Source organism: Fulmarus glacialis, unplaced genomic scaffold, assembly GCF_000690835.1.
Source record: "Fulmarus glacialis isolate BGI_N327 unplaced genomic scaffold, ASM69083v1 scaffold1506, whole genome shotgun sequence".
Lineage (NCBI taxonomy): Eukaryota > Metazoa > Chordata > Aves > Procellariiformes > Procellariidae > Fulmarus > Fulmarus glacialis.
In genome coordinates, this window is record NW_009217267.1 from 1 (window position 1) to 56,641 (window position 56,641).

Genomic DNA, 56,641 nt, shown 5'->3' on the forward strand with positions numbered 1-56,641 from the left:
CCTTAATGATTCTATGATTCTATAAAACTCCACTTTATTCTACTCTGCTAATCAAATTTATCTTAGTTTATCTCTAGACTGTGATAAAATCAGCAAATTGTGAATCCTAACAAAACTGTGACTTAAATTCTCAATTTTTTTAGTTTTGAGGAAATCTTGGCCTATCAACATGGTTATTAAATGGAACACCTTTAAAGCATGAATGATCCATGTATTGCAATGGGCTTTCCACAAGTCATGCTGAGTTAAGGGAAGAATTAGGGAATGAGCTAATTGGCCAGCTAGTGCATTTAGCTGGTGGTACAGACATGGTAGTTACTGAGAGATGTTATAACAAACCATATGAAATATAGGCACTGTTGAAAAAACATTCCGTTTTAGTGCTGTGGCCTCGTAGCATGGGGATTTACAGGAGCTTTGTCAGCAGCTTGTAATGAGAATGAAGAGATGGAAAAATGCTCGTTGTTTAGGGAAACAAGATTGCTTTTTGGTCTATTTGGATAAAATTTGTTTTCAAAGTATTTCAAGTGTGGGTTATGAAACATTATTCTGACTGGGTAACTAAATGGCAGGAAAAACAGTATTTTAAATGCACTGGGCGAAGGGCTGTGCATAGCCTGACTGTATTCATGTGTCCTGGGGAGTAGGGCTGGGGCAGCAGCAGCAGGCCCATAGGAAACTGATTTAATTTGATATGAGATATACCGTATCAAACTGGGCCAGCACATGCTGTGATGAGGCATTGCGAAGGCAGCAGCGTACCTAGAAAAGATGCCCAAGAAAGTGGGGCTCACAACCCAGCTGAGGCCCATTAGAGATGCGCACGGTGCCAAGAGGGCCGACAACACCTCATGCTGCTTGAAGAGGAGTGGTAAGGGCTCATCTGACTAGGCCTTAATACGTGCCTGCAGAGCTCCTGCAACTGTATTATGTATTACTTTTTTTCCAGGTTAGACCTGTGTCTCTGGCAGGCCCCGGGTGGTGCTTCTGAAATGTTAATCGGAGCGCAGCACCCTGAGCAAAGAGAACAAAGCTGACTGTTCTGCCCTGTAGCCAAAAAAAGAGAGAATGCCAGCAGATATTACCATGAATGGAGTCACACAAGAATAGTGACATGCTGTCCTGACTCAGTTTTGCGATGTCTGTATTACAGCATGGTAATGCAGCATGACAGGATGTCACACTCCAAACTGGAAGCTCTGGGGGATTAGTCTGTGCCATTTTGCTCTCCCATTCAGTCGCAGATCAGTGTGATGCTGAAAACCCCTCCTGAAGTGCTTGTACTAGCCAGGGAGCTAGTACAATTTTGTTCCTCCAAGGCAGGAGAATGGGTGCTTACTCCTGCAGCCAGTTATTTTAGTTAATCCTCCAATGTGAACACCCAGAGCAACTGTGGTTGTAGTCAGGGAGAGGAGGAGCTAGCAAAAAACCTTTATTTGCTCTGTTTTTTCCAAACTAGTCTTAGAGACACTAATACCTGTTTGAAAACAACCCGCAGTCCAAGGGGGGAGGCCGTAGTAGATGCTCCCCATTACAGCAATGAGAGCAAAGCGAAGAGGTTTAGGATACAGCTTGAGAAGGTTGCTAGCAAAGTTGTATGATTTGGTTGCTTCTGCTAATAGGCTTCTGAACTTGATTTTCAGGAAGGTCCTTGCTGCTCTCTGCCTTATATGCCTGTGTAGTACTAAATAGATCTGGAAGGTGGCTGAAGTAATATGATTCTTTCTGTGTTTATTTCAGAAGATGGTATTCCAACCAGTACCATCAGTACAACTGTTTCTACATCAACATCAAAATCTGGTAAGAGTTCAAGTTCACTGTTATCTGGTATTCTGAAGATCCCATTGCCTTTTTAGCTTTCAGCTTTTCCAACTTCTGGGAGAAATTAGGTGAATTATTTCATGTAAGGTGATTGTAGAACAATGTATTTCCCTGGGCCTCTTACAAAACTCTGTTGAGAAGAAAGGATTGAGGGATCTTAGTAAGGAGAGGGTTAATTTGAGCAGGCTGCATTTTTTGTTTCAGGTGAAAAAGGCTGAAATTCTGTGAGTTCCTATGCTCTCAAGTAGTGGTTCAAGGGTGATCAGATGTTAAAAGATTAGCTAAAACTTATAGTTCAAGAGGTCGTCAGATTGAGAACAATTAGGGAAACAGCATCAGTTAAGGGATCGGGCAGCAGGGTGTAGAGTGACAGAAGAGGACATGGACTTTAACAGTAAAGATTTACACAATATATGCCAATGTTGGGCCTCAGTTAATAGGAAAGAATACATGTGCATAAAGCTGTCATTTGCAAAAATGCTATTGGTAACTTCTCGAAACTATTGATGTCAAGATTCACTTTTGGGGGTAAGGAGGTGGCACCAGTGCCCTCAGTTTCAAAAGCTGCCTTCCCCTCTCTTTTGTTTGTGAATGTTTTTACTAGATCAAACTTAAAGTCCTAAAACTATGAAGACTTCACACAGAAAATATCTGCTTCGTATGGTAAAAGTCTGTGATTCTGGTTTACATCTTCAACTGACACATTCAGTTCTCTTTATTTTGTAGCTTTGTAGTTATGGAAGAATCAATATTGACCATATTTCATTCATGTGAGCTAAATATCAACTCCTCTATTAGTTTGAATATTGAAGACTGCTGCATTTATGAGAATTGATGAGAGAAGAAAATTTGGACACAGGATTATATTTTTTGATAACTAGAGATACTAATGAGTCTGTTTTGGAGCTGAAAGCACTGAGATGATAATGATGTATACACTTGAAGTGCTAGTAATGGAGGTGAATAAGATGCAGCCAGGTGAAGTATGCATACGTTATGTTTATTACAGCAGAAGAATTAGTCCCTTTCAAATTGTGCTGCAATTCTTTTACGTTTCAAAAACTCTGATGTTCATGTCTGTTTCAAAGACATTTAATAAAGGCCTGACACCTCACAGTGAATGAGCTCTTCAGATGTTTCACTGAAATTTCTCTTGCAGCTTTTTGTCACGGAAGGGAAAGCAGTATTGTTATTCATGCCTATGAAAAAAGCATCAGAAGGTCACTATGAGATTAAAGCACTTTGTGGGTGTGGAGCAAGCTCCCAAGGAGGTCCATTCTTTGAGGCACTGCTATTCTAGGTGAACAGCCAGCAACCTGAGAGTGAAGGAAAAGAGTACAAGTTATATTTTAAAAGTTCTGGTGTGAACATTGCATTTAGAAGTACTCAAGTCATATGAGGGAAAATGACATGTCATGTCACGGTTTGTTCCTATTCTATCATGTTTCCCATCCATGAAAAGTGCTAGAAGAGGTAGTAGGATACGTTGGGTTGTTGTCAAGGATTGAAATGAGCCTCTGTAGCTGACAGTAGCACTTTCTGTTTGTATTAGATTACAGAAATGAAAACTGGGCTCTTAAAATGATTAGTTATGAGTTTTTTAGCCCAGATCCCTCGGCAGCAATTTGCCAGTCTGTTCCCTTGAGCATGTGCCAGGGGCACACAGGACCTGCAGTATGCCATCCATGGACAGCAAGACATACTGATTTAAACCTTGCTATTGCCTTAGTAATGTTTGGGCAACTCTGCTCCCCTGTTTCCGTACCAGCAGCAGCTGGAAGTGATCCCTGCTGTCCAAGGGAGCTCTTTCCTCTTCCCTCAGCCTCCAAATCTCACCCCTCTGGAGAAAAGAACTAGCAGGAGCCACCTTACAAAGGGCACCAGGTTCACCCTGGGGAATATCAGTTATTCATCTCATCCAAAATGTCCTAAGCTTTGCTGCATACCTCAGAGGAAGGCCTGCCGGGTGCTTTTTTTCCTCAGAAATCTGGGTGCAGAGGAAGAGCATCTGGGAAAGCTAGCCAAAGAAGATCCAAACAGGGCTCAAGGTGGATGCAGAAAGAGGAGGAAAAAATTGCACAAAGACTATTAGAGTCTCTTCTCCTTCAGTTCTTTGCCTGTAATATATAAGTTACTTGCACTTCTTTCTGAGGAGTTTACATCCCTCCTCCTATTAAACAGGTATGCAGCAAAGTGCTAGTCTGCCAGTGCAGTGAACCCATCCATCCACGCCAGGCTCCTTTCCCCTCACCTCTTCCCTTGGCAGTCATGCCAAGCACCTCTGTATAACTCCCAAAGAGCATACGCCTCTTCCTTAGGGGATGGCTGGAAGCTACAGCTGCTGACTTTCAGTGGGCAACTTGTGGATTGTCCACAGGCCAAACATTCCCTCTGATACCAACCATACGCACTTTGAATCCTCTTTAAAAATGTGTGGGTAAGAAAGCTCTGTAAGGGCCAGACTTTAAACAGAAATTCACTGCCTTTGTGAGAGAAGGCAGCTAGAGATATGTGGCGTTTATTTATGCATGATAAAATAAATCAATAAAGATGCGAATGCCTTTCTTGCAGTAACGGAAGCTGTGAACGCATCAACTTCACGAGCAACAACATTGCAAGCGTCAGTGCTGACAACAACTGCAATCAGAGCTACAAATGAGTCCATCACAAGCAGTAAGTGAAAGTTTCTTTGAGCTAATTGTTGATGCTGTTCCAGTGGTCGTTCAGGAAATAATTAAGCAGCAGTGCCTCTTGGCTTGGGAATTTGTTTTACAGATAGTGAACTCTTTGGTGAAATCTTGCAGATGTGCGCAGGAGCTTCCTCCTGGTCAGGCTCAAGGCAGCTCTAAGCCAGGCCTTGTAACTGCATCAATGAGATGACCCACCTATGGGACAGGGAGTGACTTTCTCTGCAGCAAAGGGAGCCCTGTTCCTGTTGATCTTCAATTTAAATGAAATATTCTTTTGATAATTTAAAACTAGGCTGCAGGCAGCACAATAGGTGTGTTTTGTGTGTGTGCATATATGTGTATACAAAATTGAGGAAATAATTTGAATGTCGTTCCTTTATTAGACTCCACGCCTTCTTCACCTAGTACTACACAACAAATAACACAAGGTACAACAACGCAACCACCAGCAAAAATGACCACTACAGCAGCAGATAAAAGTGGCAGCACAACAAACAGTAAGTGATAATTTCATTGAGAGAGTTCTGATTTATTGTATGCTACATTTCTGTAAAACAGTGTGGAGCAATAAAAGGACATCAAAAAGAGTAGTTTGACTTATGGATTTGGAGGTTTGGGGAAGCAGAGCTATTCATCCTACCATATTACATATCTTTAATGAATCTTGCCCTAGAATCTTACACAAAGAATATTACACCTTTAATTTGTAGTGGAGGTGATCTGAAGCCATTACACAGGATTTGAATCTCCCTGTAATTGGGAAAGATGTATTTGGAAGGGTTTTCATTTTTTATTTTCTTCTGTGTTTTGGGGGTTTTTTTGTTTGTTTTTTTTTATTATTATTTAATAAGTATTTCATCAAAAGCAAATGATTCTATGTGATCAGAGTAGTGTCAGAACAGCCCCCTTTGTTTTTTGTTTTTATATATGTTACAATGCTACAGTTAATTATGTTCTATATTATTATGAATCACAGTACTGAAAGCAGAGAGGTGTACTAATTACCCTCATCAATCTTAGGAAATACTTTTGTTCCCCATAAATCTTCAGAATAACACGTGTGTTGGCCCAGCGCATCAGATTGGATTCTAGAAAAAGAAAATTTTTTTAAAAATCCCACATATCCAGTAAGTAGTTGGATTAATTTAAACAAGTACAGTAACATCCAAAAGGAGCTCAGTAAACTTAAGGTGAAATTCAGTCTCCCTTTTTTGTTTAGGAACTACACTGTAAATGTTTGCTCAAGTCTTTTACTGAACCGGAGCTTTGAAATACTCTACTTTTTATACTTAATTGACTCAAAAAATTAGAAAGAAATACTCCAGATATTTAACTCAGCAGTCAGTGGTACACCAAGGTTCTCGGAGTTGATATTTAGAGCATACGGAACTGTGACAAATGATTAGAACTTGACTTCTCTTCCCTTGGTTTCCTTGCCTAAAAATGGATCCTATGAAACAGCCTGCATGCTTTCTCTGTGCAAATTCTCCTTTAAAGCTACCCTTCATGGACCCGAGCCTGCTAAGCTGCCTGGAGAGCAGTTACCCTTTCAGTTAGTGGTTACATCTTCTACTGATGCAGCTTTCCCGCTATGCTTGGTGTAGGGAGTAGTCTGATTGTCAGCCCGAAGTCTTTTGTGTTTTGGCTTGGCTTCTAAATGCCAGTATTGGTGAGTCACAGGATACAGTATGGCCGATGCACAAGCTGCTGAAGTGATACCGAAGGCCACAAAGAATCTTTTTAAACTTGCGTTTGTAACACTGTGGGCCTGTCAAAAGCCTGCAGCATCGCAGATGTGATTCCTAGTCTTTTTGGTTTGGCAGAGGTTCCTGGCTTGCGGGTACCAGAGCAGCACAGCCACCTGGAAATAAACCTTGGTGACAGGTAGAGCTCCCAGCAGGGAAAGGAAAACTGATGAGGAAAGGCATACCTGCTAGTGCAGCTTAGCTCCAGTCACTGCTCTGCACTGGTGCCCTGAAAAACTGGTGCTGGAGGTATGATGGTGCTGGAGGTACGATGGGCCTGGGCGTGAAGTTTTCACCAACACGCCTCCTTTCTATTCCTTTTGTGTTCTGGTCCCTCCAGCTAGAGTTCAGTCCCTAGTTGCTTGGGTTGTGATTTGTTTTTAAAAATCCTCATTTAAGCTAAAAAAAAAAAAACAACCAAAACTTGTGATAAAAATGGTTAAAAACAGGGCTTACCTGCCTCTCACTCGCCTTTGTAAACAGGAAAATTAAAGAAGACATTGGGAACTACCCTGCATTAAAAGACACTATATTTTCTTTCAACGCTAAGTAGTATTTGGAAAAACTGTGTATGTGAAAACCAATTTTAGTGGTTTTTAAGACTTTCAGGAAAGTCATGGCCTTCGCTTCAGCACGAAGGGGTGGGACGGGACAGAAGGTAGTGGCTTTGGGACAGGGCACAGGGGCTGTGCAGATGTGCGGCCAGCCCTTGTAGAAAACCCACAGACCCCTCAACCACCGTCTGGCTGCTGGCTACAGCTATCTCTCTGTTTCCACCCCACACATTGGCACGGCGAGGTGCCGTTGGCTTCACTGCACCCTCCCAGACACTGCCAGCATCCCCAGCAGCAGCGCAGGGCTGGGGGAGTCACGCTCCCCGAAGCGAGCACAGGTGTAGCAAGACTTCTGTTCTCAAAATGGACAGGAGATGAAAGTTGTCTACTCTCTCTTTTTCTTTTTCACTAGCACTCACTTCTCCCCCGTTTTGGGCTGGCCATATGGGACGGAGGCAGAAATTGGCAGTGCCTTTATGACACTTCAAAACTTACCTTTACTACACCTGATTTTTAATAAAAAGCAGGCGCCTCTGTTGTTTTGTAACAGAGGCCATCGCTTTCTCTGCTTCAATCCCTGCTAAAAGCTTCAGTGAGTGATCGCATTCACACAGCAGAGATTTGACAGGGCTTCCTGTCTCCGCTGCAATTTCTGTGGCTGCTGTCACCTTTTATTATAAATTCAGGAAAAGCCTCCAGTGCTCCACACTCTGTGAAATCATGCAAATGACTTTGTCTTTTTTTTTCAAAGTCTTCAGTATTCTTTTTCTCTGCAGGCCATAAGTACAATCTCTCCCTCTTTGCCCTCCTGCCCTGTTTATTATATTGGAAGCCAGCAATTGGACTTGTCTCCTTAACCTTCTTATTTATTAATATAAGGGCTCAAATCCAATATCTCACATTTAGTCAAAAAAGTGACCTCACTTGTGCAGTCCAAGCCCCGAAACAAGAATTTATATGGTGCCATACTACAGCAAGTTGCATCTGTAATCAGGATTTCATATCCTGGGACACTTGGAGTTATCAAAGAGAATATGCAATGAAATGCAACAAAAGATCATGTTCTTCTTCCCTTGGATATGGAGCAAGCCTCTTACGCAAGGTCAGTGCTCGAGGTATTAAATTACAAGTAAGAATGGATTTTTGGGTGTTGTGTTTCTAATTTATCTCATGCCACTCTCCTGGATGATGATACATCATGGTGCAATGAAATATTAAATATTAAAAAGCAAGAAAAAAGATACTTTTTCTCTTTTTATCAAACTACTGGTAATTAAGAAGGAAGCTTTACTTCAGTAAAACTACCAGAAGAAGGTTATGGTAACAGATATGGCTCAATTGTCTTCAGGTCATTACCACGTGTTGTAGGTAAACACTGAGTATAGTTGGCTGCTGAGACATGTTAGGCAGAGAGATGTTTTAAAACATACATTTTGAAATACTTGGGGTTTTTTGCTTACCAGAAAATATAAAGCTGGCAGACAGCAAATGCAACTGAGATCTGCTTGGTTACCTCCCTAGCCAATTTCCATTCCTCTGAATGGGCGTGAAGTTGCATTGGTTTTGCTACATTGGGATTTTTCAAAGCTTTCATGAATGCATTTGTTAATGCAAATGGTTTCTCAGGCTATTGATTACAGGGGTGAGGCCTGTATGTGTGTTTATGCTAAAGATACGAGCTCAAGGGAGAAGGTTTAGTCTTCCATCTTACAAAGCCCTCATGCTGATGTTTAGCATGGTTTGGGTGCAGTTCCTTCTGCCCTGTAGAGGTGTTTCCTTGATTTGTTGATTGGCCAAGTAAGGTTTTAACACACGTACAGATGTCTATATTCTTTGCAGTGCATATATTTTATGCAGAGTATTTGCCACTTACTTGAGGCATGTCAAAGCTAGTTAGGTAACAGCCTGCTGTAAAGAAAATTTAAAGTACTGTTGGGAAATGCCAGAATATATGTGGATTATACGTAGGTTAAGTAGAAAGATCAAGTGAGGATATGTGTCGAATTTCAGCTGGTTAAAGAAAATTAAGGGTTTTCAGAAACAGAGTAAGGAAATACCTGAGGCTCAGACAGCAGCTTTGCAGAGCAGCTTCAGGTTCCCTGTTGTTGGTTATCCCTTTGACAAATATGTGTTAACACACTGTCATTTATCTTCTCAAAATATCAGCAGAGAGAGCTGCATCACCACCAGGGAGTTCTGCCGCTGCAGCAATAAGGCCCATTCGGACAGCTATTTTACTATCTTTACTGCTTTACCATTTTTATTCATCATCAGCTGTTGACAACAAACCCATTAACTGATGATGTGAGTGCTTTTGCAGCAGCAGCAGCAGCCGCCCTCCTCTGCTGTGCTGCTTTTCTGCGAGCCCAGGCCTCCCCCTGCCAGGCAGGCAGAAATCTTTGCTGCAGCTGGCTGAGCCGAAGTGTGATGAATTACTGCAGCGATTGTCAGTGGGGACGGCAGAACTGAGTCACCGTGTGCCCGCGCAGAGTCCCCCGCCTGTTCCCGTGCAGAACACAGGCACCGCAGTAGGGATTTGCGCTGTCTGCTTCTGTTGAGATCAAATTAAACCTTGCATAGATATGAGTTATGGGATTTACCAAAAAGGCAGATTTCTAGCAGGCGTACTGTGCTGTCAGTGCTGCTGTCGCGTACGTGAGCAGTGGCTGGATATGGATGCTTCTGTTCCCATAGGCTTTTGGCACAGAAGCTATTCGATCTGCTAAATGTGTTGATGGTAGAGCCTATGCTGTGTATTAGGCGTAAGGCTTGGATGCTGCTTAAAAGCCGCTTCAAAGCCTCAAGTCAGCAGAGAATTGGGTTGCTAGGATTTAATCTTACACTAGTACAGTGGAATTAAGGGAACCTTCCCCACCAGGTTGCGTTTTTCATCTTGGAAGTGGTGAAAACTGGCACACAGACTTTTGCACCGTAGCACGTCTATTTCGCCCCTTGACATTGGGAGCGGGGAGCCTGTTCTGCAGTCTGCCGAAATAAATGCAAAAAGCTTCACACCAAGCCCTAGGTGAAGGCGTGAGTCATACCTGGTGCTACCCGAGTCACAGTAAGAATCTCACCCGGGCTGAATTAAAAAAAATTAAATGGAAATGCTATCATCCCTCCCCTCGCGATCCCCTGCCGAGGCATATCCAGCTCACAGCCCGTGTTCCCAAGATCAGTCTGTTCTTGCAGCTCCCAAACACAAGAGGAGCACCCGGGGCTGGGCTGCTGCCAGGACTGATAGGACGCCTGGAACATGTGATCCCCATGGGAAAACAGCTCTCCGTCGGGTTACAAGGCAACTGGCTGCCTCTCTCGTCTCTCCCACACACCTGATTGTTTTGCAGTGTTCACAAAGTGTATTTGTGTTCGACCGTCTCTGCACATGAAGGCTTACTGTTATTCTGCCTTTTCATTCTCCCATGCAAGCTTTTCCTAACTTATGATAAGGAAGCCACAAGATGTTTGCTGTTACTGTTACAAGCCCATGCATCTTAAAGGGAGAGGGAGGTTCTCTTTTTTTTTCTTTTTTTTTTTAATTGATCTCAGATTAAAATTCAACATTTAAAATTTGAGTCTGAAGCAACCACAGTAAGAACCAAAAGTGGAAAAAGTTTGTTTTTAAAGATTCATTCAAGGCTTCTGTGATGAGAATGCAGGAATTATTAAAGTTCTCAGATCCTTGCATTATACCATAGTAAAAAATGAGGTAGAGCATCTCTATGGCAGATTAGGCTTGCATATTGAAGGGGTACAGTGCTGAGGTTTCTGGAGGGAGCTGACAGTGAAATCATGCTTCTCATTACTAGAATCCCAGTGAAAGTTTTAGGCATTTAAGCTTGTTTTGCATAATTTTCAGTACGGTTTCCTTCCATGCCTTGACCTTCAAAGATACCATCCCTGGCTGTCCAGCACATCTCAATTCCCAAAGTTGTATGAATCCCCTGACTCCAGCAGCTTCAGCTCACTCTTTCTTAGCTCATTGATTTTTGAAGCTTGCCTCTCCAAGGTATTGCACTTAATAAATAAGAGGGGAAGGCAAGGGCCAAGTTAAAGGTGTGTGGTGGTAGAATAGGGAGCTTTGGGTGTTGACGTTTTTTTCTTGAGTTCTTTGAAGGGCCAAGTAATCAGAGTTTCTGAATAAAGCGTGTGATGAAGCATTCCTCAAGATTCACATGTTGCATGTGCATGATGTTGCACTCGTTTGACTAAAACATGTCTTAAAGTTGTTTTAGTTCCAGTGTTTGAAATTCATATGAAGAGGCACTGAAAACAATTTACAGCTCAGTCACGTCTCTGATTTATATCAGAAAGGAAGTATAAGGTTATTCTAGGGCACCCCTATGTTTTATTCAGTAGGCACTGTCTTGCCTGTTGTTATGCTGAGGTTTGAGCATAGACGTAAGAATTATGAGCTGTGCTGGAACAGCTTAAATTCTTTCATGTTGTCATTCGGTGACCTTCAGTTCCATGGGCTTAGGCAGTGCCCTGCACCATCATCTTGGACTCACCTTAGGCTGCATATCTTGTGACACAGATGGCCTTGATCCTCTATTGACTGTGTGAGAGCAGAAATAAGACCCTTTAATTTTTCGTACATTAATTTTCAGGGATATATTATTTCCTAGGCCCTAACAGCACAGAATGAAATAATTAACTCTGTGCTTAATTACAATCCCTAAAACTTTTTACAATATCACATTATGTGACAGTTGTGGCTGAAGCTTGCTTTTTGTATTTATTTATTTATTTTGAAATGAAGGTTAAAGATAGAGCGCAGTAAGCGAGCTTCTCTCTTCTGCTCATGTTGCTCTTGGTGCGAGACTGTCTAGTTATTCTGGGCTCCCAAGTCAGAGCTCGAGGCTGTCTTCTGGCACAGCTGTGAGGCTGTTTTTGATGCTAGGATGTGCTTTAAAGATGCTAGTAGTAACAACTCCATAGGGATGGTTCATCACTTGACAAGCAGTTACCAGAAGCTGTAGTTCTTTCTGACCTCAAGTCTCTTCTATGATGGTGGGAGCGTTTGTCTGAGGGATGGTCCAGGATCTAAGACAATGCTTATACAGGTGTATCTTCCCTGAACATCTGTCTCATTTCCAGCTACACAAGCAAGTGGAACACAATTAGCACAAAATGAGAGTTTGGATGCTTCATCTACTAAGGGATGGTCTTTTTCTTCTACAATCTCTCCACAAAAAACCACTTCTGCTCCTGGAACGTCAGGTAAGTTTTGAAAACATACGCTCTATTTTCCTCTACAAACAGTTAAAAAGATGCAAAGAATTTCGAATCTCTTCTTCATTTGTTGTGCATTGTCCCGGAATGAGAGCCACCTCCTTATTCATGCAGGGTACGCTGTGTCCATGTCATCTAGCTATGAAGTTATGATGAATGATGGGTGAACTTCTAAACGTTCAGTTGGGATACTCAATGTCATTACAGGAGGATATAAATTACAAAAGATAATATCAATCTTTATATATGCTGTATGTGGCCATTGTGTAGCATTGACTGCCAGAGGAGGTCATCAAGACAAATTTTCTGGCTGCAAAGCAAAGGAGACAAAGGAGAAAACAGCTGTAATTTTTACAATTGTTAATAATTCTGGAGGGCAAGTTAATGCATATTACCAATTAAATGACATTGTTCAAAGTACAACATGATCACATGCAGGGTCAAAAAGATATTAATCCTTCCCAACTCCAGTCTACTTTTATTGGTTTTCTGGGTGTGTTTTGGTGTATTTATCCGCTAAGCAACACTGTGGTGTTATTAAGCTTCTAGCTGGCATAACTTTCCTAGATTTTGAAGAACCACTTATTCAGGTTTTCTTAAGGTCCCTTGAGCCTTCACTTCACTCAGTACTTACTTTCAGCTACATGTGTGTAAATCCAATAAGGACACTGACTTCGTTTGCATATCCCAATTATTATTGATGTTTAACATCCCCCAAGGGATACAAGACTTTTCTTACAACTTCTGGATTGTGTTTGTGGGAGATAAGTACGCACGTGTACTGTGATTTTTCCTCATAGAGGATAGGATTGGATATAAAAGTGGAGTAATATCATAAGCTCAGTACACACTGAAATGCTTAGAAGCATGCAAAAAGATATTATAATAATAGGCATTTTAAGGAAGTTGGGATTTTTTAATTTGTAATCCAGGGCCATTGGTTTAGAGAGGATTCTTTGCAATTATTTCAATAAACCTATGCCTCATAATGCACATATTGTGAGCTGTAGTTACTTGATTTAGACTAGATATAAGGAAGAAATTTTTTACAATGAGGGTGGTGAAACGCCGGAACAGGTTGCCCAGAGAGGTGGTAGATGCCCCATCCCTGGAAACATTCGAGGTCAGGTTGGACGGGGCTCTGAGCAACTTGATCTAGTTGAAGATGTCCCTGCCCACGGCAGGGGGGTTGGACTAGATGACCTTTAAAGGTCCCTTCCAACCCAAACTATTCTATTCTATGATTCTATGATTATCCTGTTAGGTTTTGTGTCTTTTGGCAGACACGTGCATGGTATGGAAACCTTACCATTGGTAGACTGCAATAAAGCAGTAAATTACAATGTTTTTAATTAAAGGTTGTCTCACATAGGTAAATTCTCCAGGTTAAAATGAAATTGTAATACATATCGGGCTATGTATTGAATTACCTATTACATTTTTTGTACAATTACTTTTTACATTTAAAATTTGCCCAGAAACTTTTACAACCTTCCTTGTGTCTGTTTGCGAAAGTCATCATCTTACTCAGCTCGCTTTGCTGTAAAACCAGTAAATCTTCTTGAGCTTCGGGACTACCCAAGATGCCAGGACTATAATTGCCTGGCTGCGAAAGAAAGGGCCATCTATCCAGAGGGGAGTCAGTCTAGGTGCTTGGCATAGCCAGCACTCTGAGTTCCCATAAAACTGCCATTTCAAAATCACGAAAGCACCAGGATTACCACGCTTACACGTTTCCTGTCTCCTCACAGCACCAGCTCCTTGCTTCTTTCTTGCAGCTTAAATATGCAAGAAATCCCATCACTCACCCTGATGAGTTAGGTAGCTTATCCCAAATGGGTGCACCTTTAGACCACCCTTGCTCCCTTATTCTCTGTATACATTGAAGACTTTAAGAAAAAATGTTTTGGTTCCCTCTAAACAGATTTTTTTCTCCTATGTGCAGTCGCTCAGGGCCAAGAGAAGCCATATGCTGCACCCTAATAACTTTTAAAGCAACGCAAGTGTGAAGCCAGTTGTTTCATTCTGTGCTGAGACTAGAAGAAATGCTGACTCTCTCACTGCCATTAGATTATTTCTTTCCAGCTCTTTGAAATTTCACATTCAGGGGCTTCTATAGGGGCTGGATACCTTTTGTTCACCAGAGCAGAGGCTGGTATGAGCAATGGGGCTGGTGCTGCAGCCCACAGGGGATAGCAGAGCTTGCAAGCTGAAGGCACCCAAGCCACAGCTTCTGTGTGGGAGCTCAGGGGAAGACAAATTAATGTGAAATTGATCCAAAACAGAACGTTTCTATTTGGTATGCTCAACCAAAATGATTCAGCTGGCTAACCTCAATGCAAAAGAATATATTTAGTTTTGAGACCGTTTTCCATTTTTTAAAAAATGCCATTTTGGTGAAAATTTCCTTTCTTGCTGCAGAAAAAGGAAAAAGCACATTTTGAAGAGAAATTTCCAATCAGCCATATCAAAAGATCAGAGTGTGGGAGGAGTGCCACAGAGAGCTGGAGAGCGACTGAAATGAGTGGGGGAGCCTAGGAAAGAACTTGGAGAAACATCAGAAAACAGTATTGCTGTATTAAAGAAGATTGAAACCACCAGCCACGGAGGAGGGGCTGTGTAGCGCTTAGCCAGGCTAGAGAAGGCAATAGGGACTGCTTTTAGCAAAGAGAGCAACTTGCTTGTGTGCCATTGACACATACACTTTTTTAACTTTAACTTTGGCTGTCAGGTATAATATACCTCCTACTCATTCTCCACCTCCACAGAGGATTGCTTGCTAATATTTAATTTTCTCCTTTTGTTTAATTAATGAAAAATTGGAGATTTAATGGATCAGTCAGAGTCTAAATACATCTCAGAAACTGCAAGTATTGTAGCTTTTTATTCTGTGACCTAAACAACAAAAATCCATAAAGCAGTATGAGCTTAAGTTCACCCAGCAGGGTGGTAAGATCAAACGATCTATTATAATAAACTGTCAGATGAATCAACCTGCTGCATCTATTGATATCTTTATTGCACTCTTCCAATTATAAATCCTACTCACTTGATTCACAGGAGGCATCTCCCTAAGAAAAATTCTTATGAGTAAGACAAGGAGGGTTTGACTTTCTCTGTTCACAAACTGTGTAGGAACTATGGACAGTGATATTAGGTAAAAATTACCCACCGTATCTTCAGCTTCTTCACAAAGGGAAAGTGCCTGGGAGCACAAAAATCGAAGTGCCTGGGAGATAGAAAATACAGCAAAGCCTCAGTTAACACAATTACAGATCTATAGCATGGTCAGGGCAAGGAGGGTTTTTAAAAGTTCTTAATTTTGCTTTGATTTATATTGTGGTATCCCCTCTGAGTAATCAGCCAAATTTATTCGTTTGTTTTGCCAGTGAACACAGTTTCATGTGGCTGCCCTCCAAAAACAGAAGCAGCAAACTGCAGGGTATCCAGGCTGCTTAGGTGGTGGTTGTTGGAGAACAGAGTGGGGAGAGGTTAGTTATTGGTCTCTTTCTCCATCTGTCAAGCTTCTAACCAGCGCTGAACTGACTCAGCCAGGTATTTTCAAATCAAACCACCGTCATGTGCCAAATTTTTTATCCTTGTCCTCCTTACTGCACAACAAGGACTCAGCACAGCCAGTGTTGCACACCTCACTTTTCATGATGAATCTGGAACTCTTCCCAGATTATTTATGCAGAGTGCCCCCTAACTCGCAGCACCAAAGGATGTGGTAAGCTCTGAACAGGCAGCTAGAACAACTACGGTAACTAAGTTAGCAAGCGAAATGCTGCCATTCCTTCTGTCCTTCTCTTTCTGTAGAACAGAAGCGTGTGATCCCACCACCAAAAAGGGCACTGGATGGTTATTTAGAAAATGCACACTGAAAGTCAACCGATAAGCACAGCTTTGTTTGTGTGGCAGGGCTGAACAATCTCTGAACAGAGGGTGAGCTGGCGCCTTGCTTGCATACTGGAGATGGGGGGAGAGAGAGAAGGGCACGAGATTTTTCCTATTTAATTTTTCATGCTCTAGCAGAATCTGGGTGAGATATCTTTGGGAAAGATGCTTACAGTTTTATTGTGTGTAGATGTGTGCAGTTTTTAAAAAATAACAAAAGCTCAGGAGGCTCCGACAGTCCTTGAAGGAAGGGTAGGGGGCTGTGTCATGTTTCCTATCTGGGATCATTTCTGCTGTCTGGGTTTATTGAAGTGGCGAGGTCTGGCCAGGACAGCAGTGTGGGTTTTGGTTGTGCCAGCAGGTACTGACCCGCAGGTCACCCGATCCTTCCTGTTCACAGAGCCTAACGTCACCTGCATACAGCTTTGACAAACCTTAAGTATTTGGGGTGAACTTGGATATCAGTCTCAGGCTTGACATACTTTTTCTATTTATTTATTTGCTCTGATTTGAGCGAAGATCGTTCACTTTTTTTTGCAGGAATGAAGTTAAGGGAAAATATATAATTATGTTATAATCTTGGCGGGGGGGGGGGCGTTCTTAGGAAAGCTCTCCTCAGCTTGGAGAGACAAGGTTTGAAGTTTTATAGAGAAGTGACCTATTTGTAAGACTTGACAAGGCCTTCTGCCTTTCTCCGAGAATATGCACACACAGGGCTTTACCGTTTGCTTGTTCAACCATTGCTGTGTGATCACATGGTATTTTTTCCATGGGATCCCACTCCTTATAGGCTGAAGAAAAGGCAGTATTTGGGTAACAAGCAATCATATCATATCTGGATGTTTTCTTAATGCCAGGTATGTGTCCTGATGCATTCTGTACTGTGTGTCATTCCAAACCTCCTTTGACAGACGGCTTCCCAAAAGCTTTTCCTTGGCTGTTGTCATTAATGTTGCCCAAATATGCTATAAACATTGCCTAACGAATCATCACAGAGAGCCTCTCTGAGCAAGGTGACACTGCTTTTTGCAGATGGATTGATCAGATGATAAAAAGCTTAGGAAAAAAGTCTCTTCCGCACCCTAGGAATCCAGGGTGAGATAACTGTATATCTTCAGAGTACTTAGCATTACTAATATATAATATGCTGAAGAAGAGCTCTTACTACTGACTTTTAAGTACTTGGCTTTTCAACCTGAACATGCTTTTCATGCATGTTTGTGATTAAAATGCAGTAAAAGCTCTGTCACATATATCATTAACGAAAGTGGTTATTTGCACCCCAGTGGTTCAAGTGATCCATGTTTTTAATTGGGTGTAGAGAGGAGTTAAAACAAGAGCAGCCATTCTGGTTTTCAAAGAGTACATTCACAGTAGTAGAATAATGTGCTTCACTCATGTTACAGCTCCGGTGATAGGGGCTGTCTTTGTGCGAAGCATCTGTCCACAGCACAGAAAGTGCAGCAAGGGCCTAAGAGTGGATTTGTACTCTCCGGGGACCGCGGTCAGAGGAGGAGTGCTGCAACCCGGGCACTCAGGGGCGAGGCTCAATGCCTGCCTGGAGTTATCGCTGCCTTCATGCCGCTCCCTCTGCGGTCTCCCAGCCTGAGGATTTGGAGGACATCTTGGTGGGTTACGTCCTCCCAGGGAGCTCTTGGGACAGGGCGAGATGCACCATGTTCCCTACAGATGCTTTGGCAGCCGTGAACCCTGAAGAGACCCAACGAGGGGGCTTTTATGGTGCCCTCCAGCCTAGAGGAAGGTGACCAAATGCTGTGATTTATACCTCAAAATAATGAGCGACTGCTGAGGATATAGTGCCTGAGGGATTTTTTTCCATGGTAGCTCCAGTAATCCGGTGTGAGAGGCCTCACCAGACGGGCAGGGTGCCAGTCACTCGCCCCTGGCAAGAAACAGTCTGTCTTGTACAAACAGATAAATGTTTTACTGCCAGTTCACACAGGTGGATATTCTCAGACACAGATGAGTTAGGTGCCCGGCTCCCTTTGACTTTAGAGGGATCGCAGAAGAGATTTAATGCAACGTAATAAAAATCACTGTGGGAGCGATGGCTGTCTGTGGATAGCCTCCAAATGTGAAGTATTCACAGTCACCTTAATTTCCAAGCGTGCTACAGTCTAGACACACAAAAGCAGCAGCATACTAACAAAAAGCTAACAAAAAATTAGTGTTCTGCACCAAAAACTTGTGAAGTGGCCAGGAGAAGCTGACAGTAGTGGGCCAGTAAGCGTTGTTCACCTGCAGGGTCCACTTCTTCATTACCAATGCCTCTTACTCCTGCTGCTTGGCAGTCTGCTAGCCAAAAGCACCAAGATAATTAATGAAGATTCATTTTTAAAGGGTTTTGTGACACTTGAAGACATGTCTCAATTAGGCATTTGAGGTTCTTTTATTAAAGCACTTATTTGTCAGTTAAATGCCAGCTATTAACTTCCAGGCACTTAGTTGGTTTTGGCAGGAGGAATTTTTTAGGAATGTATCAATTAATTCAGGATTTTCTTCTCTTAAGCAGAATAACAACCCAGCGTAGGCTGTGCTCTGGATTCTGCTCCCATCTATAAGGGATGCCTGCAGACTTTCATAGCTCAGACCTTCTGGGCTTGGGAACAGTGTCAGCGTGTCAGTTCTGGGTCAGCATTTCTTGTGGGGTTACTGAGCACGTTGCTAGAGTCTGCCGGTTTGTATGATGTGAAGACTCCGGACGTCTAACCTAAAAACAGTTACTAACAAACCTGTTCCTTCTGTTTTATTGCAGGCCTTCATGTGAGCTCCCTGACAGAATCGACAAGTAAGAGCTGTGTGCACACTGGCAAAAGGGGCTGGCGTGGGGCGGGAGGGGGCAGCCTGAGGAAAGGAAATGTTCAGGGAACAAGGAGGCTCTGGGGTAAGAATGAACCTGAAGTAGTACAGAGAAGCAGAGGAGTGATGCTCAGCTTGTAGCAATGAGTAACTTTGCTGTGATTTCAGCTGAATGCCATGTTGGACTAGCAGATACTGAAAAGAAAACAGGGTGGGAGCACAAAAAAAATCAGGCCTGGCATATTGCGTGATGCAATGGGAAATTGATATAAATAGAGTGTTTACCAAGGAGCTTGTTCTTGTCAGTGGCTCTCATTCCTCGTCCCGTGGTCAGAAGCAGCAGGTCCCAGAGTAAGGCAAGAGTTTCCTGTGCTAGTGAACCTGTATTGTCCTATTTTCCTTTCTCTGGGCTTATCAGGAAACAGTCTCTTCTGTACCGGTCCCTGCAGTTCTTGCCGCTGCTGCCAGCAAAAGTTTGTCCCTCCTGTTACCCACGATGGATGTATTACTCCAATTGTTGTTCTGATCCCAGATCATTCCATAGCTGGAAAATATCTTCCAGATTCACTTTGCAGATCCAGAGAAAGACATGATGGGCTGGCTTGTGAGAAACTTCAGTGAATGCAGTGGATAACTGAGTTAAAGGTTTTAATTCCTTAATCCATTTTATTCATTCAGTAGCGCTTCCTTTTAGCTACTGTATTTCTCATTGATGGTCTCAAGTAGTTAAAATGCTAACCTATGGATTTGTCTTTCCTGCATTACTCACATCTTGGTCATTTAACAGAGAATAGGAAAATAACCAGGGAATTTGTATCCTCAGTTTTTCTCCTGAGGAGATGCTGCACAACTGCAGGGATACACATTCACGTTTTTCAGTGTAATTTGTTTCTGTTGGCATTTTCAGTCAGTATCCAGGATAACTCATTGCGGTGATAATTGCCGCTTGCCCCGTATATCATGCAGTATATCAGATAAGGTAGTGAAAAGGGCAGTAGTATTTCCCTGGGAAATCTAAAGCAATCACATGGAATTACGAATTCATAAGAATTATTTCAGTCACTTGATGATGGCTGACAGTTTCCATCCTTACATTATCACCCTTCAGCAGACAGGCACCACAGAGAGAGAACTTCTGCTTTAAAGAAACAGTGATTTTTCAGAGATAAGGGTCTCGGACAATGATTGTTCCCTACCCTGTAGCATCAGAATGTCTCAGCTGTGGCTGTATTGTTTAGGCACCACACAAGCACGTAGTAAGTGATCAATTTTCCCCAGGAGGTTTCAGTCTCTGGCCAGACAAATGAAGCGGGGAGCAGGGAAGGGGGAGGAAAGGAAACAGAGAAGCTAAACAATCTGCCCCAAATTCACACAGCTACACAACAGCAGAACAAAAATGAAAACAGCTCTCTCAAATCTTTCCCTTTGCACTACCAGTCAATCCACATAAATTTTTAAGTAGGACCATGTGGCTCCTAGTTACCTGGAAAATCCAGTATACTGGCATATCCAGCAAACCTATGGAGAAATTGGCCCCTGGCTGTCGCCTGCTTTACTCCTCTTGCATCAGGAGACAATGTACTCTTACATATCTGAACAGACCAGTATGTTGTGAGAATGGGAATATGGGCAAAAGGAGAATAGTGGAGAAAAAACAATCACCAAAACATTTATCAATAGTGGGCCTGAGTTTTTAAAATCAGTGCAGCAAGGAACCCCTAGAGGGTTGGGACAAACAAACCTTGTTTGTTACTCTAATTCAGCAAACTGGAATTACATGTATTGCCTATACAAAGAAGTAAAAAATCCATCTGTAAAAAAGATGGACCTGTCATTCAGAGACTTAGCAGAACAAAATTGTATTCTAGCCCTCAAATGGCCTTAGGAAATTGGTTTTAATCACCCAGCTAATTTTGTAGTTTCTACCCATCAAGTTGAGCCCTCTTCTGTGCATCCCTGCAAGGGTATGGGGTATGAATGGGTACCTGAGCAATGGATCAGAGCCTGGAACAGAGCCTCAGTGGCTGCTACCATGTTCTCGCTACTTATGTACAGAGCTATACTCTCTACTAGGCCCCCTGCTTAACAGACCACCTGCCCCAGGCGCCTTTGTTTGAGAGCCATTTCTGATGTTTGAATGAGCAATGGAAATGCTCGGCCTTGCATTACAACTTCGATGCTAGGCATCTAGCTATCCATTTGTCCAGCTGGTCGGCTTCTTCAGTGGCAGTAAGCACACGTCTGCTCAAGCCTCCGTCCAACACGGAATACAATCCTGTGTGCTGTATAATGTAACTAGGGAAGCACCGATGTTTGCTTTTTCCTTTTTCTCTCTTGAAGTTCAGTGATTGTTTTTCCACAGACTGTATGCAACGAAGTAATAATATCTCGGGTTGTTGATACCTGACTCAAATTCAGATTAGCACCTGAAGGTAGAAATTCATGCCTTTAAACCCTGCCCTAAAAGACACCCAGAGGCTCCCAACAGTCATTGCTGTCCCCAAATGTGGGAGAGGGAGCACGTGCATCCCTTTATAACACTCAAGTCTCAAGAAAATTGCTAGCTACTAGTATTGCACCTCTTTAGACTTCTTCATCTACTATTGGCACTTTTTTTTTAATTAGCAGTGAAAAATTTTGGTCTTTCTTCTTTTGGAGGCAGGTCTAATTTTCACTGTCTTGCTTGTTTATTTGCTTGTTAAGAGATCTCTTCTAATGTTGAACAGTATCTTAACCTCCTAAAAGTGAATAAGTTTGTAGCTCATAACCTGTAAGTGGACAAGCAGATGATCCTAGAGAAGACTGCACCCATGCAAAGTGTGTGTTTCTTCTAGGCCACACTAGATAAACTTTTCCACCCCTCTTGCCAACTTATTCAGGTATTATTGAGAATAACTATAGCTGTGGAGCACCAAATGGCTCCAGAACTGGGGACACAGAAGTTGTTTTGGGAGGGTGATTTTTCAGGGCGAGTTGTTTGGGGAGTTCTGGCAATTACATGTTAACTTGAGAGGCAATATTTATTTTGCAAATCTAGCTTTTGGCAGTCCTGGAAGCAGTTCTGGAAACAAGAAAGTGCCAGAGAGTGCTATCCACTATTCCAGTGAGTGTTCCTGCTTTATTGTCCAGCTTTTGAGTTTTCAGTTGATCAGTTTGGCTTTCGATGAGTGATTGGAGTAGCAAAGGAATGAAACTGGCAGTTTTATTTCTAGCCTTACCAGATGTAGACCCTATTACAAACCCAATTTAACTGCCTGTTATAAAACTCCTCTCAAAGAGAAACAGAGCTTAACGAGTTGACACCACTCTCACTGGAGAGCAGCACATTTATTCCCAAGGAAAGAAGTTGAAGTGATAAAACTGAAAAAAAATGTGAACAGAGTCATCCTCTGTGGGAGAAGACACAAGAAAACATATGAAAATGTTGTTCATATACCGTTATGAGTATGTATTATATGAATATATTGTTATAAATGTATTATATGAATATATTGTTCATATTGTCAAGGGAGAGAAGGTCTAGGAAGGAGTCTCCTGCAAACTCTTCAAGCACTTGATATTTGCATGATGCATGTTACTTAATCTTTTATTTTAATATTATGCATCTCAAGGGCAAGAGTGTTGCTGCAGATCTGCTATTTCCTACCCAAAGTACTGGCTTAGCGAAATATGTTTGATGTTTTTCCACTGTAAACTTGTCTCTGGGTTCTCCCTGTAGTTCCATAGATGCACACACACATCTATATGAATATTAAATATTAACTGCATCAAGAGCCATCGAAGAAGCTATTTCTAAATATCGGGCGGGCATGACAGCTGATGCTGAGGAAGGCTGCGGGAATGCAGCCGCAGCCTCCCCCGACGCAGAGCTTAGGCCAGCAGGCGAGCGAGCGCCTGCTAAATTTGAATGTAGCTGATCACTGCCAGAAAAAAGATAAATGGGGAGAAACTGGGCTTATATATTTCCCCGGGAAAGCTTCTCTTCATTACATAATTTTTTCCTTTTTGCTTCTTGGCTGGGAAACACCTGTCAGGAAATGGCAGATGGTGGGAAATAATAAAAGGAAAGAAATGTCCTCATTTAAAAAGGAGATCTTGCATTTTCTATCCCTGGTTGTAAGTGCTGTGGGAAATGTTACTGAATTATGTAACTCCTTGGTGTCTTTCTGGGCGTACAATGTTAAAAGAGAAAGAATCGCTTCGGTTGCTGAATTTCAGATGAGTCTTGTTTTCAAAAAAGAGGAAAAAAAAAATTGCATATATCAAAAATTTATTCCTGAAACATGACTGTTTCGCAAAACCTTTGGGGGCCATCAACGCTGGCCCCAAACTGACGCTATGATCTCCCTCTTTTGCAGGCGTTATCTTGCCAATTGTCATCACCTTGATAGTCATTACCCTTTCTGTCTTCTCACTGGTGGCTTTGTACAGAATGTGCCAGAAGAAAACTCCAGGTATTTGGTGTGCTTTCTCTGTGGGGGGAAAGAGATCAATGTGCTTTTTGCTATTAAAAGATCTCTGGGGTCTTTTTAGATTACCTTAACCATAGATGTTGCAGTAGTCTGATAGGAAAGCTTCTTGTATTTCAAAGTATTTCACCTAAAGTAGGAAAGTAACACTTCATTTTGAAAATCAGTAGGAAGAACAGAGGGAGCAAAAATGTGTCTGGTTTTTGGAGAATATATAACGCCACAAAGCTTGTTGTTCACGCTTTTGCAGCTAAAAGAGCTAACAAACAGCTGTGCTAACACAATCAGTCAATCAGATAGAAAAAGACAGTGAAAACTAAGTTTGGAGATATTGTTTAACAAAATCACTATATTTATTTTACCTCTGTTCTAGATACAGGCAAAGAAATATCAATGCTTTCTTTTAGGAAATACCTGATGTATACATACATACACACACACACACACATATATACATACATATGGAAGTAAAATTTTCCAGTTACAGTATGAGCAAACAGTATTTTCAGAAACAGTCATTTTGACAGATCAGCTAAAGCCAGTATCTGTTTTGCTGCTGTCTGTGAAATACTTAAGGTAATGGGGGGTGGAATTCCATTGAATTCCATTCCCCAAATGTTTCAAAGAATTGCCCGAGTGGGCCACAGGCAAGTGTAATTCTCCATTAAGTGAAAACCCAGATCTGAATCCAGACTGTGGTTTTTCTCTCCCTGCGAGCTGGCATGAGTTAGGAGACCTGTGCAGAGCTTTAACTGTGAAATCGCCAGGCCTTGGAAATATAAAATCACAACAGTGTGTTGAAGCTGTAGACCAAGGCAAACAGTGTGTCGCAACCAATTTAGCCAATGACATGGAAAACCAGACCCAGATAAACAGAGGAAGGTGTGATCCTTGCTTAGGAAATTACTGAATATTTGGACTCAAGACGTAAAGATAAGAGGTGAAGAACATTTCCTTGCCAGCCTCCCCCATGCACAAATGCCAGCAGGCACAGTACTAGCAAATTCACTTGGAAGCTAGAGTAGATCGAGATCTGTGGTGCTTCCTGCAGGATTTGTTCAAGTCTATCCAGTGTGCTTCCCCCACGATGGAGAGCCCTATGCCCAGTGCCATGGGGCTAGAATTGGCTCCGTGTCTCTGATGTAACCCCTCAATCCCATCCATCTGCCTGTACTTGCACATAAGAATAAAATATGTTCAGTATATGATTCGTTTTGGGGAGAAATCCATTCCTTATCGGCGGGGATGACAGACTCTGTTCTCAGATGTTGTGCCAGGTTAAACCCCCCCAAGTGTACAGTCTGGCAGTTCGTTCTCTCACTCCCCCCACCCTGTATCTTTTAGCTCAGTTGTTATGTACTCGAGAACTGTTGCATGCTCGCCCCCTCTGTGCCAGCTACCTGGGGATTTGGGAGCTGCAGGGAAAAATGTGCTTCTGTTGTGCTCTTGCACAAGTCACGTATCATTCTGCCTAGTTTCCAGAAGTATTGATTTGAGCAGTATCAGTTCACTTTCATAGATGATGTGGTTATCTTTTGGGAGGACGAACTAGAAAAGTACCAATTACCATTCAAGCTGGTTGATTGTGTTAAGGTACTTAATAAAATGCTGCAAAATCACAACTAAGCCTTCTGCTAGCTATGTCTAAATGTTTACTTAACTGAGTTCTAGCAATCAAAATGATATTAACTTTGTTCCTTCTTCCAGAGAGACAAGAGAACGGCACTGAACAGTAGGTTGAATCCTGTCTTCTCATTGCTTTGAGATCTATCATGGGGCACTTGTGGATGCAGCAGATTCTGCATGAGCTTTTCTTTGATCTTTCTCTGTTTAACCATAATAAGCGGTTGCAACCCCAAAGAAAAACATCCTGTCGAAAGTGATGCGCTTCCAGTTATTGTACACCTGTATGCATGATAAGCAGCTGTTCCAGCATGGATAGAAATGTGATGGCTCTCAACTGTTTTGCAGGGGATCCTTTTGAAACAGATAAACAGCTTATGCTGTGCCACAGGGCCAATTGGCCCAGTCTTTTTTATCTTTTTTTCAATTTTTTCCCCATTGATTGTTTTTTCCCCCTATTCTTTCCCATCCCCCTTCTTTTGTTCATGTTTTCTCTCTTTTTAATGTTTTTTATTCTGGATTATTTTTCTCTTTCTTTTTCTCATGTCCCCCGTTATTTAATTTTCCTCTATGCCATCTTCTCTCCACTAATCCATTTGCAGAGGCTTAGTTAAAACAGTATTGGCATAAGGAGTTTCAGGAGAGTGAAAGCAAGAAAGATCCATGAGAAGATATATACTAGAGGCCATAGAGTCTGGCTGTGGCCTCTATGTTTTGCATGACCAAAAGCAACATCTGGGCTGCTGATTTACTTACTAGCCTGACTCCCTGGACATCTGAAGTGGTCCTTCTTGTAATTCAGCATGGCTAAAAGCCTTGTACTGACAGAGAAAAAAGATTACTCCATCTTTTCCCCCAGATGTACTTCTTCTGTGGAGCACTAGATTGAACCTGGAGCTGTGCAACTTTAAGAGAAAGGTGTTTTCAGAGATACTGCTATATGGTGTTTTCCACCACCAAGACTTACGCATGATCCCATGCAAAGCCCATTTCAAGCCCACCAGTGTAGACTGGCATAGGTGCTTCCTCCTCCAGATCATAATCTTAGTTTTCTTTGGCTGACCAACATATATGCTGAGCTGCATGCTGACTGTCTGCTTAAATGTTTTCTGACTTCAACAGAGCCCAATCAGATAAAGAAGGAGTCAAACTTCTTTCTGTGAAGACAACTTCTCCTGAGACTGGTGAGTGTTTTCTTTGTGTGTATGTCAGTCTCTCTGAGCCCAGAGAGGAGCAGTTTTGGGATGTAATTTCCAATAGTAAACCCATCTTCAGTTCCTGTCAGGTCAAAGTCACTGCAAACAATTCCTCTACAGTGCAAATCCCCAGATTGGGAGCCTGTAGGGCTACAGTGCAGCTGCACTGTGTGTGGTATCAGTATTTGGAAGTGACAAGTATGACTGTTTTAGGAAAAATCATTTTTTAACATCATTGATGGTAAGTGATCTACAGCTAGGCATGTTCAGGAGCAACCAATGATATTTATCAGCTAGATCTGGCTATACAAGGAAGTTTGGGGACTGGTAATATCCCAGGGGTCAAAAGGTTTGGGAGTCAGTGCTATATGTGAATAGGGCTCTGCTGGAGTTGGTGTTGGCAGTGTTAAGTCAGCCCTGTACCCAGCCACCCTTTGCATTCAAAATCCTACTGTCATTGCAAATTCCTCTGTCCTGTGCTTCACTGATCCAGTTTCTTGCAAAAAATATGTGTGTAATAAACCCTTCTTGCAAAAAATATGTGTGTAATAAACCCTAAAGGAACAGAGGTTATAGATAACATGCACAAAAGAAAGCAAAATCTCATCAATATAAGCTAAGAGATGGATGCAGTTATAGGTTCTGCAAGAAATAGAGAAGCACAAAATAAGACGTAGGCAGAACAAAATTCTGACTAATCTGATTCCCAGCTATTCAACAAAAAACAAAAAAAAATGAAACCTCTCATGGTAGAGCTACTCATGGTGAAGCTTCCCCCCTTCACCCATTGCAGTTCGCTCCCTCAGCCATGTAGGTCCCACCTTTGCTCCTGCCTCATCTGCAGAAGTCCTCCAGGAAAAACAGCCTCTCACTTTATGCTTTTTTAGGTATAACCCCCTTTTTTTTTAAGGTTTCTGGCCACCTGTTTCCCCTACTGACATTTCAGAGATTGCCCTATAGCTGCTCTCCCCTTTCCCCTAAATTCTTGAGACGTCCTCGGAAACACAGCACTTGATCTGAACTATCCTCTACTCGCTGGCGAGGCACAGTTTGCACTTCCCAGCTTTCTCTGCAATTCCCAGAAGCTTTTGCGCAATCCAAAAGACCCACAAGGCAGCTCTGGCAGCCCTTGCAACAAACAGGAGTCGCGCAAGGTCCCTGCAGCCTCGCAGGCACAAAGCAGCATGCTAGCAAGCTAGAGGGGGAGAACAAACATGCTCCATGTTGCAGGTTGCGTCATTCTGCCCAACCACTGCTGAGTAAATGCAAACTATGCTTTGGCACTTAAGCAACTGCACTTCAGAGCTTTGTGATTTGGGATTTTTTTTTTTTTTTTTTTTTTCAGTATATGTCTTTGGGAATGGACTTTTAGCTTTATTTTAAGGGGTATGGAGTTGTGTGTATGCTTACATTTACAACCATTGTATTTTTTTTTGAAAGCTGAATGAAGTCAGAAACTGGAATTCATAGACATTTTTTGGTTGATTCTGCCCTCATAATGGTTTCAACAATAAAGTAACTTCATTGACAGCAGCAGAATTATTTGTGTTTTACAGCAGGGTAAATGAGAAAAGACTCAGGTTCACTGTTTTTTTCACAAGTTGAGGTCTGGTGCCTGTTAATCAGCCCCTGGTTCACCAAGTATCTGAATATCTTCCATCCAGAGGATGCCTGATATTCTTTTTTACTGAAGGATGATGTATGCATGCTATAATTGGAAGGTATGAGTCATAACCACATAGAAGACAAGATTCTTGCCTTCTTCTCATTAATACAATTCATATTTAAACTAGCTACCATTTTCTCTTGAATTCTTACATCTTTGTATGTTTCAAAATTAAACATGCTTTCACAGAAATGGAAGTCCTGTTTTTTCCCCAGGTTTTTAGAGACACTTTAATTCTTAAATTAAAAGCACTCTGAAAGAAGGGCCTGTTTTCTCACAGAAATATTTGTCACTCATACAGGCATTTTCAAATATGTTAGGATGCCTGCCCATTTGAATAAGATTTACTTGCTTCATTCAAAGCTCGGGCATAAAGGCAAGTGTTTCTTACGGTACAGATAGAAACTTGAGAAATGTCTGACTCGTGGTCCCTCTTACAACTACCAAAAACAATTGCACTGTGTAAAACTTCTTTACATGTTCTTCTTTTTCCTTTCTAGACACGTAAAATCCAGCTCAATTAAAAGGTGAATTCATTGTCCAACCATTTAGAAAGTGTGTGTTACAGCTGCCTCTGACTATACATACCAACAAAACTACAAAAAGTTTTGACTAAAACTAGAAAGTTCTTAAGGGCAGCCTTAGCTTTACAGATAGACCTACATCAACCTCTCCCTATCAATAGGCTGCTCAGCTGCCTAAGGACAAGCATACATACAACAAAGTTCTGCTTTGACATGTATTCAATTTAAGCTTAATTATAAGTATACTTTATGGTTTTTTTAATTCTTACTTTTATTATTCCAAACAGAAGATTTTGAGATTGTGTAATTGTTTCAAAAATGTTTAAAACCCTTATATACAAACCAAATAAGGATACAACCTACAAACTGCTCAAGCAGGCAATCTAGAAAAACCCTGTGTCAGTGTTGTGCATGATGTATCTTGATCCAATGTTATGGTGAGTTTAATTTTGCCTTATTTTATCTACCTAAAAACTAAGCCGGCTGCACATAGTCACTTGAAAGAGATATATGTGTCCAGAGGGCTATTTATCCCATCTGTCTTGGACATGTATCTTGAACTGGAATGAGCTGACCTATGGAGGTCCATTGACTACTGAAGGATCCTATTTAGGACTTCTAAAATTAGGTTCTGACTATAAACTAAAAGAAAAAAGAAAGACTCCTTTTTCAGAAGCATAGCTGAATTAGATTTAATTAAGAATATTATTTCAAATACCTACAATTAATGTGAAAGAATACAGGAAAACAGTCTTCAGTTAAGCCTGGACTAAAGTAATGTTTTTTAGTGAAGCAGTATCATCAGGAACACTAGGTAAAACTGAGCTTTAATATTGCTATTTTTTAAAACTCTTCTTAGAAGGATGGAGTTGCTGATGGCTTATGAGCTCTAAGGCACTACTGGTTGAGAATTGATGTAAAGTAAAAAACCAAACAGACAAAACTAAACACTTTGAATTTTTCATGTACATTTGCCAGTGAATTGCAACACCTGATGCAAGATAAGTGCCTGTACATGCTTCTTATGTGAAAACTCAACTTGGATAAAAATGCTTACGACAGTGAATAGTCTCAAAAGTTTTACACTGATGTGCAAATACAGGATTTGCTACAGCCATTCCGTGTTGACTATACAGGCAAATTTAGGGTGGCTCTTCCTAGGGATAATAAATGGTCTTCTACAATACAGAGCTCTAGAAAATCTATCTGCAAAAATATTTCTTATCTGGGATTCAATATAGCCCACAGAACTGCATGTTTGGCTTGTCAGTGGTAGATGTTTCCCAAGGATATAAGATGGAGGGTTTTACTTGATGACTAAAAGATCAATACCATCATCCATGATGTTAATGATAAAGTATTGCCTATCTTGAAAACGTACCTAACTTCTGCTGTAAGGGTTCTTGCGTATTTCACTGAAAACCAGCAAAGGTATTGATCACCTTTTAGGACTCATGAAAAATGTTGAGGGTTGGAAATTCCTCAGTTACAGAAAGGTTGAGGAATAGAAATTGGGATAAGGCTACTCATACAGATGAATGATGCGTGATAGAAATATTGATACCTGAGTAACGCCTTGACAATTTTCTTTTATGGCCCTTGCCTGGAGTACCCATTCTAGAGCAGGTAAAATGTATAAAGGGCCTTTATAGTAGCAGCACAACCGCTCAATATTCAATATAAAGTCTCATAGGAATGTGGCAGGCAACATAATATTTCAGAGTTGTTAGGTATAATCCTGGCATCTTAGCATAAGCTGATTCATTGGGGCATGTTTTCTAACCAGTGTGTGCTCTTTTGAGATGATAGGGTAGGATATGACTTACTCGGCTTCTAGGGCTATTGTCTGTTCTGTGTTGAATTTGCTAGAAGGATATTAAATGTGTCAAAGTTGATGTGGCTCAGATTTTGGTGAGGCATCTGGAGTGGAAGGTGGCTGGAGAAGGGTCCATGTTACATGTCTGCATTAGGGCTTCCCAAGACACCCACTGTGGACACAAATGAAAATTCAAGTGTTGCTACTAAACAAAGCTGGGAAAACATACCAGGCAAACATGGATATTTGAGGAGACACCTGACCTGTCACACGTGAAACACCCTTAACTTATTGTAATCACATTGGAGAAAGGGATCAGTCAATCTCTAGAGGCGCTCTCAGCTGGCAGTGCAGTACAAAACAGTATGAACCGAGGATGTAGAACAACCAGCATTCCCCATACGCTCCACATCTCTTCCAAAAGCTGCTGTTGGTTGACATTAATAACAACCTTAGAGCTGTTGTCTGCTTCTTCGACTGGATATACCTCCTACCTGTAGATTTTCATAACATTTCTTGGATGCGTCCCTTGCACAAGATGAACTATCTACCTTGAAGATATGTGGGATTTCATGGCATAGATTAATTGGACCCCATAACTTCAGTCACTTTTGAGATGACCCTAGTTTGTGCTTGCAGCATTCCTCTGGACTTTCTGAATTTTCAAAGCCTTCTCTGTAAAGGCTTTGAGGCAACCTAGCCTTTGATGTCAGAGGCTGATGACTGTACTATACATAGTGCCCAAGCACCAAAATCATCGCAGAACAAAAAAAAAACCCCTTGTTCTCATTCAGCACAAAAACTTGCCTCGGTCATTGGAATACACGTGAAGTTCAGCACCTGATGAGACAGTCCCCTGTGGTGCTAGGGTTTGGACCTGGAAAATCCTGTGATCTTCTGAAATGATGTAGTTCAATGACAATATCTTCATCACCGCTTTCCATGAATCTCCAAATGCTGAGACTGTTTAATTATTCTGCCTGTGGCTGTGGCAGAATGGGACAAATCTGGAGCTAGGGTAGAGGATTATTCCTCCTTGGTTTCTCTTATGCTGAGCACATCTGAGTATAGACTGTGGCATTTAAGGAGGTAAGAAATCTTTGGGTTTTACCTCATTAGGGGACCAACCCAGGGAAACTTACCCCTGCCGGGGCCATGGTCCCATAACAGGCCATGGGGTTGCTCAACATGCGTTGGTGGTTTCATCTCTCTCTCATTTTGCCTAGGATCCAGGCGGATGCCTCTAGGAGCAGGTGAAGAAACCAGGTCTCTAGGTGAGGCACACTGTCACTGAAAATTCCTTTCCCTCCTCCTCTCACTTGCAACATAAGCAATGCAGGTCAGCAGAGAGCAGTCTGCTGGCATGCTGCACGCTTAGAAGCGGCAAGAGGGGGTGTTCCTAGTAATGTGAGGATATGATATTGATAATTTCTTTTTCCTATTATGAGCTGTACTTTCAGTGTCTTGTTTTTTTCCTTGCAGGTAGAAAACCTAGAAGCTGCTTCATAGAAAAGGGTCCGCTCACAACAAAGAGATAGATCAAGTACCTGTTTCCCTTTCCTTCTCTTTCTCATTTTCTGATACTCTATTTTTTTATTCTTGTATTGTATAATGGCCTGAAGTTGTGTTTTCTTTCTTCATAGAAACTGAAGAATAAACTTTCTCAGCTTTTTGCAGCTCATGGCTGGATTCTGTCTGTGTTTACTCGCACCACAAAGATCTGACTGCGCACACTTCCAGATAAGAGTTTTGGGCAAAACTGTAGTCAAAAACATTAAATAGCTAGGTTTCCTTCTATATTTGTAATTCAGTTTGTGAGCTGTGCATATTTGCGAGAGTTTTTAAAGCAGTGTCTTACAATCAGAGACCACTACGGGTCAGGGGATGTTTTCATCTGTGGAGCGTTTGCTAACTTTCCAGCCCGTGGTTTCTGAGCCACGTCCCCACCCTTTGTGGCCGTTCAGCAGCAATTGCCTTCCTATCCTTCACCTGAACGTTTCCATACGTGCTCTCTCTGCCCTGGTGAATTGTACAGAACCTTCTGTCCTGCTGACGGTGGCAAGGAGCAGTTTGCAGGGGCATGGGTGAAGTGCGTGTCAGGGGAGCGCTGCAGCACGTCGCAGGTGCTGGACCCGCTGGCCCACAACCAAAGCCAGCCAGTGCATCCAGGCGCTGGGTCCCACTCAGTGCTGTTCTCCAGCATCTATAATGCACCCTTCTTTCTTTTAGTTCAGCATGGCAAAAACAGACATTTAGATTCTGTGTCTGCAGAGGTAGTTTTATACTTTTATAAAAAATAGGTTTCTGCAATCATATTTTATGAAATACTTGCATTAATTCTTTGCTCCAAACCAGATTGCCACTTATGAGCAATTTCTCAGCAGCAGATATTACAGTGAAATAACAGTGCAACTCATTTTTTCTTACAGACAACGTAACCTGAGATGCAGTACAACCTACTTTTTATGTCAAAGACTATTTTTTTATACCCTTTTTCTTCCAGCTTTCCCAATAGCATCAAAGAGGGCTTTGCCCAGGTCAAAGATTTTCTGTACTCATAGTGACATGAAGGGCATGTAGCCTTCCAGCACTCTGTGGCTTGGTGACATCCTGAACCAGAGGTTGTATCTTTGGTGCTTCATAGTTCTCAGTGGCTTTTACTTCCATGAATTTGTCTTAGCCCCTGTGGCATCCGCAGCCTCCTGCGGCAATAAGTTAGACAATTTAACTACAGATCTGTCTGTATTATATGACAGTGCTGTTTAGAGACTTCATGGTGCCCATGTCTGTGTGTTTACAATCCAATTTCAGACTAAAAATCAACAAACAGGTGCAACATTGGAGGATGAGAGGGAGAATAAAAGGTTTAATGGAAGGGTTTGCTTGTCAACTAAAACTTCCATGTCAGTATCAACTTGATTTCATTTTCCAAATATTCTTCCTAAGGCCTCTTTCTCAAACTGTGCATCATTTCTTTCAGTTTTTGTAGAAGTGCGTGATATATATGAGGTCGGCTTCTCGCTGCCCTCTGCCAATCTGTATGAGCCCACAACTCCTCCTCCATCAGGAGAGGTGTCACAAGGCAGGACTGCAGGTAAAGGGGGTCACGTTGCACTTGCAGCTGCGCAGTTGACAGCGCTTGGTTAACTGTACCAAATACTTTCTTCCAGTTCCCTTCATCTCCACTTTCTGTAGTTCTCTCATTTACTTATCAAAGTAGACAAACGTGCAATGAACTTTCAACCCGTTATCAGAAAATTATTGCCATAGTACCTATCAAATGGGATCAACCGATACTGGGTTACCATTATGCAAGATGCTGTATAACTATATTGTGAGAAACTGATGGTCAAGTCTCTCTTGATACCTTCCATCTCCTAGTCTGCAACACTGGAGCTTAAGTGTGTCACCCTTCCCTACATGGATAACCCAGAATCAACAAAAGTCAATTTTTCACTGATGTTGTCCAGCAATTTTGCTCTTGTTGGTATTCTCTCTCGACGACAGAATTCAAACCATGCAGGTAATCCATCTAGACTGGTTGAGCACCGCCACTGCACTGTGTATTTTCTCCATTGGCAAACAGTTTGGTGTGAAATAATCCCTTCAGTCAATTAAAATATCATCTGTTCTAACAAATACTCAACACAAGTATTTGTTTTTCATTTCCCTTATGGGAAGCAATATTTTGGTTTCAGTGGGTGATGGTTTGGGGGCAAGTTTGGTTTTTTTGCTGTCTTGGAATTTATTTCTGTAAGTTAAGGCTATTTTGAGATCAATGAAACTGTCTTCCCACTTGCAACTAACCTGAATGTTCTTCTTAATTTGCTCTTTGTGTTGCAGCTGGATATTTGGCACAACATCAAACTGCTGAGCCATTGGACTCCAAAATTGTTCTAGACACTTCTCTGTGCAGTCTTAAGGCGTACTGCAGCCCTGTATCTAAAATCGTGTGTCACCCTCGTTTCTCTTATCAGAGAGCATCTGTGTGACCATTTCTTCTCCAGTATATATTTATTCTCTCTTCATCACTGAATTGATAGCTGGCACTAACGATCATAGACCCTGTAATGCAAATATCTTCAGACACGTTTGCAACCATGGAGTAGCGATAACTTGGTTTTGTTTCAGAATTCTTGCAGGCTCCTGCCCTCTTGGGAGCGCAGTGGCAAAGCAACGCAGAGCATCCCTGCCTGCATCGAACCCTCATCGGACAATCACTGATATTATAAGGGGACGTTGATCCCAGCAATAGTTTGCAGCAGTTCATTATTTCCAGGGATTATGTGTATAGCGCCAGGAAATCTGGACAGGGCACGTGAGTGCCTGCGTGCTGCGGTCTCAGGGTCTGCAATAAGGCAAATTCACCACTCCTGTCCTGACCACGGCTGTCGGCAGGTACCGCTCGAGCAGCATGCCTCCTGCAGCCAGCACTGCCTCACCCATTTCACACTCTGATCCAAAGCCTGTTGACATCAGTGGGACGTTATCCAGGGAGCTATGCTAGCTCTGGAGCCTCTCCTTAGACATGTTATTTTCCTGTGGTGCAAAGTATCAGTCTTCCCTGTAAGCCTGCCTAACTTCTAGTGTAGGCAGAGCAACCAGCTGAGAGTGGAACTGATAACAAAGTATTGATATTTATTACAACTATTGAATATTCAATGTATCTTCTCCATGGTAATACATTTCTCAATGAATTTCTCCTACACCTTGTTTTTTAAACAATCTTGCCAATTTCTTCCTTTCACACCCTATTAAATCTTCCATTTCTGTCTATTGAACAAGGAAGGTAAAATCATGCAGAAGGAAGAAATAATAAAGGAAGAAATAAATAAAAATAAATTTAAAAAGAAAGGAGAGTTCTTGAAAATCTCATTCCTTTGTAAGTACAAAACTATACAACATTTGAACAGGTTCACTTTATTTTAGCTTTTCAAAACGATTTTTATCTAACAAAAAATTTTCACCTACCAAAAATGTATAAATTTTGTTGAAATGTTTCATTTTTTTCTTCCAGAAACTTGTGCTTTCCTTTTCTCGAAAAAATTACCTTATGAGTTATTGAAGTAGTTGCTGAAGGCCTTTTTAGCTGAAATGTAACATGGTCAGAACTTCTGAAGCTATAACTTAGCAACACTTTATAATGTTTTTATTTTTGGATAAAATAAATGATTTTTTTTTGGATAAAATAATTTTATCCAAAATTGAACTTGAGACGCAAACACCATTCCAGCACATTGTTGTTAAACAATTTTTAATGTTTCTCATTGAAACACGTTAGATACCAAGTTTTCTACTCATCTCCGAAAGGCTGCAGTAAATTAAAGAGCCCTTTTTGCTGCCACGAAAAGCTGTCTGAAAACAATTGACGAGTCTCTTCTATTTTCTTCAGGAGTGCAACCATTTAATTTGACTGCTAATTATTTAAATGCCTAATCAGTGAATTTGTTATAATCCTAATTTGTATTACAATTTTCAACCCCAGGCTATAGATCATATGCAAGCTTTTTAATACATATTCACTTTCACTAGAATGTAGTACATCTTTCTTGCCTCTCGTGTATGTGTCAGGCATTAAATTGTCTCCCGCAGGTGAGCAGGGAGGCAGAAGGCAGTTTCCTGGAGGCTTTTGGGTTTTCCCACCCTCGTGCCTGTTTCCATGAGGCTCTGTCCAGTCTGGGGATGCCATTCCTTGTTCATCTCCGAATCTCTGACACAAAGAAATCCCACTGCCGTTCCTGGGACACACATTTGGAAATAGGACAACTGTAAACACGTCCTCATCTGGAGGCTTATTTGTCTGCCTATAATTGCTGGCAGCGGCTCTGCTTCTCCAGGGAGGGAGGAGTGAGAACTGTCTGTAATCCCTGACTGAAGTTGTTAATTGTTCATTTTCCTGCTTTGGAGGGACTGAGCTGCTGTCAGCGATATTGGCAAAAAATAATTTTATAGTTGTATCTTTTTATAATTTAATGTTCTAATCACAGTTAAAAATTAATTAAAGTCTTATGCCTTCTCTAACCCCTTGAGAACTGCTTTGGAAATACTTTGTGGTAGTAACCCACCATTTGAGAGCAAATCATAGGGGAAATAAGCTATAAAACACAGAGAGAGTAGTAAAAATCTATTGTGTGGACAGTTTTTGCTGATAAAGTAAGTCTGACAAGGAGACTGGCTAGTTTGTACGGTGGTCGGTGATGTGTTCCCGCTAGACTCATTTGTCCTTTTGTCTTTGCATGTTTAACCGATGCAAATATATTTTCTGGTTTTTAGGAGAGCACTCATCTCAGGGGAAGAATAAAACTCGGCAACTCTTCGCACCTCAGCAATAAATACGTAAGTTTATTGCTTTCGTCTTACGTCCTGTAACATTAGTGTTAGTCTCGGTAATACTTGTTAGTCTGAGTATTGTGCCATGTAATTAAACGAAAGGGTTAAAAATGCAAAACAAAAAGAGCAATGACTTCAGCTGGCGGCAGCCTCAAGGAGCAATGCCTTAAACAAAGCTCAGCTTGAGCACACCATCACGAACAGTGTCCCAGGCAAACCGAGGGACTGGAGAAGCTGCCACCTCGCAGAGGTAGACCTTTATAGGCACAGCATTTGGCTTTAACTGTTCAGCATTTCCTGGTTGTAATTCCCTAGGTGAATTTTCTTTTTGTTTGTGTGAGAAGTAAGAGATTTTTAAAGGCAGTTACCTATAAAAGAAGGAACTTGGTACCCAGAAGTGTTCAGCTCCTCTGGTTTCATGAAAAATCTCTGTCTGTTCCACATCATGCAAAAGCAAGCGCTTTCATTGAGGTGGTGTATTATAGTGGCTAACATGCAAAACTGGCAGGTGTCAGACAGTATTTTTACGTGTGCGAGGGCAGAGACCGTCAGAGCACCTCTGAAACCCACTGTTTGTGATGCAGGCACTGCATTTTCCTTCACATACGAAGCTTTCTCAGCACCACAATCTCCACTTCCCATGGAGTTGCTTCTCTTGTTCGTGGGGAAATGGGGTCCTTTGCTGAGGGTGGGAGAAGGAAGCGGCTGTGGGAAAGGGGTAGGCTGTGGGAAGGCCCTGTGTGACCAGGGTAGTGCAGGGAGGTAGAGGAGAAGGATGCCCTGAGGAACTAGGCGTCACAGCATATGTGGGATGGACCGGACAGAGGCAGCTATGTTGGGCCCAGATGAAGCGCAGCCTTCCACCATCATTGTAGGATGAAGCCCCTCCAGAATGGGTCCCATCACTCTCCACTGAGAGAGAACTGGTTGACCAGAAATATGGGGAGACCCTTTTGCAAAACATCTTTGACGTTTTTGGCCTATTCTCATTTCCCCCAGGATGTACAAACTGAGCTTTCCTGATGCCAACAGTAAGGACAAAATAACCTTCTTTGTCCCGTGAATTAGAGCAGCGGAATGCAATTTTGCCTACACTACCGAAAACCCAGAGGTGGTTCTGTTTGTGCAGATGCAGGACAATGTCCTGGACAATGGATTTACTCCTTCTTGTCTATCCCATGTTGGATTTACTCTATGTCGTCCATTTCAGCTTACTCTTATGTTCCTGAACAACTTTACCTGGAATAATAATCTAGAGATACGGTTGTCGTTTCAGATGTGAAGCAGCCTGTTTTATCACAATATGCAGGAACATCCCACCAAAGTTGCAGTTTCACAGGAAATGTGGAGCAATTGAAGCTTTTTACCAGGCAGGACACTTGCGTTAATGACCAGCTCTTGACTTCTAAATCTCAAGTGTCTCCTGGCCCTTCTGGAATGACACGTAATTTTTTGATGGCTTAATAACTGGTATATCATATGTATTTATTATTTTCACATATAGTAAAAGCAGGAAAACTTTTAAGAAGGTTGAAGAGAATGTAAAAATCAGGTGATGTTTGCATAGTAGTTACTAAAAACTTGTTCTGCACATACAGGAAGGAATATGTTAGCAGACTTTGTTGAACTTATGGTAGATAGGGTTCTTTTAATTGTATGTAGCAAAACACAAACAGGGCCTGACCCTTGAAACAGTACGGGGCAAATTGCCACTATGAAAATCAATTCAGTGATTTCCATGAGACTCCTCACTGTAGCACACACTTTGCTTGTCATAAATGTTTACAGGATGGGATGCCTGGGTGAAATGCTGAAGTGTGTACTTTTTTCTGTGAAGGGGGAATATACCTTGCACTGAGGCTCTTTGAAGTTCTGTAAATTACTGAATATGATCCTTGTAATGTAGCAGGCAACATAGTTTATTTTCACCTGTTCCTTGGCTATTGCATTACGTGTGCTATAAATATGTCTCCTATATAGCCTGGGGTGCACAGTGGGGGTCAGCAAGATAAGCAATTTTACAGAGGAACCTTCTTCCCTCTGTTCTGAGTAATTCATGGGATTCCTGTGGGTTATTGAATAACTCTGGAAGTTTAAAGAGTGTTTCAAGTGCTAATTACAGACTCTCTTAATTTGTACAGAGCTGGCAATTCAAAAATATCAAGTAGTGCTTCTACCTGCATGTATCCTACTTCTCTAGAACTATAAATGTTTGAAAATTACATTACTGTGAGCATCTGCTCAGTCTCAGTCCACTGACTCTGGTAGTGTGCCAAGAACCGCCATTGTTTTACTGGCAAATGGAAAGAAGACAACTGGTGGTGTAAGTGCAGGACCAAGAGCCAGGACGATGATCTAAGTTTCGATACCTATTGATACAATGCTTTTGAGGAACTTCTCTCTCCAATTTCCTTCTCTGAAATAATAAAACTTACCTAGGAGTATGGTAAGAGATCGAGCAGATTTATTAGTTCATGTTTATACACAACGCTGAAAAGTGTTCATTTCCCTGTGCTTGACCATTGCTCTTACTTCCACTTTGATGGGTCTAATAATCCTCTGTCTTAGCGGCACCGAGAGAAACTTTTGATGAAGTTCTGTAAAAGATGGGGAACCAACAAGTGTCCTCCATGCTGCAGCTGAACTTATGTGGTTCATTCAGGTATTCCTGGATCACTTGGGTTGCTCAAGAGCAGAGGAGTCTTGCCTACTTTGGAAAGGTCAGGCTGTCTAAAATAAGCTAGTTGGCATCTGCAACTATTCAGATTCCCGATTGCTGAAGTTTCCTATGAAAAAAGCAATCATTGTGGATTTTCATGTTGATTAAAAAAAAAAAAAAAGTGTTTTGTAGCATGTTGCATCATACTGAAAGGACAGTAGAAAAAAGCAGAGAAAGATTGTGAAAAATATATATATGTTTGTGCAAAATTTGTTCAGAAACTACCATGGTGTGTCAAGAAAAAAAAAATTAACTGCCTATTAAAAGTTATTCTCTTTATTAAGTGGCTTTTATTTTTCTCTTTGCAGAAATGCAATTCATTACCCATACCTAATACAACTATTGTACGTTACTCTGCGTTCCTGTAGCACAGAGTGAGCTGAACTCTTTACAGTGAGCCTAGAGAGCAGACATTAGATATTCTGGGCATGGTGGTGGCAGGGGGAGCAAGAGACCTTGGAGAAAGCATGCTGGGGGTGGCAAGTGGAGTACAGAAAACTCCTCCTCATTACAAGAGTTGGTGGGGAGAGAGCAGGGCTCGCTGCAAATCTGGGTACTGGAAAAGTGAAAAACACCAAAATGGGAAGATGTTTGGGCTTTTCATGATAAGGGGCATGGCAGACAATCAAGCTCTCATTGGAAGGCTGGGAAACGTACCTCAAAATAACTGGCTTTTGTGAGTGTGTGAAGCAAAAGAGGTGGGTTTAGTGGAGAGCAGAAATGAAGAACCTGTGATCCTCTTAACCCTTGAGGCAACAGAGCTTGTGGTAAAGGGAAATGTTTGAACTTCTTCCATCCTTGTGAAGGATCAGGAGGGAACTGATGTTTATATGAAGGAAAGAAGACAGATTTGCTTGAAGGATATCTGTAAAGCACAGAAAGGATTTGGAAGAATATTTGGGGCTCGCTCTTCTGCAAAGCTGGAGATGCTGGAATTGGCTTTAATGGGAGGTGATGAACTGACTGCAAAGAGAACTCAGTTATTAAAGAAGTTACACGCAATGGCTCAGGTAGATGAAAAATAAATGAAAAATCAATTCCAGTTGTCTGGCTCAACAGCTCTAGTGTAATACGTGTCCGAAAGATCCACTTGAGTTTTTCTAGTCACTAGTGTGGCCAAGAAAAAAAAAAAACCAAAAGCGAAAGTTGGTCCTCCACATGCGAGGTTTGTCTATATGAGGATACCTAGGAAAGTGGATCTACATTTGTAAAATACTTTCCACTAAAGTTTGACTAAATCTTCTGTGGACAGTCCCACCTAAATTGAGTGTTCCTCAGCTTCTGTGTCATAATTTGCTACAGAAGTGAATGACGTCCACTTCGGTGTGGAATGAGCATGCCCACGCGAAAGTGATTGAACTGGTTCCGCTTTCAAATTAGTTCAGCTCATGAGTTACTAGTTAAACAAGTTTTCAGGTCAAGCATGTGATTCTGATCTACGTGTTACAATCCAAGACTAGAGAAGATAACTGGCTGCAAAGACTTTGTTTGGGATATTGTTAGTCACTGTCAGTAAAGCCTGCGGGGCTCAGGTTTGCCAGGAGAAAGGCCGTTTTCAGCACTGTTCATCTCAGGCCCAACTTGGGAAGGCGAGTCACTGTCTTCAAGGGTAGAAAAGTCTCCCTGAGCCCTTCCCAGAGTCCTAACCCTGTTCAGTTAAAAGACTTGCAATACTTTGCAGCACATTGGGATTTTGGACCCAGTCCCCAACAAGACAGGTGGGCACTAAAGAAACAAACAAGCAAACAAACAAAAAGGTGAGGTACAGTGCATTGACTGTTGGCTTTCTGCTCTAAGGTGCTGTATCAAGCAACTTCTTTGACTCACATAAGAGGAAAAACACCAGGAAGAAAAAGACTTTGATCATTATTTACAGGAAAAAGGTCCAGAAATGAGAAAACAGCATGGAAAATAGAAAATAATTCTTTCTAAAAAGTAGGGCCTGAAGAGTAGGCATTAGGTGATTTTAAAAAATCCAGGAGCAGCTTATTAGCCTTCTAAGTACTTAAATATTTATTTTTGCATGTTTGGCTGAGGGCCTCATGTGAACTGCTCATGATCGGGTCAGTCTTTTGTTCATTCTTCTGCTTATTGTATCACAGGAATCATTCTGGCCCCTGACAACCCAGGGTCTGCGGGCAAGACTATTTACAGGCTGCTTATGGCTCCACTCAGAAAGGTGCTTAAATAAAAAATATGCCTCGGGGGCCCTCTGTTCGGTGTGGGAAAGCCGTACCGCCCGCCGGCGAAGCTGCTGCGAGGGGGAGCACCGGCACCGTCCGGATACTTCACCCTCCAAAAACCCCAAAGGCTTTTGTGGTTTCGGAGCCACTCCTCCCCACTGAAGAGGGATGAACCATTTAACCGCACACCGGTGCGCAGTAGACTTAAAGAAGGGCATAAAGCACGTACGTCTCACTGGCTTGGGGCGGGGAGGGCGTTTGCAGCATCTCTGGGACGCCTCGGTCGCCGGCAGCCCTCTGCTGACCCCAGGATCTGGCTTTTCTGCCCCGTGGTGGCAATGCTGCTGTTTGCAGCCTGCCCTTCAATTTTTGGGTGAGGGAGCAGCGCAGTCGCTGGCTATTGAATTGCTGTTGGATTTCTGCGGCGCCAGAGAGCTCCCCGGGGCTTGGCCACCGCAGCATCCCCCCGGCCCCGCTGCCACGCTGCCGCGTGCCAGGCACTTCCAGCACGCTGCGTCCTGCGGGCAAAGCGCTCTTCTCAGGAAGCTTTAAACATACATCTCAGGACCTCTCTGGCACCATTCATTATGGCTCCTCAATTTCTTCAAATTAGGACTCTATATCTAATAAAATAAATGAGCTTAAAGATTAGTCTATTGATTCCCAGTCGAGGCAGCTTTTCAGTTTATGGCCGAGGGCAATCTATAAAACAGAGGCTTTAATTAACCCCAGCGAATGCAGCTGACATGAAACACCAATACCATCAAAATATTCGGCACAGACAGCTGAAGGATCTTCTCAGCTGCCTCGTGTCCACGCTGCACACTCCTCTGGGTGAAGAGCCGCGGCAGAGGCACTTCCCCACAGGGCTGCGCCGGGGCCAGGGCCAGAAATCTCTCTGCTACCACCAGCATCTTCGTTGCTGGAAGTGCCGGCTATGCCTGTTGGCATGCCCGTATGTTTGCCTTCATCTTGAGGGTTGGACTAGATGACCTTTAAAGGTCAACCTACACCATTCTATGATTCTTATCCACCTATGGCTTTGCAGGCAGCCAGGAGAAAGACCCGTAGCAGCCTGCTGGTGGTCTGCAAGGACATCAAGCAGGTCCTGCTGGGGCGTGAGGACCCCGCGCCATGGTGGGCAGCTCCAGGGCTCTTCTTCAGGCGGCTACAGGTAACCCTTTGTCCTGCGGTTGTCATGTTGTGGCTGCCACGTTGTGCTGTACCTCTTCCCCGGAAGGATCTCCTGTAACTTAAGGGTGTTAAGCAGCTCCAAGTGCTGCACAGAATTTAGTCAGTTATTTGAGGTCAAAGCTACCACGGTGCCTCAGCAGGGCAGCCCCGACACGGGCTCTGATGCGCATCAGGACGCTCACAGGCGGCAAAGTTTATTTCTTTCATCAACAGCACATGATCCAGCCTTTTCATCCACCCCTTTTGGTCCCCACGGGCAGACCTTCCAGAGGAGAAAAAAAAGATGCACTTTCTGCCTAACTTGTGCAAGCGCAGGGGACCATGTCGCACCCATCCCACCCCTCGGTTTCTGCCCCTGTCCCACCACTGCCGTTGTTCCCTGTGCTATGGGACAGCCTGCAAACGGCCTTTTTCTCCAAAACCCGCCCGAGGGATTTGAACCTGCAGCATCTTTCGGGGAAGTGGAAGGAGCAGCGCTCAGGACCTCTGGCTGGCCAAGGGCGAAACGCAAGCCTGCCTGTGGGAAAGCATGCCTTGCTGCCTCGCACGGCAGGGTTTCTGTAGCAGAGATGCCAGCTTTTGGGGCCACATCATAGCACTCAAGGGAACAGCACTAAATGGTGCAACTGCAGAACTCACCCCCACAAAAAAACCCACTAAATAAAACTGGGAGAGAAGACAGGGCTACGCGGGCAAGGAGCACTTTGCTGGTTTTCATCTCTGCTTTCCACGGTGCGTTCATTTTTTCCAGATGTGGTGCTTTCTGATAGAAAAGCAACTGTGTTATTGTGCTCTGTATTATTACTAACAACTTTCAGCTTTCTTATTACATCAGTAGGACGCTTCCCTGGTCAGGGTTGCTGTTCTTCTAATGAACGTGGCTCATTTGTCTCCCTCCCTCCCTCCCCGCTCTGCTTTTTGTCTGCTTGCTCTTTGGGTAGTAATTTGATGTGTTGAACTCTCACCACCTCCGCTGCCCCCAAGGCTGAAGTTCTGACGATGCTAAACAATTAAAATGCAATGCAATTACAGGCAGTACAGAACAGCAGAGAATAAGCCGACAAAAATTCAGCTGTGCATAACGCTGTGGAGACTGTGTGGCTGTCAGTCTCCGACTCCAGGAGATAATTTGGTTTTTCTAAGAAGCAATAATTGAGCCTTTTGCATGTGCCACGGTTATGAACTAGTCAAAAGCCTGTTTACTGTGCACCCAGGAGCACCAGATGGATTGGATAGTCCCTGCAGCTCTTCGGGGGCTGCCAGCTTTACGCTGCAAGCCTTTTCTAGCTCCTGTACTCATAAGTTATTCTTTTGACAGCTTTTATGCAATACGAGTGCCTTGTCTGGATTTAGCTGGCGAAGTGAGGGAGGAAGGGTGAGGAAGAGCACGCCAAACAAAACCCATGTAGCTGGGGGGAGTTCAGAGCCAGAGCTGAACTCTGCTGCTTGCATCCACCCCAAGAAAAACCTACGGGAGAGACAAAACTGTCTCCGGCCTTCAGCCCTCAGATTACAATAAGTGCTGTTTGCTGAGGGTCAGGGTGCGGCTGCAGGTGCCCCACACCAGCCAGTTTGATCACACTCGGATACTTTCCGTCCTATTTTCATGAACCCCATGCATACTTTTCCAAAGAAGACTTAGTACCAGGGAGCTCAGCAAAGAGCTGCTACTATCAGAAAAGTAACTGGAGGGAGACTTTTCACCTGGGATTTAACGGCTTACCTCAGTGAAGCACACACCTGCTGCAAAGGGCAGAGAGGTGATCGCAGGTACCTGCAGCCGCTCTGCGCAGGGAGTCCTGAGCGTCAGGGCTGCTTGGACTTGCAGGTCAAATCCCAAAGGTGAGCTACAGAAAACTTTAAATGTTCCCCCCTGCTTAGCCAGAGCCCCTGCTCACGGCAGGGGGGCAAGGAGGCAGGATCTGGAGGGATCCTGGATAACAAACCCCGGGCGGCTGCCCAGGGCAGCTCGTCTGCCCCGGACTTGCCATGCTTGCTTCCCACACCCTTCCCAGGTCCCTCCCTCGCATCCCAAAATCTGTAGGCATTCATTGCAGACATGGACAGCAACGACTGAATCCTATCGCACTACAGTGATTTAATCCCTGCTCAGCGCTCTGCATGAGGGGCCTGGCCTGGACCTCCGGGAGATGGACGTAAAATGGGACCTGGATGTGAACCAGGTGATGCTTTTGTGCTGATTAAGCTGGTGCTTTACAAGCCACAGCAAACTTCCATGCTTTTGTGCCATACTGTGCTTGGCCCAGGGGCTCGGAGAGACACGGGGAGCTCACCCCGCAGGGGAGCTGGCCCTGAGGCACATGTGTCCCCCATCACCCCGATCATTTCCCTCAGGTGCTACCGCTGTCTGATCACCAGGGAAATTTGGCCCCGTGCACTGCCCTCCCTCCCTCCCAGGTAGGTTTCTTATTGCTGGGGCTGCTTTGCTCCCTCCTCCATGGCAATAAGCGCTGCTGTTTGCCAAGGATGAAGGCTTTGGGGCGTCTTCCATCCTCCAAAAAGCTGGATGCACTCGGGCCCCCCTCAGTTGCCCAGGCTTTGCTGCTAGCTTAGGAGCAGGAGGGCTGAGCACTGGGAGGAGGGGTTTGCTGGGGGTCTGGGCAGTATTTGAGCACACCTCAGCCCCTGGTCCCTGGCGCATGGCGATGGCGTGTCTCACTGAGTCACTACGGCAGGTGAGGGGGGAAATTGTTATTATCCTGTACACGTGTTTCTTCTCTTCTTGAGAGGTGCTGCTTTTGGCTGCTCCCTCGGGCAGTCTGCTTTTGCCCTCTTCTGAGAAATCACGGCGTTACAGGGTGGAGGGCACCTGCGTCTCTCCGGGCTGCACCGCTGCCCTCGCACAGCCATGAAAGAGTTTGCGTACCGAGAAGAGCTATTTGTGACGGGTACCACCTGGCCCTCTCCGCACAGCCACCACCGAGCTCTGTACCTAAAAAAATACAGTTAAAAGCTCCATTTTAAACTCAACATTAAAGTTTGGAGCCCGACTCTCTGCTTGTTGTGCCCAGCCTTGAAACCTGTAAAAGACGTGATCTGGAATGATGGTTGCCCCCTTCAAATGGTTTCTCAAAGCTCATTGCTGTTTGTTAAACTTCTTTTAAAAAGCATTTTAGCAGTTCTTTGCAACTTTGCTGGCCTGACGGTGATGGATTTCTCTCCCCCGGGAGGAGTGACGTGGAAGGAGCAGCAGAAGCGGGAGCCGGCAGGTGGGAGTCTGCTGCTTCAAGCAGTGTCTTGGGAGCAAAGGTAAGGGATGGCGTTTGATGAATGAATAGTGCAAATATGCTGTCTCTCTGGTCTGGGCTTTCAAAGTTTCAAAGAAACAATTTTCCTGTGCTTACCGATCACCAACAGGATGAGGTGTTTGGGGATTGTGCCCTAGGTGGGGTGTGCGCCATATACTGTTTGGAGGGTGCAAGAACTTGCACTGAAGTCATCCCCATGCCGTTTGCGGGCTGGAAAACACAGCCCTGCCTTTCTCCAGGCGGCTTGGCTCACCACTGGCCACCTCGACACAGCAGGACTGGGTCAGGTACGGTGACGCTTTGTCCACACGCTCAGTTTTCCATCCCCACACAGTCTGGGTAAATAAAACCCAAAGTATAAGAAGGAGAAATCCTGACACTGAAAAAGTCAGCGGGGCTGCTGCGTCCTTGCGGCAAGTAGGTGTGTATTTATGTACCCACGCATCCTCTGGTAGAATAAAATTAAAGCGCGTGGCCCTGTATATTTTCTTGAACTACACCAGGTGATCTGATAATATCACAACCCTCTCAACCCTCTCTGGGGGACAGAAAGACAGATACCATTGCAAGGCAGAGGTGTGATTTGGAAAAAGGAGAAAAGGATCTTTGTTTTCTTGCACTTGCAGAAAACTTTTCTGAAAAACTGCAGCTTCCAGAGGCTTGCCAGTGGATTGCAGAATGAACGTGACTTCTAGATCCAGAAATATTTGATTAAAAATATTCCGGACTCCTTCCCCCCCCCATTAAATGAGGGTACCTAACCAGCTGGTTTACTGAGCCAGTTTTAGGAACATGATCATTAGGATTCAGCTGCAATGCAAAAGCAATGCACTAACTTTAGCTGAGCCTCAGTCATTAGGCACATACGTTTTTTATTTTCCATAGCTGGGTCTGACACACAAAATTAGTTATTTTGCCCGTGTGTGTTGGAAGCAGCAGAATAAACAGCATACCTGATGGAGCAAAATAAGGACAAGTTAATGGACATAATCACTGCAGCGAGCGTTCCAGGTATTCAAGGTGGTCTTCAGGGAAGAAGAAACCCTAACTATTGCGGATAAAATAATTTCTAGGCTTTCAGAGATCCCTTTCAAATGGAGCACATTAATACTTAGAGTCTGTGTTTTCTAATTGAAAATGAGTAACATTATCCCCATGTTACCGAAAGGAAAAAATGAGAGTGAAAGCGTATCACGTTGCCAAGGCATGGCGTGCGTCTGTGGTGGAGATGGGGACAGCAGCTCACCAAGGCTGACGTAGCCCCTGCTCCTGCTTTGCCCTGCAGGTTTAATGCCCAGGAAAACACATTTCAGGCCTGAAATCCTGCAAGTGAAACAGAAATCAAGGGAAGTTACAACTGCTGGTCATCTTTTTAGAGGATAATATTGGGATAATATTAACTGCTCTCCTTTTATTTTTATTTTTCCCCTCCAAATTGTTCACCCCCACGTGGTGTTTGCAGCTCACCTGATGCTATTTGCCAGCAGTTCTTACCAGAAATATTTGGCAGACAAACTTGTTACATCACCCTCCCAAACTGCCTCTTGCCACCTCTGAGCATCACTGCCCCGTTTGCTGGGGCAGTATGAGATGAGACCAACACCATGAAGCTCCTGTGCCATTTGCATTCATCTCCCATATTAATTAAAATGGGTCTATTTTTAGTTAAGCTGACTTGCAACTTCCAGCACGCCATAACAAAGTGCCAGAGAAACAGTGAAACCTTCTGGTGCAAACCCTCCTTCTCCTTCAAGAGAGCTAATATGAAGCCATCTTTGACAGCCTCCGTGCACTTGCATGGAGAAAACACGTCCCCCTCAGCAACTGCTAACGATGGCCCAAAACCCCTGACAGGTGAGCCTACAGCACGTCAGGTCTGGGCTCTGAGTCAGGTTAATTTTCTTAATTATGTATGTTGTGTTAAGCAATACTCTGAAGCGGCACGAAATACCAGATACATAACTAAGAAAATTAACCTCAGTCACTTCATACAAATAAAAAGGTTACTGGGATACAAGACGATCCTGGGCTGACTTAGCTGGAAAATCTGGACTTGCCTTCCCTGCTAAAACCAGCCTGGAGCCAAAGAGGCACAGTGGGGAGAATATGGGTCCCACAGGGCAGGAGGCTGCCATGTGGGGACCCTGGTATATATTTATTTGCTATACATATGTGGGTCGAGCTGCTGGTATTTTTGGTGCTGTGCAGGTTCTGATGCAACTCTCGGTGGGGCATTGCCTTTGCTTCTGCAAATGGGTGGGGGGGTTCTTAGAAACAGGAAAACCTTAAGCAAAGCCACCAAAGACTGGGATATATTCCTGTTTATTCTAAGCTACTGTCCTTTAATGTTGAGCCGTGTCAGACAAACTAGGATGGGTGGTGATGGTCTGGGTTAAATGGATACTGCGCCTACCTGCCCCTTTCTGCCTCCTTTTCTCCTCAAAAGGAAGTTATCTTATTGCTGTCTCGGTCCTGCTGTGTTAGCAGTTGCTCTGCCCAGCCTCCAAGTCACACCGCACAGGATTTGGATTCAGCAACCTCTGCTTTTGTACGAGCAAGTCACAAAACCAGCCACCCTCCGTTTTCTAGCAGACGGTGGGGAGGAAAGACACAGCACCGAACTGGCTTTATTGCGGACCAAACTGGCTGCCAGCAATGCTTCCCACGGCGTGCTGGTGGCAAGGCACAGGCCCGGCTACTGGCCCTGAAGCCAGCGCAGCAGGGGAGCTCGGATCATTAGGAAGCCGGAGGCGGCTTAGCTTTGTGCTGTGGAAAATGAACATGAACTTCTCTTGCAAAGGGAGCGGTGCACCAAAGCAGCTCCGTGTTCCAAATGTATCCGCACCCAGGCGGGGAGGGCTGGGCTCATATGGGAGCCCAGCGGCACGTTGGGAAGCAAAAGCTGGTTTGGCAAGCCAATGCCTTTTAATAATGCATTTTAGTACCTGGAGAGGAAGGTCATGTTCTTTGTAAGACCATCACCTCTGGTCATGTTGGGGTCTCTTTTCTGTCCCAGACTCCCCAAGCAGATTTCTAGACACTCAACAAGCCAACAATTTCTTGCCTTTGTTTCACCGCACTGCAGGGAACGACAGCTGGTGCTCTGACTTTAACCAGCGTTGCTTCCTGCTGCCTGCTGCACGGCCTCCCCGAAATGCCTTCAAGGCATGGATGGTGGCTGAACTGCTTCAACGATCTCACATCCTTCTTGTTTTATTGCTTTGTGAGATCTTAAAGGATAATAATCTTTGCCTTTTGGCATGCGCAGCCCGTGCTGCCAGGCGGTGTTTCATCTTTGCAGGCAGAGACCACCAGGAGGTTGACAGCCATCGCTCTATCAATATGCTGTTGGGTCGTGCGGGGCCGTAAAAACAGTGCCATCGGGTTTGGCCGTAGGAGGCAGGAGTTGCAGCAGGTGGATTCGGGTTTTCCCAGCCCGTGAGCTGCTCCTGCAGGGCACTAGAAAAGACTCTGCAATATGAACGATGGGGATGCCCAGCACACGCTCTCTCATTGTGAGAAACACCAGCAAGGAGTTTCATCAGCCTTTGCAACAGCAGCAAAGCAGCACACCCCTCCCTGGTTTGCCACCCCAACACCGGTGTGATGCCGGGGTGCAAAGATCAAGTGTGGTTTCCACCAGGCAGCACGAGGCGGTGAGGACCAGTGAGCAGCCCAGCCCAGCCCAGCGCGCTGATGAACGCTCAACTGACAGCGGGTGATTTCCCAGGCTTGGTTTCTGTGCAGAGCAGCCCGGCGTCACGCTGTCATACCTGAGCTGGCTCCGAAACGGGAAAGGCTTTTGCTGTGCCGGGGTGCTGTGCCAGCGGTGCGCTGCAAAGCCAGGCGACGAGCCTGGGAGCTGCTACGCCAGCACAGCTACCCTGCCGCCGGTCATGCTCCTGGGGAGGAAGCTGCTGGATGTATTTTTGTACGCAAAATGAAATTTCTATGTGTTTTCTCCTTATCCACATTCACTTGCATCAAAGCTTCAAGTTTAGGAAGACACCAGCACAGCTGTGAAGGAATGAAAAGTTTCTTCTAACGTGATGTACAACAAAACTGGGGTGTTAGCGTGTTGCTCAGTGGGCTATTTATTTGCAAGCAGGTCCATTGCTTTGGGTCTGCAATCAAAAATAACAACAGTAGCCTGAATGTGCTCTCTTAAGAGATCTCTCTAGGCCTGCTTATAAGGAAAGAGAAAAAAGAAAGAAAGAAAAAAATACCATTCCTGTCGGAAGAGATATCCATCTGCTGTCTTTACCCAGGACTTCAGCTGGTTCCTGAGCTACACGTCGGCACTCGGAGCACAAGGGCCTCCGGCTCTGCAAGCAGAGCCCTCGCTCTGCACCTCCACCTTTCTCAAAAAAAAGTTCACACCTGCCTGAAAAATTCTACTGAAGCAGGATGGAGACATTACCTTTTCAGGTCATTTATTCAGCAGATGGAGGGGAGTGCTTTGAATTTGCTTTGAGTTAGTTCTGGATATGAACACGATGGCGAAAAGACTTGTCAAGACGTCTCGGCTTTTCCAGAGGGATTTGAAGTCTTGAGATGGGAGAAGGGAAACAGCCCAAAGCATTAATGAAATTCAGCCCTGGGGCAGAGACGGAGGGAGCACATGTATAAGAGCTGAACTCCCTTAACTGAGAATTGCAACCAGCCATGCTGAGCTTTTTTGTACGCAAAGAAACCATTTCTGTTCCCTACCAGCCATTTATAAACCTACTGCCGTGCAGATAATCTTCCCAAAGACAACTGGGCTTGACTAAAATGTTACATCCATCCATTTTATGATAGTTACCTCATAACGCAAATGCGAAACGAGCTAGGTAACAGCTATTTGTATTCACAATGATGTGCCAACCTAAACCATAAAGCTTTTGCTGTTCTTCCCTAAGGCAGTTTGGTGTCTTGTTTCCACCCCACTGTTTGTTGGTGGGCTTCTGGGGTTTTTTTTCCTTATGTTATTTCACCTGGGAGATGCTCTGGGGAGTAGTTCTCAACCTGCGTTTCACACCACAGCTGTCTCATGGGTGTGATTTTTATTTTATTTTTTTTAGCTGGAGTGTTTGCTGGACTCTTGCTTGAAGAGGAGAATGTTTTTTTGCTATCTTCTGAGAACTTCTCCCCTTACCGAGAAGGGAATATTTGCGACTTCTTTTTTTTTTCCCCCAGTTGTGTTGCCTGCTTGAGCAACCAGTGTGAACGGTTTCTCACCCTCCCAGAGAGGATTTAGATGCTGCCGGAGCAGCCAGGTACACGGGCTACTGCCCCGGCTTGTCCCGTGGCTGGGCCAAGAGGCACACAAACCTGGAGGTGCTTTGGGAGCATCGTGCCGGGACCACAGCAGGAGTTTGCCGGGTAAAACAGCTCTGAAGAGGCAGCAGCTTCCCCCCGGCTCTGGGAGACGTGGGCTGCCCAGAGGCGATGCCCCCAAGGGGGGTCATCGGGGTGGGAGTGGGGACGTGTCCCCCCGTGGCTGCCAGCCCCCGCCTGCCCAGGTGACTTCTGTTCACATCGGCTTCACGTTTGGTTTAACAGGTTTGCCAAAGGCCCATTTGTGTGACAGGTTGCTGGCGGAGCAGGTGTAGAACAAGCAAACAAAATCGAAGTAGCGGTTTGGATTGAACTTCCGTGAGATCTGTTGGAAGAAGTAAATGTATAACTTACCAAATATACAACCTATGAAATCCATAAACTGCAATAGAGGACTAAATAATTCCTATCCTAAAAACACCTATTAAAAAGTTGCTTTACAGAAGAAAGCAGTGCTTTTTGTATAGGACAACTTGCAGCAAACTTTTATCTTTTAATCCAAATAGACCAGAAATGTCAGTGTAACAATGCAACCGTCTTTCATTTTTATTTCTCCCCAAGCAGAGAGAAATTTGGCATTCTGATTACAAATGCCCTTTAGGTCGACCCTGGGCACACTGCATCCAGTGGCGGTGGGTAGGTAATGGCGCCTGCAGTCCGTGCCGGTTTATTTTTCCCCGGGGTTTCCATCCCCAGAAACTGAAAACCCCACTGACGAAATAGAAGAATATTTCAAGGAGAAATGCAAGACGCGAAGCCCCTGTGCAGGGCTCCCACGCGGGGAAGGATATTTCGGCAGCGACAGCCCCTGAGCTGTGAAGCGCCACGGCCAGCTGGCAGACGGAGATGTTCGCAAGCAGTGAAACCAGAGCTTGGGAAATGTGTAGGTCTCGCTTAGCCCTGCAGGCAATTAGAGAAAAGACCTGTGCTGTCAGCACGATGCTTTCTTCCAAAAATACGGACGGGTAGATGCCGTCGGCACTCGCTGGCAAGTGCCGTGTACCCCCCTGTGACTGACGGGGACGCTTGCTGCCAGCCCACGTCAGCACCCTGGGTCTGGGAGCTGCTGCTGGCTCCTCGTTCCCTCTGGAGACAATTTGCTTTTTCAACGGGAAAGGTAGATGGTGATAGTGATGAAGATGATAGTGATGGTAATGATCATGGTGATGGTAATGATCATGGTGATGGTGCGCTCCCCGACGGGTTGCTTAAGGTCTTCACTAATTAAAGTTTCCCTTGTTTTGCAGCCTAAATGTTCAACGCACCAGTTTATACCGCTATATTCTTGCCATTGCCCTTAAGCTTACGACTTTTTAGAAGGGGAAGAGCTTCACGGGAGCTGGCAGTGCTGGTCTCGAGGTAAGGATGTGGCTTGTGGAAGGACTCATGCTTTCTAAACATGCAGATTTTAGTTTGGTAGCTACAAAAAAACCCCACCAAAACCCAAAAAAACTGAAAATGTAACCCTTCCTTATCCCTCCTCCTGAATATTTATTAGTCTGTGGCTGAAAACTTTTATGAGACTATTTTAACTTTAACCCTAGTATAAGGTTAAATAGCAATTAAAATGAAATCAAAGGATTTGATTTTTTTTTTTTCCCTAACTGGTGAAAACCTAACAATTTAGATCCTTCTTTCGGATCTCTTAAGTCTTGAAGTTTCCAGCTGTTCAGCTATTCCTCTGCCTGTGTTTCACCAGAGGGTTGGGAGGAGGTTTGCTCTGCTGCCGGGGATGGCACCTTTCCTTCCTCCCGAGGCCCTGCTCTGCTATGAAATAGGGTGTGGACCAAGAGTTGACACGGTGAAAAAAGTGAAATTACAGTGAAATTAAAATTCAGTTTACCTTCTTGCCAGTCTGCCACCAGACCTGGTGGGATCAGAGGGATCAGCTGGCAGCGGCAGCGACCCCGTCTCAGCCCTGACGGATGCGGGGATGATCCTCAGCCCCTGGTCCCATGGGCGCTCTCGGGTGTGGGGAGGATGGTGGAAATTCATCCAGCGCTGTGGGCAGCGTAAGGATATTTTCAGCTCATGCTCTACACGAGGAGGATCGTTTCTTACAAATTTCTCTGTTATTACTGCCATTGCTTTTAGTTAATTGGCAAAGTATTGAGTGTTTAAGGATGGGCGGAGATGACTCTCCCATTTTCCTCAGTCCTGTGTCTGGGAATTGAAACAAAGGCTTGTTTCGGTTGTCGTATTTGCATCCTTCATTTCTCATATTCAGAGACTGGTATGAGGTACTCCATTATTCATATATTAAATATATATTTGGAATCGCTCTAGCACCTTAGCATTTTTACATCAAGCATTAAATCTTCTTTATTTATTTTCTTATCTAAACCTCTGCTCTTTGGACCCAACATTTTTTGGAACGCAAAAGCGTATATGCTGAGATGAAGTACAAGTGGATTTACTGGAGTTTGAAAGGTCCCCCATGTTAAAGCAGGGACCCTGTCCACACACGCTCCAGGGACAGCTGAGGTTGGCCGAGCGGACTCAGCTCCGCTCGTATTTCGGGGCAGGACTGGACGGCTTTTAGCAGGAGTGTGTTATCAGGGCGAGGGAGGAGGGAGCACTGAGGAAAAGGAGGGGCAGCTTTTAGTAGGTCGAGCATTGCAAGGCGATCAGGCTTGATCTTCCTCATCGCTGCTAGACGACAGCACCAAGGGACTGGGAGACGTTTATTGTAAGGCCCACTACTTTTTAATTAAAGCCGCTATTGAAAATATTCATCACTCGGTGGTGGGAGGGAGAGAAACCTCCTGCCCCTTCTCTGCACATCACATGGGAAGCTGAAAAGGCCACATACCTGTTTCATCTCCTCCCATGCGGGCCAGCCTTGAAGCAGGCTGTAACACCTCTGGTACGCCCCCCGCCTTGCCATTTCGGGAAGGAAGAAGTTTGCATCTATTAACTTCCAAAAATAAAAGGTTAATTAAAGCCAACAGCTTAAACTAAGCTCAGATTGAGCTGACTTGGTATGTTAACCACCTGGAGCTACAGCATCAGAATTTTCACACGATGGCTAAGGTTCGGCAGGATTTTTCGGCAGGAGAAGACACCTCAGAAAGTGAGAAACCGACGGTTCACCAGGGGTTGTCACCTCTGTACTCTCCCAAATCAGGGGTACTCTGGGGATCAGAGCACGTGTCATAAAGTAATTTAAGCCGGGTAAATGTGATATAGGATGTGGTATACCAAAGTAGCCTGCTGCAGGGCTATCCCTGATGACAAGAAACTTTACAAGGACATGAGAAAACCCACTTGCCACCCCAGTTGGGTCGGTGCTGCCTCCTTCTCTTTGACTTACTATCTTTAATAACCAAAATGATTTCGAGCTGTGTGTAGGCAAATGACTGGGTCCATGAGGCGGCAGAGGTCCAGCAACTAGCCCAGTCCTTCAGCCCCGCGACCATGGCTGTGGTTGTCCACAGGGGCCTGTCCACAGGTAAGTTGGTTTCGCTACCAGGGGGACCCAAGTGAAAGAGGGCTGCATCGCCCTCGCTGCTGCCAGGGACGCGTGGCGGGTTATCGATGGGGGGGAGCGTGACACCCGGCTCCCCACACGGCTTGGGACAGGGAGCATCCCCAACGCAACCCTGCAGACCAGTGCCTCTAAATCCGCAACAGGGATGCAGGGAGATAGGCCAGGATTACCAAAAGAAGCTCAAAAAAGGTTCTATTATTGACTAATAATAATTTGTATTAGTCTCACTGAGGATTGCATTTAGCTTCGTGCATCAAAACATGCCTTTGCTTGGCTATAGCAATGGTTGTGACTTCAGAATATGTTTCCCGAAATCTTCACAGGGAAGTGCTGGTAGATGGTCTATTAGAGAAATATATGTTAAGACTGTTCAAAGTAAGTAAAAATATTTTTTTTAGCCACCCTGATGGTAGGCAATAGTGGGTGGTTTGTTCTGCAGGACAAATTTGTCTCTGATTTTCTTCTCTCCATTTTTTCTGATTCTCCACAGGGGTTTGAAATTCTTCTGCAGAGTCTACATGGGCTTGAAAGCTGAGCAAGATTTGTAGCTTGCACCAAATCTGAGGCAACGTCTATGAGACTACTTGCAGGGAAATGTGCATATAAGGCTCTTCAGGCGGTAACCAAAAGGGTATTATTTTTCCGTATAGCCTGTAGCTTTTTCATACCCAAGGCCCAACACTTGGAAAACTCATCTTCATAAATTGCTTTCTGTGAAGGCAGGTATCATATAGTGTTTCATACAGTGTTGGGCAAAAATTATCTTTAAGGATTGGGTCACTATGGTAACCACTTCTTATCTCAGAATCAAAAAGTGGTTATGATTGTAATTAAAAAATATATGCTTTCTACCAAGAAATATTCTGAATTACAGTTCATTTTTTTCTGTCGCATACTGGAGTTATTTTTATTGTCCCCAAAGGCATCAGCATTTGTTATAATTCAGCGCTGCAACACTTCATAGGGAGAAACTATAACCTGCTTTGAATGTACTGTCAGAAATTGTGGTCGATGACTTCAACCTCCTAAATACTTCAACAGACTCCAGCGAAACACCAGGAATGCTTTTTGTTCGTACAGAGGGGAAAGCATAAGATAAACAAGGCCTCCTGAAAGCTTGCGTTTCATCGCAACCAGCCGCGTATCCCGAGCCCAGTGATGTGCAGAGAGGGGTCCAGGTTTGCTGCTGTAAGCAGGTGGGTTGGCCACAAATTCAGATTTTCCTTCAGCTTAAGCAGCAGTTTTATTTAAAAAAACAAAAACCAAACCAAACCAAACCAAAACAAAACAAAAAAACAAAAAAAAACCCCACAAAACCAAAACCCCTCTCATCTTCTCTTCCTTGGGCACTTGTGCCCATCACTTCTGTTCCCAGGACCATGGTCACGCATGCAAACCTTGGCAGATCGCTGGGACATGGTGGGTGTTTGCAGGTAAATCACTGTGGCTGCCTTTCAAAACTGTAACTTAAGTAACAGGAAAGTAATGCTCTACGTGACCCCAGTCGAGCCAGTGGCAAAGCTGGTTTTCAATTCAAGGGGAGCAAAGCCAGGCTTGTGATTAGGTGAGCTGTTCCAGCTGGCTCTGATGGGAGTTGTCCACAGGTGGGTTCAGGGAGAAGAGAAGACCCCGCTGCTAATATGAACCATTTCCAAGGGGGTAGCGGCAGGGTGGCCCCATCCCCTCCTCCCTGGCCTAGGTCTGTGCCGCCAGTGGCAAAGCTGGTTTTCAATTCAAGGGGAGCAAAGCCAGGCTTGTGATTAGGTGAGCTGTTCCAGCTGGCTCTGATGGGAGTTGTCCACAGGTGGGTTCAGGGAGAAGAGAAGACCCCGCTGCTAATATGAACCATTTCCAAGGGGGTAGCGGCAGGGTGGCCCCATCCCCTCCTCCCTGGCCTAGGTCTGTGCCAGGCCAGGAGACTTTTAGCAGGATTTTTGGCACCCACCTCCGGTATTTCATTTCTGGGGGGGGCTGCAGCCTATTCATTCTTCAGCTAATGCATTATGGAGCAAATATCTGCCTATGTTTTATGTAAGTAGTAATAGAATTATTTGCCTAGATGTTTCTTTTTTCCACTCTTT

General features: G+C 43.9%; 1 protein-coding gene across 1 annotated transcript; it reads left to right on the forward strand.

Moving 5' to 3' along the window:
• Positions 1–771: 771 nt before the first annotated feature.
• On the forward strand, positions 772–36,388 carry EMCN (endomucin). Its single transcript, XM_009579592.1, has 11 exons — positions 772–871; positions 1,741–1,800; positions 4,393–4,494; positions 4,895–5,008; positions 11,911–12,033; positions 18,719–18,751; positions 21,800–21,865; positions 23,121–23,216; positions 24,939–24,963; positions 25,977–26,038; positions 36,330–36,388. Exons 1-11 carry the CDS (start codon positions 772–774, stop codon positions 36,386–36,388), a joined length of 840 nt encoding a protein of 279 aa, XP_009577887.1.
• The last annotated feature ends 20,253 nt before the right edge of the window (positions 36,389–56,641 follow it).

What these genes read in the sequence shown, in the direction of transcription:
- EMCN (XM_009579592.1), top strand. Translation starts at nt 772, where the DNA reads ATGCCCAAGAAAGTGGGGCTCACAACCCAGCTGAGGCCCATTAGAGAT. An exon ending in ATGCTGCTTGAAGAGGAGTG is followed by an intron (nt 872 to 1,740) that starts GTAAGGGCTCAT and finishes TGTTTATTTCAG; the next exon opens with AAGATGGTATTCCAACCAGT. An exon ending in CAAGAGAACGGCACTGAACA is followed by an intron (nt 24,964 to 25,976) that starts GTAGGTTGAATC and finishes TGACTTCAACAG; the next exon opens with AGCCCAATCAGATAAAGAAG.